Below are 68621 nucleotides of genomic sequence, written 5' to 3'. Positions count from 1 at the left end.
AAGTATATTTCCTCCCCAACCTTCCTTCTAGAAAAAACACAGTCTGTATTTTCTCAACTGAAAACTTGAAGCCCCACCTGAGGGACCACTGCTCAACTTTACTAATCGCTACATGAACTCTTCTGGCTGTATGGGTAACATTTGTCCCTCTCTACCCACAGCGCCCCATCATCCGCAAACAATGACCTCCCAATATTAGGTCTCACCTGGGAGAATAAATCATCGTCAATCATAATGGAGAACAACAAAGGATGAATGACACTTCCCTGGGGGGTACCATTATCTACCTCATAGCTTTGTGACATAGAGCTCCCCACCCTCACTTGTATTGATCACCCAAAAAGAAAATCCATTATCCAGTCAAAATCCCTTCCTCCAACCCCCATGTTATCCAGCTTGATAAGTAGGCCTTCCTTCCGCATCATATCATAAGCCTTCTCTACATCAAAGAAAATGACTACCACCACCACCTCCTTATTTGCCTTCCATATGACTGACTCAAGGCACAGCACAGGATCCATAGTTCCCCTGCCTTTCCTGAACCCACTTTGATCTGGTGACATTAGTCCTCTCCAGAAAGTAAGTCTCTCTTACTCTCCAGAAAGTAAGTCAGCCTTTTCGTTATCATCCTTTCCATAGGTTTACATACATGAGATGTCAACGCTGTCAGCCTATAGCTTGAAGGACTAGTAAGGTCTTTCCCTGGTTTCCGTATCGACACCACTACATTTTACATTTACATTTTAGTCATTTAGCAGACGCTCTTATCCAGAGCGACTTACAGTAGAGTGCATACATTTTATTACATTTTTATACACTACAACCTGCTTCCAACTTCCAGGCAGTTTCCCTTCCTGCCACACCTTATTGTAAAGGCCCAATACTTTGCCCATTGCAGTGTCACTGAGATGAGCCATCATGATGTAACACGTCTCATCCTTCCCAGGAGATGTTACCTCAGCTTTAGCTAATGCTCTCTTCATCTCAGCCAACATAAAAGGGCCATTCAATGCATCCCCCACCATCTCTCTCTGATCCAGGACCACCGGATGTTCTCCTCTGACCCTCTTCTGTCAGATTATTTGAGATGTGCAGCTTAACAAATGCCTAGGCTAACATCTCTGCCTTCTCCATATCTCTCACTGCAAAAATCTCCCCACTTTTCAGCACAGGGAGACCCCAATCTCATCTGACCCCACTGATCCTCTTAACCATCCCCCATACCTCTCCCACAGGAGTGGTACTGCCTATGTTCCCACAGAACTAGTGCCAATACTCCCTCTTAGCTGTCCTAACAATCCTCCTTACTACTGCTTGTGCTTGTTTATACTGAATCAGGTGCTGGTAATTATGGGACCTTTTCAACATTCTGAAGCCCTGTTCCTACACTTCACTGCTTCTCTACACTCAGTCCACCAGGGAACTGCGTTACTCTTTCTCCTCCCTGTACCCGTAGGAATCACCTGCCTGGCCCTTTCTCCCCCCTGTACCCATAGGAATCACCTGCCTGGCTCTTTCTCCCCCCTGTACCCATAGGAATCACCTGCCTGGCTCTTTCTCCCTCCTGTACCCATAGGAATCACCTGCCTGGCTCTTTCAGAGCTGGGATGGTTGTATCCCCCATATATACAGTTGAAGTCGGAAGTTTACATACACCTTAGCAAAATACATTTTTCACAATTCCTGACATTTAATCCTAGTAAAAATTCCCTGACATTTAATTTCCCTGACATTTAGGTCAGTTAGGATCACCACTTTATTTTAAGAATGTGAAAAGTCAGAATAATAGTAGAGAGAATGATTTATTTCAGCTTTTATTTCTTTCATCACATTCCCAGTGAACAGAAGTTTACATACAATCAAATGTATTTATAAAGCCCTTCTTACATCAGCTGATGTCACAAAGTGCTGTACAGAAACCCAGCCTAAAACCCCAAACAGCAAGCAATGCAGGTGTAGAAGCACGGTGGCTAGGAAAAACTCCCTAGGAATGACAGAACCTAGGAAGAAACCTAGAGCGGAACCAGGCTATGAGGGGTGGCCAGTCCTCTTCTGGCTGTACCGGGTGGAGATTATAACAAAACATGGCCAAGATGTTCAAATGTTCATAGATGACCAGCAGGGTCAAATAATAATAATCACAGTGGTTTTCGAGGATGCAACAGGTCAGCACCTCAGGAGTAAATGTCAGTTGGCTTTTCATAGCCGATCATTTAGAGTATCTTTACCGCTCCTGCTGTCTCTAGAGAGTTGAAAACAGCAGGTCTGGGACAGATAGCACGTCCGGTGAACAGGTCAGGGTTCCATAGCCGCAGGCAGAACATTTGAAACTGGAGCAGCAGCACGACCAGGTGGACTGGGGACAGCAAGGAGTCATCAGGCCAGGTAGTCCTGAGGCATGGTCCTAGAGCTCAGGTCCTCCTCCGAAAGAAAGAAAGAAAGACTCAATTAGTATTTGGTAGCATTGCCTTTGAATTGTTTAACTTGGGTCAAACGTTTTGAGTAGCCTTCCACAAGCTTCCCACAATAAGTTGGGTGAATTTTGGCCCATTCCTCCTGACAGAGCTGGTGTAACTGAGTCAGGATTTGTGATGGCCACTCCAATACCTTGAATTTGTTGTCCTTAAGCCATTTTACCACAACTTCGGAAGTATGCTTGGGGTCATTGTCCATTTGGAAGACCCATTTGCGACTAAGCTTTAACTTCCTGACTGATGTCTTGAGATGTTGCTTCAATATATCCACATAATTTTCCTGCCTTCATGATGCCATCAATTTTGTGAAGTGCACCAGTCCCTCCTGCAGCAAAGCACCCCCACAACATGATGCTGCCACCTCCGTGCTTCATGGTCGGGATGGTGTTCTTCGGCTTGCAAGCCTCCCCCTTTTTCCTCCAAACATAACGATGGTCATTATGGCCAAACAGTTCTATTTTTGTTTCAGCAGACCAGAGGACATTTCTCCAAAAAGTATGATCTTTGTCCCCATGTGCAGTTGCAAACCGTAGTCTGGCTTTTTTTATGGCAGTTTTGGAGCAGTGGCTTCTTCCTTGCTGAGTGGCCTTTCAGGTTATGTTGATATAGGACTCGTTTTACTGTGGATATAGATACTTTTGCACCTGTTTACTCCAGCATCTTCACAAGGTCCTTTGCTGTTGTTCTGGGATTGATTTGCACTTCTCGCATCGCACCAAAGTATGTTCATCTCTAGGAGACAGAACGCGTCTCCTTCCTGAGCGGTATGATGGCTACGTGGTCCCATGGTGTTTATACTTGCGTACTATTGTTTGTACAGATGAAAGTGGTACCTTCAGGTGTTTGGAAATTGCTCCCAAGGAGAACCAGACTTGTGGAGGTCTACAATTCCTGAGGTCTTGGCTGACTTCTTTTGATTTTCCCATGATGTCAGGCAAAGAGGCACTGAGTTTGAAGGTAGGCCTTGAAATACATCCACAGGTACACATCCAACTGACTCAAATGATGTCAATTAGTCTATCAGAAGCTTCTAAAGCCACATCATTTTCTGGAATTTTCCAAGCTGTTTAAAGGCACAGTCAACTTAGTGTGTGTAAACTTCTGACCCACTGGAATTGTGATACAGTGAATTATAAGTGAAATAATCTGTCTGTAAACAATTGTTTGGAAAATTACTTGTGTCATGCACAAAGTAGATGTCCTAACCGACTTGCCAAAACTATAGTTGGTTAACAAGAAATTTGTGGAGTGGTTGAAAAACGTGTTTTAATGACTGCAACCTAAGTGTATGTAAACTTCCGACTTCAATTGTAATAATTATACAACATTCTTGCAACCAATAGAATGTTAAATACAGTTGAACAATTCTAAGTTTTGAAATTGGCATTGTTTTACGTATCAGTTCATAAGCCATGTGCCATGGAATCAGTACATTGAAAATCTCTTACAACTATTTTGCAATCTATATGGCACAGCTGTCATTTTTTTGGTCCTTAAATGAAACTGGTCTACTTTTTAATTTATCACAATTTTCTTTAAATCAACTTTGGTCTTTAATGCTGGGCCAACAGACAAGTTCCTTACTTTTTCCCCCTTTCACTTGCCTCTTCAATTATGCGGTATTGCTGCAATTAGTTGGTTGTAATTTTGGGTAGAGCAAACATTTCCATATATTTTTGTTAGCTGCATGTGTTTGACAACTCCACCAGTCCTATTTATGATATATTTTACAAAGATTTTTGTGATAAAGAATGTTTTTTTAATCAATTTAGTATATTTGAATTTAACCACAATATTTGTTGTATTATTTGTTCTGTCTTTTCTGGTGGATTTAACTGAAATTGCAACCAACGTTCAATGGCTTGTTTTCGAAATAGCGATATTTTGGATAATAACATTAATACTAATAAAATTATTATAAAAAAATAAATTTAAAAAAAGTATAATAATTCCAACTAACCCTACACTCATTAAAAACCCACTACCCCAGTCCTCTACTTTGACCCTATCTGCTCCTGCACCATGCCAACAGCCTGGGAGGACAGGACACCACCACTCAACACATTAACTCTTCTGAAGTCAAATCTCATATATCCAAATACATCTCTGCAGCTGCCACCCCAACATACACGACAGTTAAAAAGTTTGGGGTCACTAAAAAATGTCCCTGTTTTTGAAAGAAAATCTATTTTTTTTGTCCATTAAAATAACATCAAATTGATCAGAAATGCAGTGTAGACATTGTTAATGTTGTAAATGACTATTGTAGCTGGAAACGGCAGATTCTTTATGGAATATCTACATAGGCGTACAAAGGCCCATTATCAGCAACCATCACTCCTGTGTTCCAATGGCACGTTGTGTTAGCTAGTCCAAGTTTATAATTTTAAAAGGCTAATTAATCATTAGAAAACCCTTTTGCAATTATGTTAGCACAGCTGAAAACTGTTGTGCTGATAAAGAAGCAATGAAACTGGCCATCTTTAGACTAGTTGAGTATCTGGAGCATCAGCATTTGTGGGTTCGATTACAGGCTCAAAAAGGCCAGAAACAAAGCACTTTCTTATGAAACTCGTCAGTCTATTCTTGTTCTGAGAAATGAAGGCTATTCCATGCGAGAAATTGCCAAGAAACTGGAGATCTCGTACAACGCTGTGTACTACTCCCTTCACAGAACAGCGCAAAATGGCTCTAACCAAAATAGAAAGAGGAGTGCGAGGCTCCGGTGCACAACTGAGCAAGAGGACAAGTACATTAGAGTGTCTAGTTTGAGAAACAGACGCCTCACAAGTCCTCAACTGGCAGATTCATTAAATAGTATCCGCAAAGCACCAGTCTTGGTGTTGCGAGAGGAAATCCAGACTGAGTTGGCGTGCCGAGATGACACCCTCTCCTTGGACGTACTTAATGTGATGGCCATCCATCTGGATAACCTTCTGCGGGAGCGTCTGTACCCCCATCCCCTCTCCCCCTCCTTCATTGACCATTCTGAGTCCAAGCCTGAAACCATGGAGGTAGGGGCCACCCGCCTCCCCACGGCTGAGTGACACCGTCAGAGACAGCTGGGGCTCTGTCCCTAATACGGACAGGAGGGGCACCAGCTTCTGCAGTGTCTGATATGTCCCAACCCGGGGTCCACAAGAGCAGAGGGATGGTCCCGTGATCATCCATCTCCTGGGTATTCCACATTCTCATTTTCCGCCAAACCCTTTCTAGTATCCATATCACTAGCTGGCTGTATCTACTGCTCTAGTGGACTTCGGTGCCACAGGGAATTTCATTGACCAGGCCCTTGCCTCCTCACTGAACATCCCTTACATCTGCTCTCCACTCCATTTCCGGTTCAAGTGTTGGATGGTCGACCACTGGGATCCAGGACATCACAGCACCACTCACATCACACCCACACACATCACAGCACCACTCACCCTCACTGTGGGACCTATGCACCAGGAAAGCCTTCCCTTCCTCATCATCACTGTACCCACACACATAGTCATCCTTGGCATCCCGTGGCTTCAACGTCATAACCACACCATCTCCTGGTTGAGAATGAGAATCACCGCCTGGGCACCAGGATACCTGGTTTCCCTCACATTGTGGTTCCACATCTGTTGAGAGTCCAGGTAGCGCCCATCCCTCACCACTGGACACCCAGGTATCACTCGCACTATTCACTCCATCTCTGGTGGCCCACCTTGTCGGAGGACGTGGCTCACTATATCAACTCATGTTCAGTATGTGTCCAAACAAAATCCACCCGGTACGCTCCAGCAGGGAAGCTCGTTCCCCTTCCAATGCCTCAGCGTCCCTGGTCTCATCTGTCCATTGACTTTGTGACCAATCTCCCCTCTGATGGTTTCACGGCGCCTACTTCTGGCGCCGACCGAGATGGCCGCCTCGCTTCGCGTTCCTTGGAAAATATGCAGTATTTTGTTTTTTTATGTGTTATTTCTTACATCGGTACCCCAGGTAATCTTAGGTTTCATTACATACAGTCGGGAGGAACTACTGAATATACGATTAACGTCAACTCACCATCGTTATAACCAGGAATATGACTTTCCCGAAACGGATCCAGTGTTTTGCCTTCCACCCAATACAATGGATCTGATCCCAGCCGGGGACCCTATGCGACGCCGTAAAAGGGGCAAACGTAGCGGTCTCCTGGTCAGGCTTCGGAGACGGGCACATCGCGCTCCACTCCCTAGCATACTACTCGCCAATGTCCAGTCTCTTGACAATAAGGTTGATGAAATCCGAGCACGGGTAACATTCCAGAGAGACATCAGGGATTGCAACGTGCTCTGCTTCACGGAAACATGGCTAACTCAAGAGACGCTAACGGAGTCGGTGCAGCCAGCTGGTTTCTTCACGCATCGCGCCGACAGAAACATACATCTTTCTGGTAAGAAGAGGGGCGGGGGGGTATGCCTTATGATTAACGAGACGTGGTGTGATCATCATAACAACACACAGGAACTCAAGTCATTCTGTTCACCTGATCTAGAACTCCTCACAATCAAATGTCGACCGCATTATCTACCAAGGGAATTCTCTTCGATCATAATCACAGCCGTATATATTCCCCCCCAAGCAGACACATCGATGGCCCTGAACGAACTTTATCTGACTCTTTGTAAACTGGAAACCACACACCCTGAGGCTGCATTCATCGTAGCTGGGGATTTTAACAAGGCTAATCTAAAAACAAAACTCCCTAAATTCTATCAGCATATCGATTGTGCTACCAGGGCTGGTAAAACCCTGGATCATTGTTATACTAACTTCCGCGACGCATATAAGGCCCTCCCCCGCCCTCCTTTCGGAAAAGCTGACCATGACTCCATTTTGTTGATTCCAGCCTACAAACAGAAACTAAAACAACAAGCTCCCGCGCTCAGGTCTGTTCAACGCTGGTCCGACCAATCTGATTCCACGCTTCAAGACTGCTTCGATCACGCGGATTGGAATATGTTCCGCATTGCGTCCAACAACAACATGGACGAATATGCTGATTCGGTGAGCGAGTTCATTAGGAAGTGCATTGACGATGTCGTACCCACAGCAACGATTAAAACATTCCCAAACCAGAAACCGTGGATTGACGGCAGCATTCGCGTGAAACTGAAAGCGCGAACCACTGCTTTTAACCAGGGCAAGGTGACCGGAAACATGACCGAATACAAACAGTGTAGCTATTCTCTCCGCAAGGCAATCAAACAGGCTAAGTCCCAGTACAGAGACAAAATAGAGTCGCAATTCAACAGCTCAGACACAAGAGGTATGTGGCAGGGTCTACAGTCTATCACGGATTACAAAAAGAAAACCAGCCCCGTCGCGGACCAGGATGTCTTGCTCCCAGACAGGCTAAATAACTTTTTTGCCCGCTTTGAGGACAATACAGTGCCACTGACACGGCCCGCTACCAAAACCTGCGGGCTCTCCTTCACTGCAGCCGAGGTGAGTAAAACATTTAAACGTGTTAACCCTCGCAAGGCTGCAGGCCCAGACGGCATTCCCAGCCGCGTCCTCAGAGCATGCGCAGACCAGCTGGCTGGTGTGTTTACGGACATATTCAATCAATCCTTATCCCAGTCTGCTGTTCCCACATGCTTCAAGAGGGCCACCATTGTTCCTGTTCCCAAGAAAGCTAAGGTAACTGAGCTAAACGACTACCGCCCCGTAGCACTCACTTCCGTCATCATGAAGTGCTTTGAGAGACTAGTCAAGGACCATATCACCTCCACCCTACCGGACACCCTAGACCCACTCCAATTTGCTTACCGACCCAATAGGTCCACAGACGACGCAATCGCAACCACACTGCACACTGCCCTAACCCATCTGGACAAGAGGAATACCTATGTGAGAATGCTGTTCATCGATTACAGCTCAGCATTTAACACCATAGTACCCTCCAAACTCGTCATCAAGCTCGAGACCCTGGGTCTCGACCCCGCCCTGTGCAACTGGGTCCTGGACTTCCTGACGGGCCACCCCCAGGTGGTGAGGGTAGGTAACAACATCTCCACCCCGCTGATCCTCAACACTGGGGCCCCACAAGGGTGCGTTCTGAGCCCTCTCCTGTACTCCCTGTTCACCCACGACTGCGTGGCCATGCACGCCTCCAACTCAATCATCAAGTTTGCGGATGACACTACAGTGGTAGGCTTGATTACCAACAACGACGAGACGGCCTACAGGGAGGAGGTGAGGGCCCTCGGAGTGTGGTGTCAGGAAAATAACCTCACACTCAACGTCAACAAAACAAAGGAGATGATTGTGGACTTCAGGAAACAGCAGAGGGAGCACCCCCCTATCCACATCGACGGGTCAGTAGTGGAGAAGGTGGAAAGTTTTAAGTTCCTCGGTGTACACATCACGGACAAACTGAATTGGTCCACCCACACAGACAGCGTTGTGAAGAAGGCGCAGCAGCGCCTCTTCAACCTCAGGAGGCTGAAGAAATTCGGCTTGTCACCAAAAGCACTCACAAACTTCTACAGATGCACAATCGAGAGCATCCTGTCGGGCTGTATCACCGCCTGGTACGGCAACTGCTCCGCCCACAACCGTAAGGCTCTCCAGAGGGTAGTGAGGTCTGCAGAACGCATCACCGGGGGCAAACTACCTGCCCTCCAGGACACCTACACCACCCGATGTCACAGGAAGGCCATAAAGATCATCAAGGACAACAACCACCCAAGCCACTGCCTGTTCACCCCGCTATCATCCAGAAGGCGAGGTCAGTACAGGTGCATCAAAGCAGGGACCGAGAGACTGAAAAACAGCTTCTATCTCAAGGCCATCAGACTGTTAAACAGCCACCACTAACATTTAGCGGCCGCTGCCAACATACTGACTCAACTCCAGCCACTTTAAAAATGGGAATTGATGGAAATTATGTAAAAATGTACCACTAGCCACTTTAAACAATGCCACTTAATATAATGTTTACATACCCTACATTACCCATCTCATATGTATATGTATATACTGTACTCTATATCATCTACTGCATCTTGCCATCTTTATGTAATACATGTACCACTAGCCACTTTAAACTATGCCACTTTATGTTTACATACCCTACAGTACTCATCTCATATGTATATACCGTACTCTATACCATCTACTGCATCTTGCCTATGCCGTTCTGTACCATCACTCATTCATATATCTTTATGTACATATTCTTTATCCCTTTACACTTGTGTGTATAAGGTAGTAGTTGTGGAATTGTTAGGTTAGATTACTTGTTGTTATTACTGCATTGTCGGAACTAGAAGCACAAGCATTTCGCTACACTCGCATTAACATCTGCTAACCATGTGTATGTGACTAATAAAATTTGATTTGATTTGATTTGATTTGTGGACAAATCTTCTAAATCATGCCGGTTTATTTCTCTCTCTGGTCTCCCTACCTCTCTCCAGGTCGCTGAGCCACTGTTCCAGCAGGTCGTCCGGCCCTATGGCCTTCCGAGGACATCGTCTCCAACCGTGGCCCTCAATTCACGTCACAGGTATTTGTGTCTTTCATGGAGAAACTGGGGGTCACGGTCAGCCTCACTTCCGGGTACCGGCCTCTGTCCAAACGGCAGGTTGAAGAGGATGAACTGGGAGCTGGGGAGGTTCCTGAGGAGTCACTGCCCAGACCGGCAGGGGGAGACAACTTCCCTGGGCGGAATACGCCCAGAATTCATTACGTCACTCCTCAACCGGGCTTACTCCCTTCCAGTGTGTCCTGGGTTATCAGCCAGTCCTGACTCCGTGGACTCCGAGCCAGACCGAAGCCCCTGTGGTGGATGAATGGTTCCGTTGCGCAGAAGAAGTTTGGAGTGATGCTCACGTGAGGCTCCAGGGTGCTGTCCGTCGTCATAAGGAGCAGGCGGATCGCCACCGCAGTGAGGCGCCCGTGTTCCTTCCTGGTGATCGCGTCTGACTCCACCAGGAACCTCCCACTCTGCCTGCCCTGCAAGAAGCTGAGCCCCTGGTTTGGTCGGGCCGTTCAAGGTCCTCTGGAAGGTCAACGAGGTGACTTATAGGTTACAGCTTCCCACTAACTACCAGATCGCACCTTCTTTTCATGTTTCTCTCCTCAGACCGGTGGTTCCTGGTCCCCTGGCTGAGGCAGTCCCCCACAACACACCTTTGTCTCCTCTGGACATTGAGGGAGGTCCCGCCTATGCTGTCAGATCCCTTCTGGACTCCAGACTGGGAGGGGTACTGTCCAGAGGAGCGGTGTTGGGTTCCGGTGGACAACATTCTAGATCCCAACATCATCTGAGAAATCCACCTCCGCCGTCCGGACCGGCCCGCTCCTCGCCCTCGGGGCCATCCTCCTGGCCAGCGTCGTCCTGCGGCTGGAGCTACACGTCGGGGGGGGGGGGGGGGGGGGGGGGGGTACTGTCACGTCTACTCCTACAGCCCTTCTCCGGCGCTCGACATCGCCTGTCTACTTAGAGACAATAACGCCTGACGGGAAATAACAACAGAGTGCTATATATAGGGGAAGTGATAAGGTCCAGGTGTGCCTAATGATGAGGCACAGGTGTGCATAATGAAGGGTTGCCAGGTGTGTGTGTGTGTGTAAGTAGACAGGCATTGTTCTCATGTCCAGACGCTTCTCTTGTTTTTCTATTATTACTTGTTCATTTATATTAAACTCTCCAACTGCACCTGCTTCCTAACGCCCTGCATCTCCATTATAGATATAAGGTAAGGCGGAAGTTTATGCTGGAGGGCTTAATAAACAAAAAGGTTGCAAACTTGCTTACTACTGTTTCTCACTTTAGTTTGGTGACACTTGAGCACAACTTTAGGCTGCAGAATATTACTTTCTCTTTCCCTGTTTGAGAGTTTTTTAAATGTTGAGACAAGGTTAAGTAATCTCAGAGAGAATGGAATTTGATTGCACCACAATTATATGGAAATCTCTGGATAATTACATGATTCCTAAAAATGTATCATGGGAAATAGAGGGACATTTTGGGGGAAATGAATGAACAGTTTTGTAGCTGACGAATGAGCTTTTCCCCGACAAGCTGTTTAGCGTCTGACCACCCTGTGTCCTGTTAAGTGGTATGTAGCGCGGTAATCTGTGCAGTGACAGAGGACTGCTGTAGCAAATGGCAGCCCCAACACCAGATATTCTTATGTCTCCTCGCAATGTGTCATGCCCATCACAACAGCCGAACCGCCCAGGCCCAACTCACGCAAGCTCTTATATGGCCTTTCTACATCCGCGAGAGCAAAGGAAAGGTAGAAAGGAAACCGAATGATGCTATGTTTCCGTTTCAAAAACATGATCCTCTCAGACAGTCTGGTTTTGTGCCACCACTGCCACGTGCACATATTCTACATGTCTACCACACCATCATGATGCTAAATTATAATTGACATTTGGCTTTAAAAGTTTCTGCATCATGTTTCCAATGTCCTTGGTGACCCCATCCTAGGCTTGATGCCCAAAACATGACAAAATGACAAATGTTTTTTGGGTTTAGTGTGCATTTCACCGTTCTAAATGTTAGTGTTGAATGTATGTGTGCATACATACACGCATGTGTGTGTCGGGGTGTGTGCGTCCATCTGCATTTGTATGAGTGTGTATGTGTGTGCACATGTGACAACTGCCGTGATAGACAGGTGCTAGTCTGTCTCATGGGGTCTTGAGCTGCAGAAAGGCTATCACATACTCCCAGCATTCCCTGGTGCTTTAATGTGGAGCCTCACTGGAATGCTGTTCATTGTTAACAGAGATTTCAAATGTAAAGATTGCAGGGAGGCGCACTGCCATGGATAGCCACACAGAGCCACTGTGTTCCATGTCTCTTATTCTATAGGCACGCTCCCTGAGGCCATCGGAAGAATTTAGATAAGATGACACATTTTCAATTTATTATGGGACTCTGTATTGAAAGAAATTCACAGGTTAACACATATCATGCACATCATCACAGTGCTTTTGTACACATACTACGAAGGTCTTCACAGTCACCCACAAACGTTTTTCTGCCGGTTTTGGGGTAATTTACAATTTATATTATCCCGAAAGCATCAAAAAAAATTCCATGACTTGTGCAAGAGAAGTCTATGCCAAACAAACCACTCACCTGTCTCCACACCAAACAACTTACCTGGGATAAAACAACTCACTCAGACACTTGCTACAGCTTTCCATTTATATTTGATTTGAAGTAAGGACCCAGTGGCTAGGTTAGAGAAATACAAACTAATGAAATGTAATCATTGTTCTGTCCTGTATTAATAGGTACATTTCCTTCTGTTTGTTTTAGCCGCTGTTGACCCAAGGCCTTGTTAACCTTGCCTGTCCTGCCTGGGCTTACTGTGTGGCAGCAGAAGGATTGATTGTGGAATAGCTCTGTTATTCTGTAGTCTGAGTTTAAAAAAAAAGTTTGTAATGTTTATGTGAGCGTGTGTCTATTGTTCTGGACTGGGCGTCGGGGGGGGGGGGGGGGGTAGAGGCATGCCGCTGTCACAGCATGCTCCAAAATAGAAGGACAGCTGTGGGTGCCCATATTAGAGAGGGAGAGTGGCTGGCTGGCTGGCTGGCTGGGAGGAGCAGTCATGGGAGGCAGGCAGTGGGGATCTGAGGCCAGGACTCAGCACACCCTAATCTTAGATAGGCCGGCCCCTGGCTGGAGCTTTAGGAATAATGCCATTGGAATGGTACTGTATCTCTACCAGCCGAGTCATGAAAAGACTGATTAGCTCATGTTATTGCTGCCTCTGAGAGAGTTGGGGATGTTGTGGGGGTAGTGACAGTGGGAGATTAAGACCAGGAATGGAAGGTGGCATTAGCCAGAATCTGCCTTCTCTGCATATATGGGTCTCTATCTCTGTAGCTGATGACTGATGGGAGTCTTTTGAGGCTGGAAGGGTCTTACTTGCTGTCAGTTAAAGATCAGGAAACATTTCAAACTAAAACTTATAAATTGCATCAACATCAGGGCAAAGCCAGGGGATGCTAGCCAATAGGGGTCCTCTGGCCTCAAGCTTCTGCTTGGCTCATCAATCAAAAACAGACTAGATTAACTGTAGGTTGTGTTTCCATTGGCACAAGGAAAGGATTCATTAACAGGTATTAGTATTGGTGATTTTTCATGTTGCTGCTGTGTGAAAGTGGATGTACTAGGCCCCACCATGGCCTGTTTCCTGGATCAGCACTTTAGCTTAGCAAAGAGGTATGTGCTGCGTATGGCCAACTAGAGCAACTGTAATCTATGAGCAGAAATACACAATCCATTCCTGGAATTCTTGACCAGTAGTATTCCCAGATGTTCACCCTGGCTACCTAAAAATTACTTCATAGACAAAGTAAAAGTCCAAACTGACACACACACACAAAAGTCCATACTTGAAAATCTCCCAGTCTGCTTTGCTAGTGACACAGAACACAAGACAGTCCCCTCATCTGAAGCACTCAACTCTTGTAGAATAGAGCTGATAGAAGTGGCATGTATCTAATCAATGTACTTTCGAATTGTGCATTCAAATAAGATGGTAATTTCTCTATGTTGGTGGGAACTGAGGGTTCAATTGACTTTATCGTCTATTATGATGGAATAATCAACGTGTATTTAGAGGTATATCCACTTCATTTTCTTTAGTAGTTGTGTGTCGGCCCGGCGGGGGGTTCTAGTGCCCTTCACGGCAGCATCCTACCTCTTTAACTGTGAGCCCTATGTCAGACTGCGGAATGTGGGCTATTGAGAACAGGAGTTGTATTCCGGTCTATTTCTGGATGCTGTGCTCTGGCCTGTGCACACAAGGTCACTTATCTCCTCTTTTGTTCTCAAGGTCGTGAAAGGGCTTATCCACAATGCCGACAATCAGCCTCTGACCTAAATAACGCAAACGCAATCAAACCCAACTACCCTTATATGGAAGGAAATACGATATAAAGTAAATAATACTACCTCTGAGACTTTTGCACTCATTTTGTAGCTATGGCTTAGTAGTGGAAGAGGTATCCTAGATATTTCTATAGGTTCCTTTCTGTCTGGTGCGTGACTTGTTGACATTGTATAAAGTGTACATAGGTGTACTGTACAAGGGCACTGCTTGTTTAAAAAAATATATAGATATATATTTCACCTTTATTTAACCAGGTAGGCTAGTTGAGAACAAGTTCTCATTTACAACTGCGACCTGGCCAAGAATAAAGCAAAGCAGTTCGACACATACAACAGCACAGAGTTACACATGGAATAAACAAAACATACAGTGTGTGCAAATGAGGTAAGGCAATAAATAGGCCATGGTGGCGAATTAATTACAATATACCAATTAGACACTGGAGTGATAGATGTGCAGAAGATGAATGTGCAAGTAGAGATACTGGGGTGCAAAGGAGCAAAATAAATAAATAAATAAATAAATAAATAAATAATGGGGATAAAGTAGTTGGATGGGCTACTTGCAGATGGGCTATGTACAGGTGCAGTGATCTGTGAGCTGCTCTGACAGCTGGTGCTTAAAGCTAGTGAGGGAGATATGAGTCTCCAGCTTCAGTGATTTTTGCAGTTCGTTTCAGTCATTGGCAGCAGAGAACTGGAAGGAAAGGCGGCCAAAGGAGGAATTGGCCTTGGGGGTGACTAGTGAGATATACCTGCTGGAGCGCGTGCTATGCGTGGGTACTGCTATGATGACCAGTGAACTGAGATAAGGCGGGGCTTTACCTAGCAGAGACTTGTAGATGACCTGGGGCCAGTGGGTTTGGCGACGAGTATGAAGCGAGGGCCAGCCAACGAGAGCGTACAGGTCGCAGTGGTGGGTAGTATATGGGGCTTTGTTAACCATATCCAAACCAATAGGACCATAAAGAAACAGTCACTTCAAAGAGTTGGCGTCCTGTCACACAATTCTACCCACCTGCTGTTGATTAAAGATAAACATATTTTCTCTTTTGGGGGTTGGTAGGCACACTGAGATCAAAAGTCTAGGAAAGAACCGTTCACCTGGAATTTATTAGTTGAGTTTACAGTAATTAACAAGCTCCTTAAGTGCTGATAGGCAGATATGTTTGGAAGCACTCCAACCAGTGGTGAAAAAGCACCCAATTGTCATACTTGAGTAAAAGTATTAGACACCTTAATAGAAAGTTACTTGAAGTAGAAGTAAAAGTCACCCAGTAAAATTCTACTTGAGTAAAAGTCTAAAAGTATGTGGTTCTAAATATACTTAAGTATCAAAAGTAAAAGTAGTATAAAGTATAAATAATTTTGAAATTCCTTCATTAAGCAAAGCAGACAGCACCATTTTCTTGTTTTTAAAATGTATGGATAGCCAGGGGCACGCTTCAACACTCAGACATCATTACAGATAGCCAGGGGCACACTCCAACACTCAGACATCATTACAGATGGCCAGGGGCACACTCCAACACCCAGACATCATTACAGATAGCCAGGGGCACACTCCAACACTCAGACATCATTACAGATGGCCAGGGGCACACTCCAACACTCAGACATCATTACAGATAGCCAGGGGCACACTCCAACACTCAGACATCATTACAGATAGCCAGGGGCACGCTTCAACACTCAGACATCATTACAGATAGCCAGGGGCACACTCCAACACTCAGACATCATTACAGATGGCCAGGGGCACACTCCAACACCCAGACATCATTACAGATAGCCAGGGGCACACTCCAACACTCAGACATCATTACAGATGGCCAGGGGCACACTCCAACACTCAGACATCATTACAGATAGCCAGGGGCACACTCCAACACTCAGACATCATTACAGATAGCCAGGGGCACACTCCAACACTCAGACATCATTACAGATGGCCAGGGGCACACTCCAACACCCAGACATCATTACAGATAGCCAGGGGCACACTCCAACACTCAGACATCATTACAGATGGCCAGGGGCACACTCCAACACTCAGACATCATTACAGATAGCCAGGGGCACACTCCAACACTCAGACATCATTAAAGATGGCCAGGGGCACACTCCAACACTCAGACATCATTACAGATGGCCAGGGGCACACTCCAACACTCAGACATCATTACAGATAGCCAGGGGCACACTCCAACACTCAGACATCATTACAGATGGCCAGGGGCACACTCCAACACTCAGACATCATTACAGATAGCCAGGGGCACACTCCAACACTCAGACATCATTAAAGATGGCCAGGGGCACACTCCAACACTCAGACATCATTACAGATGGCCAGGGGCACACTCCAACACCCAGACATCATTTACAAAAGATGCATTTGTGTTTAGTGAGTCCAGATCAGAGGCAGAAGGGATGACCATGTGTTGTCTTCATAAGTGAGTGAATTTGTCAATTCATCAATTTTCCTGTCCTGCTAAGCATTCAAAATGTAACGAGTACTTTTGGTTGTCAGGTAAAATGTATGGAGTAAAAAGTACATTCTTTTCTTTAGGAATGTAGTGAAGTAAAAGTAAAAGTTGTCAAATATAAATAGTCAAGCTACAGATACCCCCCAAAAGATCTTAAGTAGTACTTTAAAGTATTTTTACTTAAGTACTTTACCCCACTGACTCCAACCCACCATATCCCCACCCTGCATACTCCCACTGGCTCAGTTTTTCCCCATCTATTTTCACACGCCTACGTCCAACATTACAGTCATCCCCCCTTTCATTGATATATAGCCTTGTCTATTACTATTTGATAACCAAATGGTATCATCATGAATTGTCTTTATTGTCCAGGTCAATCATTATGAGTTAGTGGTCAACTTTAATCTGTAACATCTTGACAAGCTATATTTTCTAATTGCCACAACAGTCACAGTCAACTTCTGAAGCTCATACCAATTACATTGTGCACCAGGCAGGAACACGAAACTCCCTGACCCATCGGACACATTTCAGCGCGTCATTGGATTTAGGGAAAAGTTGGGTGTTACAAAATACGTAAATTCCCTTACTTTTATCACTTTTTTCAAATATTTTTTCCACGTTGATTTAATGTCATCACATTAATTCTTTGTATTGAAATTACGCGGAAACAACATTGATTCAACCAGTTTTTGCACAGATGGGGCCTTCTGCACATTCAAGTTTGTTCCATAGTCAGATCGTATTATGTTTCTAATAAAAATAATCAAATAGAATGAAAACATTATGTTTCATGGCATGGACAGAAAAGAACACCGCTGTTCCAATTGATTTACAGTGGAAACGTGCACATCTTCTGCACGTTGAGATGACTATGTACAGTTTATGATTGACAGAATGAAGTCAAACATTGACGTAATCCTCTGTAAAACAATGCCGTTTTAAAAATAACTGGCCTACTGTAGGTTTGAGAAGAGATAAAAATGCAGATTGCTATTCGTGACCGTCCGTGCACACGGTCCGGGCCAATAGGCTGCTGAGGAAGGGGACACATGGGGATGTCTGACATAGCTCCCGCTAACCCTGACCTTGAGGAGGACAATAAAAGAGACTTTAGCTCACTAGCTAAACGTTAACAGTGCGTTCAACGGTTAGTATACCAGATGCACCAACTAACCATCATTTTATAATAATAGGCCTATTGATAATCACATTTTACAATTCAAATCGTCTCCGGCAGTTTTGAGCATGTCTTCAATGTGTTTAAGTTGTTGCTCTTATTCATTGTAGGTGCGTTGGTGCTGTTTTTTCCTGCGGATTTGTCACCATGTCTCGCTTTAATGAAACTAAAGATTTCGGGGATGCAGCCTCGTTCCTACGTCTCACCAATTTGGAGGCTTTGGCCGCCAGGACCCTGGCTTTTGATGGTAGGATAACTGTCAGAAATGCACATCAGTTCAACAATTGTATTTGTCATGCCATACACTACTATCTATGGACAAAAAAACAAACAAAAACATATGGAAGCCGACCATGAGATTTTCTACAGTTTTGCAAGTTTTGATGGTACACATTTTTTGTTAAGTTTTTGCCCCTCTAAATGCCATAAACTTTCTATTATTTTGCTCAGGTACAAAACGAGTCTGGATCCCGGATGAGAAGGAGGCTTACATCGAGGTGGAAGTCAAAGTACTGGATGGTGACAAAGCCACTGTGGAGACCAAAGATGGAAGGGTTGGTAGGCTAGTTGTTGGGGTTGAATACAACATAATAAGGATAGTTTGAGCACTTGTCTTGTAGTTAATATGGCAGAAAGTGATATCATAATACTGACTCTTCTCTTCAACACTTGTTGAAACTGACCTCATTAAGTCCATGATATACAGTAGCTAAATCCCAAAATACTTCTCTTTGTTCTGAAGTGCACGGACTGTTATATATTTTTTCGCAGATCTAATAGAATGTATATGAAATGTTAGTACCAAAAGTTGAATATGATGTGGTACAGTAGTGCTTTAAATCCCTTGAATTAAGTGATATATTATCACCTACCTACTGTATGAATTGACTATAGACGTACACCGTTGTTTTTCCCCCTTCTCTTTCAAAGACTCTGGTTGTGAAAGAGGATGACATTCAGCAGACAAACCCTCCGAAGTTTGACATGATTGAGGACATGGCCATGCTGACCAACCTCAATGAAGCCTCTGTGCTTTTCAACCTCACCAGGCGCTACAGTATGTGGATGATCTATGTGAGTGGCGGTTCTGTACATCACACCATAGAGGGGAGGATAAACTGAGGCTATTCTGAACCAGTGAGACTCTCCCTGTGTCTCACACTCTATATGTGGCCTATTTATTTTTGAGTTTCATGATACTTTTATTTATTTAATTTCCTTTCTGTTTAACTCTCTCTCCTTGTCTATATCTCTCACACAACCAATTTGTCTGTCATCTCTTTCTTGCTCTCATCTCATCTCTCTCTGCAGACCTACTCTGGGTTGTTCTGTGTGACAATCAACCCATATAAGTATCTTCCCGTCTATTCGTCTGATGTGATCGCTGCCTACAAAGGCAAGAGGCGCAATGAGACCCCGCCCCATATCTACGCCATCGCTGACAACGCCTACAATGATATGTTGCGCAGTAAGTCTCAACCAATACAGTCTTTGGTCTCAATACACACTCTAAACATAGAAGCTGTGTCATTTTGGAATTAAGAATCCATGTTCTACATTTAGATAAAATATGTTCAGTGCTTACACAATGCCTAAAAATACTTTTTTTTCTGCTAACTCTGGGCAATATGTTCTCTTAATAGATTGTGAGAATCAATCCATGCTCATCACGTAAGTCAAAGCACTGCTCTATTCTAACGCTGCCACTAGATTGACACGCCTGTATTTGTTTTCAAATAACTGAAATGTGTTTTCTACAAATTTGTATTTATTCTAATCAATTGTTACAATTCACACAAAACATACAATTCATACTCCCTCCAAAGCATTTAGTTGGCGCTTATTATTTAGGTTTCGACTTCCCTTCCAAGGGCCTCTTGCATTACAGTATTTACTGTGCTGATGGAAACACTCGTCAGAGTGCGGTACATACATTTTTCATTATAATTATGTTGATATTTTTGAAATACATTTTTGTCTACCACTCCCAGCGGAGAATCCGGTGCTGGCAAAACAGTCAACACGAAACGTGTAATTCAGTATTTTGCCATTGTAGCAGCCCTGGGTGATGCAGCCAAGAAAGGAGTAAGGCAGAGAGCTTCCCAGATTTGAACATTCCCCCACCCTTTTTTCAACCTAAACCCTTTTTCATCTTTCATTCCTTTTTGCAATTTTTTTTTTTTGGACAGGCTTGTTATATTTGACTTTGATAACTATTGGTTGTGTGTATTTTACCTGTAACTAGCCTAAAGTTTTCCCCCTGGCTTTCCCTGGTTTGCAAACAAAAGAGTTACCTTTGCCGTTTGTCTCCCTGATCCTGCAGACTTCCTTGTCCCAAAACATGCCTGTTTTTTGTAATCCCTTTTTATTCCATCCTTTTCGCCCTACTTTATCCAGTTACTTTTTGCAACTGTCTTTTTATTTTACCATCAAAGTTGATACCCTATTTTGTTTTTTGACTTTTACCCAGATGTGTTTTTATCCTCCTTCCATCATCATGTTACACATTATTCCTATTTGGAAGTCCATTTCTCCCCCTCTAATACATTATCTCTTCACACGACAATCAGTGAGAAAAATCACCTTGTGCTTTCCTTAAAATCATGTTGCCATCCTTACAGCAATTGGCATCAAGTCACACATCTTTTACTTCCCCAGGGTACCTTAGAGGACCAGATCATTGCGGCTAACCCAGCCATGGAGGCTTTTGGTAATGCCAAAACACTGAGGAACGACAACTCCTCACGATTTGTGAGTGTAATGTCATTTATCACTACACAGATTGACTCAACATCTCTTCTGAGTAGAATGCATAAGAATGTGTGTTTGTGTTATGAATCTCTCTCATCTCTCTCGACTTAGGGCAAGTTCATCAGGATCCACTTCGGTCCTACAGGGAAACTGGCCTCTGCTGATATTGACATATGTAAGCTGTCTGACATCACACCATGTAGAATTTAGTTTTTCACATCCAACAGTTTTCCTCCAGGCCAATGCAAACCTCCTCTGCACTGTCACCATTTGTAGATCTTCTGGAGAAGTCCAGAGTTGTCTTTCAGCAGCCTGAAGAGAGGAGCTACCATATCTACTACCAGATTTTATCTCACAAGAAACCAGAGCTTCAAGGTATTGGAAGGCTACAACCAAAGATCACAGCTAAGGGCATATTTAGCAATGGATACATTAAATGAGAAAATATCTATCCCAATAGTTTTATCAGTTCAGAGTTCTCCAAGTGTCCAATGCCTTTAACATGATGTCTTCTCGTTGATCTTCCAGACATTTTGTTGATTTCCACCAATCCCTTCGACTACCACTTTTGCTCCCAGGGTGTGACAAAAGTGGAGAACATGAATGACGAAGAGGAACTGTTGGCCACAGATGTAAGCTCTGCCTCTTTCTACGAATGCTCTTTCCTTCTCTCTGCTATGTTGAGTTCCATCTCTATTGTGTGTCTCTCTATCCTGTCTGTTTTCTCCTAACTCTCTGTCTCTCTCCCTCCCTGACCCCTCCCTCAGCATGCTATGGACAGTCTGGGCTTCACTCCTGAGGAGAAGTATGGCTGCTATAAAATAGTGGGGGCCATCATGCACTTTGGCAACATGAAGTTCAAGACGGTTCAGAGAGAGGAGCAAGCAGAAGCTGACGGCACTGAAAGTGAGTCCCCAATTCCATTTACTTAATGAAACATGAATAGAATATATTTACTCTTAACAGTGTCAATATAGAACACCACCCAATACATACAGTGGGTATGTATGTGCTTTGCTCTTCAGGTGCTGACAAAGCCTCCTACCTGATGGGGATCAGTTCAGCTGACCTCATCAAAGGACTGCTGCACCCTCGGGTCAAAGTGGGGAACGAGTACATCATCAAGGGCCAGACTGTTGAGCAGGTGAGCTCTCTTTCTCTGTCTCTGTAAAACACCTGTAGAACAAGAAGGTATTATGGACTTAAAGCAAATATTATTCACATTTCCAATATTGTTTTCTGAGTCTGTGATATACTGTAACAGCTATGTTTCCTTTGTGTAGGTGAACTATTCAGTTGGTGCTCTAGCCAAATCCACCTACGACCGCATGTTCAAGTGGATGGTGGGCCGGATTAACAAGAGCCTCTACACGGCACTGCCTCGCCAGTTCTTCATCGGTGTGCTGGACATTGCAGGGTTTGAGATCTTCGCGGTAGGCCTACACATTATAAAGCCTGCTTCTGACCAAACTCTGCATGATTTGATATAGTCTTTCTCCAGACTGTTTCAGCTCATAAACCTATCCTTCTTTTCTACCCCCCCTCCCCATCTCTCCTTTCTCCGCTCAAGTTCAACAACTTTGAGCAGCTGTGTATCAACTTTACCAATGAGAAACTGCAACAGTATTTCAACCACCACATGTTCATCCTGGAGCAGGAGGAGTATAAGAGGGAGGGGATTGACTGGACCTTTATAGACTTTGGCCTGGATCTACAAGCCTGTATCAACCTCATCGAGAAGGTGTGTGTCTGTTGTCTCAGCCATTCAAATAAGGGGCTAGAGCTGAAGGAACTGCCGATGTTGGGGGGGTTGTATGTGTGTGTGATATTATACTGTTTGTGTGTTTCCTGCAGTCCATGGGCATACTGTCCATCCTGGAGGAAGAATGCATGTTTCCAAAGGCCACTGATGTCAGCTTTAAGACCAAGCTGTATGACAACCACGTGGGCAAGTCTCCCAACTTCCTCAAGCCACGGCTTGACAAGAAACGCAAATATGAGACCCACTTTGAGCTGGTGCACTATGCAGGAGTGGTAAGTGTTCCAGTCTGCTGTTGTGTGTGGAATGGGTGTGTTTCTACCCACGGTTCATTTGAGACATTTACTTTTATACAAATCTGTTGATGTCATCATTGACCCTCCCTCTCTCTCCACCCCTCTCCAGGTACCATACAACATCAGTGGATGGCTGGACAAAAACAAAGACCCCTTAAATGAGACAGTCGTCACCTGCTTCCAGAAGTCATCTAACAAACTGTTGGCAAGCCTCTTTGAGAACTTCATCAGTAGTGATGCAGGTATTTTTTCAACTTTATATCTTCACATATTTGAAAGTGAAACTACAGTAAATGGGGAAATAAAGTCCTCATGATCCACGGTTTGATCTTCCAGCTGCTGATCCAAAGACCGAGGCCAAAGGAAAGAGGAAGAAAGGGGGCTCCTTCCAGACTGTGTCACAGCTTCACAAGGTGTGTAAGAGTGAGGTAGAGACAGATGGGCATTACAAGAGAGTGTGTCTAAGTGTCGTATTGTTTAGTAAAGATCAGAAGAAGGGAAGTATTTAAATGTGCTCTGTTTTCCTGAAGTCACGGTGACGTGCCTGAGTTAAGAGGGAAGTAGTTAAGACTTGCAGTGATGTTTAGGTAACTCAACTCATGAACATCACTTTAAGTCTGTGCTACCTCCACTCTTTCATGCCTCTGACTGAGAACGAGGATGAGGTAAGACACACCTTGGAGAACTTCCTTAATGTAATGTTCGCTCAACACATTGTTGTTTCAGGTGAGGTACAGGATTGGATCAAAAGGATGTGGGATTTATCAACTAAGACACTTTACTTGCTGATTGAATTATAAATCATACCCACTTTCTGCTAATCTGCCCATTTGCAGGAAAATCTGAACAAACTGATGGCCAACCTACGCAGCACCCAGCCTCACTTTGTGCGATGCATTATCCCCAATGAGTCAAAGACTCCAGGTAATGGATTATGACATATCTAAAGCTTTAATACAACTGACTTCACCTTGTCACCATTGGCTCCATCTCTGCTGCTAGGTGTCTCAGTGCTGTAAGATTTCTGTCCTCTTTATCCCAGGGGGCTTGGACCCATTCCAGGTCCTCCACCAGTTGCGGTGTAACGGAGTACTGGAGGGAATCCGTATCTGCAGGAAGGGCTTCCCTAACCGGATCCTATATGCAGAGTTCAAACAACGGTGGGCACAGCACCTCTCTGGACAATGTTGAACTTTAACATACAGAGACACAAAGGCTGTATTTTGACAGGAAGCCTAATTCTGATCTTTTTGTAACTAATTGTTTTTTTGACCAATCAGATCAGCTCTGAAAAAGATCTGATGTGAAAAGATCTGATGTGATTGGTCAAAAGACCAATTTGCGGAGAAAAACAATATCAGAATTGGACTGCCATTGTGAACGCAGCAAAACACGTGTGGACCGTCTCGTTATCAAAATGGCAATATGTGCAGAATAAATGACTTTCTTTGTCTTCCCTGCTGTGTGTTCTGTCCTGTGCAGCTATCGTATCCTGAACCCCATGGCGATCCCAGAGAACTCCTTTGTGGACAGCAGGAAGGCTGTGGAGAAGCTGCTGGGCTCCCTGGACATAGACCACACCCAGTACAAGTTTGGAAAAACCAAGGTGGATACTGTATGACTGGCACTAGTGCACCTGGATGAGTTTGCAGCTGAGAGATACCCTTGCGTTTTGAGATCTCATCTCCAGGTGTCCCTTGTGTTGGGGCTGAAGCTTATAGTATGGCCACTCCTCATCGGTTGTTGACAGAAACAGACAGTATGTTCATGTGTATGGGGGCAGACTTCGAGAGATCCACTATAACTGACAGTATGGTCTGGGTGTCCTCAGGTGTTTTTCAAGGCAGGGCTGCTGGGCCTGCTGGAGGACATGAGGGATGAAAGGCTATCGGAGATCCTTACCATGCTGCAGGCTATGCTGCGGGGCAAACTCATGAGGATGGAGAGACGCAAGATGATGGACAAGAGGTAGGTAACACAGGTCAGGCGTTTCCACTGGGACTGCTGTGTTGAGTTTTCAGGCCCAACCCAAAACATTTTTATTGACAAGGTTATTTAGTAGTGTTTTGTATGGGAACTGTGTGGGTTAGTGTGTGTATTTGCCCTCAGGTTTGTCGGTATGTACATGGCATGCGTGGAGTGTGGCAAGCGTGTGTCAGCACTTGCTTGCTTTACATTGTGTGTGTGTGTGGTCCTGGTGGAAATAGCCCGTTCTAACCTCCGGGTGCAAATGGTGCTTACAAAAACAGGAGGGGTTGACACATGGCCCTTAAAGATCAGTAACAGCAGCTGTCATGTCCTCCAGCCCAGCCTCGTATTAATAATAACCCATTCTCCCCCGGCCCCCTTTTGTCCATGGAGCCTGGAGTTCAGAGCCCCCACATAGCTGGAATAACTGGTCAGGTGATAAGGGATTAAGTCTTCGGTTTCACAGAGGGCTGGAGTTTCAGATAAAGGACCTCTACCTGACCTTTGTCTGGCCCACAGTGAGTCTCTGCCTTGCTTTTCCTGGGATTCACTATTGATTTATTTCCCCGGCTGGAATGCTTGCTGTGTCATAGCACCCGCTATTGTAAAGCAAATGATCCAATGACCGGCGCTCGCTGGGCCATATTTGGTAAGCAGGGCACACACAGATCTAATTTAGAACAGGAGGAAGGGAGGAATCTGGACCACGCCACCAGCCCACCACGACCAGTTCATTGGACACAAGTGTACGGGTGGAAAGCCATAGGACAAAGAATTCTAGCTACCTTTATGGTCTACTGCTTCACAGCCTATTTCCAAAAAGCTCTACTAATACACACTTTAAATGTGTTATCCTCTCACTTCTCTATCCCTAATCAAATCAGGCATATGTTGAAGTATTTTCCCTTTCCTTTGTTCAGTCTTAAAAGGTCATTCGGAAAATACAACTTACTTCATCACCTTAGTGCACACAAATCATTCACCTCTGTGTAACCCTGAATGCCTTCCCCCTCTACCTCCACAGAGAGGCTATAGAGGTGATCCAGTGGAACATCCGTGCATTTGCAGAGGTGAAGAATTGGCCATGGATGATGCTGTTCTTCAAGCTCCGGCCTCTCCTGAGGAGTGCCACGGCCGAGAAGGAGCTGGCCGCCCTCAAGGAGGAGTTTGCCAAGCTGAAGGAGGCATTTGACAAGTCAGAGACCAAGCGCAAGGAGGTGGAGGAGAGACAGGTGGCCCTGATCCAGGAGAAGAACGACCTGGCCCTGCAGCTGCAGGCAGTGAGTGTTTACAGATGAGATCAGAGAACACACTGTACAACGGAATAACATTAAGAGGATTAATGAGACAGGATTAGTAAAGATGAAGACAATATGATGAGACAAGATTAATGTGGACTTTTAATAAGATTCAACCAGAGACAATTAGGCAATAAATCAAGATAAGAGATGCTAAGGGGAAGTACTAAACAGGAAGTCTCTGTGTGACCCCTGACCTCAGGAGCAGGACAACATGGCGGATGCAGAAGACCGCTGTGACCTGCTGATCAAGGCCAAGCTGCAGCTGGAGGCCAAGATCAAAGAGCTGATGGAGAGACTGGAAGACGAGGAGGAGATGAACGCCAGCCTGACTGCCAAGAAACGCAAGCTGGAGGACGAGTGTGCAGAGCTGAAGAAGGATATCGACGACCTGGAGATCACCCTGGCCAAGGTGGAGAAGGAGAGACATGGCACAGAGAACAAGGTGAGCAGGGGAATGGTGGCTCACTGCTTGCAGAGACATTATTCAGCATTCCTGTAAACCTCTTGGTTTTACCTGGGCAGTCAATTTACTGTACTGTGTATATTATATTTCAGAGATTATTTCTCACATTGCTGGTATATTTCCTTTTCTTCTGATATGTTATATTTGTTCCACATTGTTTGTTCCCCGTCTTTCCTCAGGTGAAGAACCTGATGGAGGAAATTGGTGTTGTGGATGAGTCCATCCTGAGCCTGACCAAGGAGAAGGCGGCTCTGCAGGAGGCCCACCAGCAGGCCCTGACTGACCTGCAGATCGAGGAGGACAAGGGCAACGTTCTGAGCAAGGCCAAGGTCAAGCTGGAGCAGCAAGTGGACGATGTGAGTAAAGGGGCATGAAAAATACACACTTTCACCTCAAACAGTAACCTAACTATCTCCTTAGTTAAGCACATAGCGATATGAGATATCTTATACTGATGTAACCCCCCCCCCCCTCCAAGTTGGAAGGTTCCTTGGAGCAGGAGAAGAAGGTGCGTATGGATCTGGAGCGGATCAAGCGTAAGCTGGAGGGGGATCTGAAGCTGTCCATGGAGTCTGTCATGGACCTGGAGAATGACAAGCAGCAGCTGGAGGAGAAACTCAAGAAGTGAGAATCAGCTCTTCAATCTGTTAGTTAATAAGGCCTTTATAAGTGGTCTGTGAAATCCTTGTTAACTGACCAAGTATAAATAAACTACTTACTGACTGTCAATTAGTCTGCAAATGAATCACATATCAGCATTTTACAGTGAAATGTTTATCTATGTTAAATATTTTTTGTACTGTCTATGACTCCTCACTATCTCTCCCTATATAGAAAAGACTTTGAAATGAGTCAGTTCAGTTCTAAGGTGGAAGATGAGCAAGCCCTAGTCATTCAACTCCAAAAGAAAATGAAGGAATTGCAAGTATGTCTATCTATATGCCTCTACATTCTCTTCTTTTGTAAAGTTAGTTAGAAAAATGTATTAAAGCATCACGCCACAATGATACAATAGTTGACAATACCAAAACAAATGATTTTAAAAGCCACATTGTGGACCACCAGTTTTTAAACAATAAATGCGGTCATAGTTAAACGTGGTAGAGTATTTCCTTTGGAGTCATCTATAATGCATCACATCATCTATGTACATGTATGCGTAATCAAAAACAACAAAGTACAGAAGATAAAAGGACATTTAGCACTTATAAAGACAACTCCATTGGAGGATAAGGTATGTTACTAAATTGCTCATGTAAATGTTCCCCTGCCTCTCCCTCAGACTCGTATCGAGGAAGTGGAGGAGGAGTTGGAGGCGGAGAGGCAGTGGAGGACCAAGGCAGAAAAGCAGCGTGGTGACGTGTCCCGGGAGCTGGAGGAACTGAGCGAGAGGCTGGAGGAGGCAGGCGGGGCCTCGGCCGCCCAGATCGCCATGAACGAGAAGCGCGAGCAGGACTTCCTGAAGATGCGGAGAGACTTGGAGGAGGCGGGGCTTCACCACGAGGCCACAGCGGCCGCCCTGAGGAGGAAGCACGCTGACAGCATGGCAGAGCTGGGCGGGCAGATTGATATGCTACAGCGCGTCAAACAGAAGCTGGAGAAGGAGAAGGCGGAGTACAGGATGGAAGCAGAGGACCTGGCTTCTAACCTGGAGCGCCTCTCCAAGTCCAAGGTGAGGGGGAGAGAGGGTTCGCCTGGTCACTGAGATGTTGCGGTCTCCTCAGTGTCCCAGACACAAGGCTAGTTGGGATGGCCTGCAACAGTATGAGAAGTTAGAAAATACTGAGTGTTATGTCATGTATGCTAAGGCAGAGTTTTGCTTAATAACAGGCTACCACAGAGAAGATGTGTCATCTGTATGAGGATCAGATGAACGAGGCCCGGGCCAAAGTAGAGGAGCTCCAGAGACAACTGACTGACATCAGCAACCAGAGAGCCTGCGCTGTCACTGAGAGCTGTAAGGGTCACACGGGCCACGGCACGGCATGACAGAAGGTCGACCGACCTTGGGAAACTCACCAAATTTTTCTCTCTGTGTGTAGCTGAGTACAGCCGTAGGCTGGAGGAGCGGGAGGCTATGGTCAGTCAGCTGCAGCGCACCAAGATCTCCTTCAGCCAGAACACGGAGGAACTGAAAAAACTGCTGGAGGAGGAGAACAAGGTCAGAGGTCACACTTAAGTAAAACATTAAGTGATCAACCTGATATGTAAAAATTAAAAAGATTAAAGGCTTTTTCCTGTCGGACCCCATAACAAGAATATGAATGATGTGATTTCTTCCTCGTCTGTCCCAGGCTAAGAATGCCCTGGCCCATGCCCTCCAGTCCTCCAGACATGACTGTGACCTGCTTAGGGAGCAGTATGAGCAGGAGCAGGAGGCCAAGTCTGAGCTGCAGCAGGCCCTAGTCAAGGCCAACGCTGAGGTGGCTCAGTGGAGGACCAAGTATGAGATCGATGCCATCCAGAGGACTGAGGAGCTGGAGGAAGCAAAGTAAGTCTGATGCTCTCAAATGATCTGTTTGTCTACATAAATGAGCGTGAAAAAAGCTTTTGAACAATACTGGCTTATTGCCCTTCTGATAAACTTTCATGTTAACCCCTGACTGTGACCTTAAAGGAAGAAGCTGGCGGTGCGTCTGCAGAACACTGAAGAGGCAGTGGAGGCATCTCATGCTAAATGCTCCTCTCTGGAGAAAACCAAGCACCGTCTGCAGACCGAAATCGAAGAGCTGATGGTGGACCTGGAGCGCTCCAATGCTGCTGCCCTTGCCCTGGACAAGAGACAACGCAACTTTGACAAGGTAAGCAGTGAGCCCATAAGCATTAGTAGTTAGTAAGTTGTCAAAAGAAGGATTTTCAAATTTGCATGACAACCCTTTTGCACAATAAGTCATAAACATGAGTACTGACAATGTAAAATGCTGCAGGTGCTGTCAGAGTGGAGGCAGAAGTATGAGGATTGCCAGTCGGAGCTGGAGAGCTCTCAGAAGGAGTCTCGCAGCCTGAGCACTGAACTCTTCAAGTTGAAGAACTCCTACGAGGAGGCCATAGACCACCTGGAGACACTCAAACGGGAAAACAAGAACCTGCAAGGTAAACACTGCTCTAAATAATACCAATAAACCATTGTCGTTTGAGGGACGAGCGTGGTCGTAGGAGTGACGCCACCTGTCTAAAGACAATGCTAATAAACGTCACAAGAGTGAACACAAAGGCCTGTCTACATAACCCAGTGTGTTAATTGTTTCCCCAGAGGAGATAGCTGACCTAGCTGACCAGATCAGCCAGGGTGGGAAGACCATCCACGAGCTGGAGAGGATGAAGGTGGTTCTGGATGTCGAGAAGAGTGACATCAAGGCTGCTCTGGAGGAAGCTGAGGTGAGCACACAGAACTGACTGTGGTTGTAAAGTGTCTATTCTTACCACAAGGGTACAGAGAGACCAGTGGAAACCTGAGAGGAGTGATCTGACAGGGGTGTTAGGTTGGTGTGACCCTGTAACTCCGCTAAATGTGACACTGTTCTATTGCTCCGAGTCAGGGCACCCTTGAGCATGAGGAGAGCAAGACCCTACATGTCCAACTGGAGCTGAACCAGTTCAAGACTGAGGTCGACAGGAAGATAGCCGAAAAGGACGAGGAAATTGACAGCCTCCGGTAAGGACTCATGATCCATGATAGTTTTCCAGTATGCTTTTAAAAGCAGCACAGATTTGTCATTATTCATGATGGTGTTTTAGGCTCCTCTCTCTAAGCAGTCTATTTGTCACTTTTCCTGCAGCCGGAACCACCAGCGCTCCCTGGAGTCCCTGCAGACAACCCTGGAGACCGAGGCAAGGTCCAGGAACGAGGCGGTACGGCTGAAGAAGAAGATGGAGGGAGACATGAACGAGATGGCGGTCCAGCTGAACCATGCCAACCGCCATGCTGCTGAGTCCCAGAGACTACTGCACCACCTGCAGGGCCAGATTAAGGCCAGTGGAGCACTAACACAATTCATGCTTTTAAGTTATCAACATTGTCATAGATTTGTCACACAAACAACACGTGTAAGGAAACACAATTCATACTTAGGGCAGATATTTAACATTTTAGACATTTATCAAATGCTCTTATCCAGAGCGACTTACAATTAATGCATTCATCTTAAGATAGGTGAGACAACAAGTGTTGGAGTAGTTCAGCTAGTAAGCATGTAGTTCAACTAGTAATTTAACTACATTCTGCAGTAGCTTGGTGGAAGATGAGTGGTGGAAAAGGACTCAATTGTCATACTTGAGTAACAGTAAAGATACCCGAATAGAAATTGACTCACGTGAAAGTCACCCAGTAAAATATGACTTGAGTAAAAGTCTAAAAGTATCTTCTTATAATCCTTAAGTCTATTGATGCACCCATGTCTCAATCTGAGTAACATAATAAAGAAATCCCCATCAATATCTATCGGTTTAAACTGGAGATATCAGTTTTTTTTGCATGGGCTGCGTCTCAATCGACCACATCCTCCTATGTCATCCTTCCACATTTGCGGTGCAAGGTGGCCGAGCTACAGCGGTGTTTGTCAGACCATGAGACATCCCAAAAAATGGTCTTCTCACGAAAACGTCTGTAGTGTCCGAACTCCATGGACAGGGAAGACTCTCAAACCCGATGGTGTTCTCCATTTTGCTCTACGACTCCCACAAATGTCACGGGACTCATCTGAATGTAACCCATACAAACAAATTGAAGTATGGAACAAATATCTTTTGTGCCAACAAAAATAAGGGGTTATATGTGTAAAAAAAAAAATATATATTTTTCTATACCTCTTAGATATAAGACAGCCACTTCAAAACCTTATTCCTTAGGATTTATTTTTTGACTTTTTTTTTGTTGCCATTTATGAATGTGTTATTCAATGCGACTATGGGCTAAGGCCAAATGCAATATTTTATTTAAATATATATATTTTAATATATAAAATATACCCAAAGGGTTCTTAAAATTCCAAATCAAATAGTTAAATGATCCATGGTATGACCATCTAAACCCCCCCTGCCGCCAGATCAGAGGCAGTAGGGATGACGAAACGTTATATTGATAGGTGCGTGAATTGAACAATATGGCTGTCCTGCCTGAGCATTCGAAATATAACAAGTACTTTTGGGTGTCAGGGAAAACTGTATGGGAGTAAAAAAGTACATATCCCAACATATACGTATGGGAGTAAAAATTGTAAAAAAATAGAAATAGTAGACCCCCAAACAACTACTTAAGTAGTACTTTAAAGTATTTTCAATTAAGTACTTTACACCACTGGTAGTTGAACTCAAATCAAATCTAGGTAGTGTTTTCAGTAGTTTGTTTTTTGCCGTGTAGCTAACTACTGGAACTACACAACTTTTTTAGCAAAAAACTAAAGAGAAAAATCTGTTAAGTAGGCAAGAATTACATGAATCGTTATTAATAAACCATTTGTTCAGTGACCATTAACCACTGTCGTCTGATGGGGTCTACAGGACCTGCAGTTGGAGCTGGACGACCGAATCCACCAGAATGAGGAGCTGAAGGAGCACTGGGGCCTGACGGAGCGCAGGAACAACCTGCTGGTGGCCGAGGTGCAGGAGCTATGCACCGTGGTGGAGCAGACTGACCGCGGACGCAAGATGGCCGAACATGAACTGCTGGAGGCCACTGAGAGAGTCAACCTGCTGCATGCCCAGGTAGGAGACGCCTCAGGGAACTGGCTGGTTAGGGCCTGACATGGGATGGATGAGAGGATGAAAGGTTTGAAGGATGTGTACATTGTTACAGGATTGTTGGATATATCTTAGCCACACAGAAACCCTAGTATTTTATTCTGCTTGAACAGAACACAAGCCTGATCAACCATAAGAAAAAGCTGGAGAGTAACCTGTCCATGCTGGCTGGGGAGGTGGATGAGGCAGGACAGGAGTGCCGTAATGCAGAGGAAAAAGCCAAGAAGGCCATCACAGATGTGAGTTACCTAGAGAGTGACCCCCTGATCTCACAATATTCAATGCTTTAATTGTGTGAAGGGGCAACAAATCCAGTCCATTTTGAAACTAGGGTTATGATATTCCCTCTCATCTCCTGTCCAGGCGGCCATGATGGCAGAGGAGCTGAAGAAGGAGCAGGACACCAGCTCTCATCTGGAGAGGATGAAGAAGAACATGGAGCAGACCATCAAGGACCTGCAGCTCCGGCTGGATGAGGCAGAGCAGATCGCCCTCAAAGGAGGGAAGAAACAGATCCAGAAGCTGGAGATCAGGGTGAGGTTCACGTTAAAGCGAATAAAGCCATGCAAATTCAATTAAATGTCTTCACTTCTGAAATTGTAAACATTTTACTGAAAAATTGTACAATTAGAGCAAAAATAATGTCCTCGTGCTTCCAGCAAAAAGATGCACAACTTAATCTTTGATTATGGCTGAACTATGCATCTTCTAGCCTTCCCAAGAGGCTAAAATCTCATGATTAGGTTGCAAGGTTTCTATAGTATTTTAACAAGGTCTACTTTTGGGGGGGGGTTAGATTGCCTCACTTTTCAAAAAAGCAAATCCCTTAAACATTTAATAAAATGTATATTGGCGTAATGGAATTCACACAGCACAACATCAATGAATGGCTAACTGACCGACCTCTGTGACCCACAGGTGAGGGATCTGGAGGGTGAGCTGTTGTGTGAGCAGAAGAAGAGCGAAGAGTTTCAGAAGGGAGTACGCAAATATGAGAGGAGGGTCAAGGAGCTCTCCTACCAGGTAAACAACCACAGCAGTCAGTGCCCACCTGTGGAGGCTGCTGAGGGGAGGACAGCTCATAATAATGGCTGGAATGGAGCGAATAATATCAAACACGTGCTGGATACCATTCCATTCACTCCATTACGCTCCACTCCAGCCATCATTATAAGCCGTCCTTCACTGATGCCCACCTACACAGTACCCCCATTTCATAGCAACACGTTGTAGTTGAACCAGAAGAATAAAAGCAGTAATGGACCACTTTCACTGCATCAACAGATGATTGAGGACAATTAAGGTAGTAGATGCCTTGACAGTCCATTATTGAGTGTTTGTTGCTGTTTGTTCAGGCTGAGGAGGACAGGAAGAACCTGCTGAGGATGCAGGAGCTCATTGACAAGCTGCAGGCTAAAGTCAAGAGCTACAAGAGGCTGGCTGAGGAGGCGGTGAGTATTATAGGTTCTCTTCAGTCACACACAACAGCCCATCTGAACCAACAATTTCTTACCATTACTGAACAATAAATTGACATATTTTGTAATATTAAGTAATTTCCCTCTCGCCCCACTAGGAGGAGCAGGTGAACTGTAACGTCACTAAGTACAGGAAGATGGTTCATGAGCTGGACAACGCAGAGGAGAGGGCAGACATGGCGGAGACTCAGGTCAACAAACTGCGTGTGACTGTGCGCACCCGGGACCCAGGGCCAGCCAAGGTGAGCCCCGATTTCAGTTCAACTCTGTGTTTATGTCCATGGCTAGCGCTTCAGAGGGGTTGGGTTAAATGCGGAGACACATTTCAGTTGAATGCATTAAGTTGTACAACTGACTAGGTATCCCCTTTGCTTTCAACCTTGCTTGTCTTTCCAGATTGCAGAATGAAATGGAAGCCTGGTAGTGTTCCTGTACGAAACTCTTTCAGATGACTGCAATGTGTGTTCTCAATATCAAATCCTTACTGTGATTGTTTTCAATTCAAATGGTCAGAAAGACAGCTTTTTAGCAAAGAATTTCAAGCAATAATTTTTCTAGAACTGTCTGGGAGTGGTCTGAGTGGGGAGGGGAAAACAAAACAGAAAACTAGCTGTTATTGGCAGTAGTTTGGAACTCCTTATTGGTCTATTAACTACTTACCCACCTGGTGCTGACACCAGGCAGGCCAAAACCTCATCAGACCAAAACAGGCTGTAATTTCAGGTGTCCTTTTCAAACTACACTAAAAAGGGACATTATCATAATTTTCACAATTTCAGTATTATTCTAACCTCGGTGTGGAAATATATTTAAAAACACAGAAATCTAAATTTGACTGCACTGGGCCTTTAAGTGTGTTTTGACTAGTGTGTGTTCAAATAGCAATAATTAGTGATAGACCAACACAAGCCAATGCCTTGTTAAAAGCTGAAATACAAAAATATCCTTTAACATGACTGTTCACTGTCAACAATACATTGTATAACCTACATCCATCTAATGTAGTAAGTAAAGTCACTTAAATAAAGAGACAAGACAGATTCAAAGTTGTTCTGTTTTTTCCCCCTCATTCGCTTAACAAGGTGAAGTTAGAGGGTGGCGGTGATACCTGTATTAGATGAACACAAACACCCTCTCTGAGAAGGGCTCAGACAGACCAGGGCTTTTTCTGGATCAAATTGGGGTTTAGGTGGTGAGCATGGTCAATGGCGCAGTCACTCTTGCCCGCAATGTTGCAGTTTTTAAAGCTAGTGGTGGTCCCATGTCATAATAAAAAATACTCATGAAAGCGTGTTTTTTTATTTTAGATTCTCTGTTTAATTTATATTTTGGTGATTTGTTAGTTCTCAAAGATGATCTATTTTAAAAATATATAGGTCCATTATCTTTTCTACATACTTCCTGCTTTTTAATTGTTTTAAGTTTACACTGAAAACATTTCACCATCCTGAATGTAAAAATATTTATACTGTTTGGTCAGCCTAAGACTTTTCTATGCAGAAAAAACCCCGGTGGGCCCAGTGTCACATACAGACCCACACATCCTGAGAATGGACACAACGTTTACGAGCCTCATGCTGTAAGCGAAGCACCTTTCCTAACATTACTACGGATGCCAGTCAGGACTCCTGTGGGTGTTGGACCAAACTAATTCATTCATCTGGTGAGTCCTGAGCCTTGTGTCCACCTCGTCCTAAATCCTTTGTCATTTACAGGGATCATGTTATGATGCATTTCTTTAAATAGCCTCTTTTTAGAACAAAATAAAACTATTGCTTGTCCCTGAAATACTGATATTTTGGTCTTCAATTAAGGGCTCTATTCAATTAGATCCACATAGTGGTTGTTTTCAGGCCAGTGGAACTGCGTTAAGAGCTGTCAAATCCACAAGCGGCTCCAGACATACCTAAAGCGGACATTGCCATTGGCTGCACGGAGTCGCATTAAGATAAATCCCACACAGCCTTGTTTACAAGTTTGAGCACTGGAATGTAATCTACACCTCCATTAGGCTGACAGAAATCCTCATTTTGGTGAATGATTTTCAATGTGAGCGTCATTATTTCTATATAGCCTACACATTCTTGTTCTGAACATTAAAGCGAGTGGGACGTTGTGGCTTTGTGACAAGGATCACAAGAGCACCAATTTGACAGCTTCAACACAGTTTCACCTCCCAAAAAACCATCAGCTATGCTGGTGACGGCCATCACCGGTTAACACTTTATCTGATTGAATCTAGGCCTCAATGTCCCTAAAACATGAACATACTGATAGAGTAATGTATTTCTTCCAGTCGGTGTACTTACACATCGTGTTCGTGTGACTGCACATCAAAATGTTATTACATCGGCAAACAAACTCAAATTGATTGTTATAACCTTTCCTTACTGTAGAACTATTACACTAGACAATTAATTGCGAATCTCTGAAATTGGGCCACAAAAAGGTATACCAGTTGTAAGTACTCTGTACAATATGTACCATCTGCCAATGTAATCACCATGTACATTTTGGCGACACTATGAAGTGGGTAGTTTTTTTTTTAACCAGAGGGTAGGAGAGATCCTATCCATACTATTAGTGAAAGGCTGAAGGAACCTCAGTCCTCTGGGGCTGCTGACTGGTTCTCCTCCACAGCTACAATAGAATGGACACTCCCAAGTCCGACATGTTATACACCCCAACACGGCTCCACACACATGACACAAGTATCCACTCATACACTTAACACACACAAGCCCAAAACTATGCACACAGTCATTCTGTAGACCTAAGGATCCCTGAATAACAGCTATATGGAGGAGTGAGAGCTCAGATCTTTCAGTTTGTAGGTGAATGGAGACATTGACTCTCCTCCATCCATCCAGAGGCAGCAATCAAGGTATTACACTTCCAGAAAGTCTCTGCCCAGATCCATGTAGGCCTCGTCGATGTAGCTGGCTATGGCACATAGTGAAGTCGGGTCTGAGTCCAACAGAACCGACACAGTCTCCTTCCAGTAGGTAAATGATATACAGGAACTCTGAGAATAGGAGAGAGATACAACAGTTCCCCTGAAAACCAAATAGGATGGAGAATGGTCCAATGTACAAGTGTCCCAATACAGAATTACCACCAATTACCGCAATACAGTAGACAGCATTAAAAGTAACAACGGGGTGTGTGTGCATTGACGAGGACACTCACGTTCTCCAGACAGGTGCTGTCCTTGTCCTTGTTGAGGTAGTGGCGCTGCCAGAAGCGCAGCAGGTTGTGTAAGTTGTTGAGCAGGCAGCCGGGGTATTTCTCAGCGTACTCCTTCTCCCTCAGGGCGTTGAGACAGAAGGCCAGTTTGTCCCGCCTCCTGGCCAGCATCAACACTACCAGGCTGGTGTTCAGACAGCTCACATTCTCCTAACATTAGGTTCAGCCACCATCAAACAGGCAGGATCACAGTTTTATTTTATCTTTATTTAACTCGGCAAGACAGTTAAGAACAAATTCTTATTTTCAATGACGGCCTAGGAACAGTGGGTTAACTGCCTTGTTCAGGGGCAGAACGACAGATTTGTATCTTGTCAGCTCGGGGATTTGAACTAGCAACCTTTCGGTTACTAGCCCAACGCTCTAACCACTAGGCTACCTGCCGCCCCAGTTAGCCGATTATGAAGACAAGTGTACATGTCTGAATGAGAAACAAGAAGTACAGGAATGTAAAGTCTATATTAGCTAGCAGGATGCAATAGCACGTGAGCCATCAGTATTATAGTGAAATGATTAACAGAGCAGAGGATTTCCTTACCTGGGTGAGTATCTGCACATTGATGATGTTGACGAGCCTGAAGAGGAAGGCCTGTCTGTTCTCCACGCGGGCCATGTAGGACAGCAGACTGCACTCTGACAGCACCTCCACAACTACAGGACAGAGAGGGATGGGAGAGAAACATGGAGGAGTCAGAAGAGGGTAACTAAGACTACCAAGAGTAGAAATGACTAAGAGCAGCCATATTTCACTACCATAAAGCCACCAACAAAGCAGCCACAAACGTGTGTTAACCAGAAGGCCTCAGCCTATTTCTACGGACCTACCGCTCACATCCTCAATCTGGCTCTCAAAGCGATCCAGGGACAGGATGATACAGCGCACCAGCATGTTGGAGTCCACCAGAGAGCTGTTGATCTGGGTCATAAACATCTGGAACTAACACAGGAAGCAGAAATTAAACCAAACATGTAACAGGACTTGAAGGGTGTCAATTGGTAGGGATAAGGTTTTAACTGAGGGCAGTTCCAGTGCAGATGGGTCATTTCCATTCCATCCATTTTCAAGTGTTTTAACATTTTCTGTGGAAATTGTTAAAAGTAGTCATTGTGCATCGAGTTGTTTGGTCTGTTTAACTTTGCAATCATTGTTTTTTTGTTTGACATACACTACCGTTCAAAAGTTTGCAGTCATTTAGAAATGTCCTTGTTTTTGAAAGAAAAGGCCAGCATCCCGGAGTCGTCTCTTCACTGTTGACGTTGAGACTGGTGTTTTGCGGGTACTATTTAATGAAACTGCCAGTTGAGGACTTGTGAGGCGTCTGTTTCTCAAACTACACTCTAATGTACTGGTCCTCTCGCTCAGTTGTGCACCGGGGCCTCCCACTCTTTCTATTCTGGTTAGAGCCAGTTTGCGCTGTTCTGTGAAGGGAGTAGAACACAGCGTTGTACGAGATCTTCAGTTTCTTGGCAATTTTTCACATGGAATAGCCTTCATTTCTCAGAACAAGAATAGACTGACGAGTTTCAGAAGAAAGGGTTTTGTTTCTGGCCATTTTGAGCCTGTAATTGAAACCACAAATGCTGATGCTCCAGATAATCAACTAGTCTAAAGGCCTGTTTTATTGCTTCTTTATCAGCACAAGTTTTCAGCTGTGCTAACATAATTGCAAAAGGGTTTTCTAATGATCAATTAGCCTTTTAAAATTATAAACTTGGATTAGCTAACACAACGTGTCATTGGAACACAGGAGTGATGGTTGCTGATAATGGGCCTCTGTACACCTATGTAATCGATGTGAAATGGCTAGCTAGTTAGCGGTGGTGCTCGCTAATAGTGTTTTAATCGGTGACGTCACTCGCTCTGAGACCTGAAGTAGTTGTTCCCCTTGCACTGCAAGGGTCGCGTTTTTTGTGGCGCGCTGGGTAACGATGCTTCGTGGGTGTCAGTTGTCTGTGTGTGCAGAGGGTCCCTGGTTCGAGCCCGGGTCGCGGGGACGGACGAAAGCTAAACTGTTACACCTATGTAGATATTCCATAACAAATCTGCCGTTTCCAGCTACAATAGTCATTTACAACATTAACAATGTCTACACTGTATTACTGATCAATTTGATGTTATTTTAAGGACATTTCCAAGTGACCCCAAACTTTTGAACGGCAGTGTACATTTTAAATAGAAAAATCTGTGTCACAGCATGACTCTTACCATGGAATTGCCCCGGACTGACCATCTATTTACATATACTCTCCTTGCTTCTCAGTGGTTTGAAGTCTTGACCCTAACCCCTCTGCCCTGTCCACTGACCTACCTTCTCCTCGGTGTTGACGTATTTGTTGAACCTCTTGAAGGCGTCGATGTTGAACTTCATGAGTTCCCCCAGCAGGTCAAAGTAGCTCTGCAGCACGTCCCTGGACTTACAGCCACTGTCTATGATGCTGAACAGAATGTGCTGGAGGGACAGAGTAGAGGGATTATTGGGAGGTTTTAAATGAATACTAGAAAGCTGTTATATCATAGGTGTGTCCCCTCACTGGCTTGGCAACAGCCTCTGTACCTCCAGCAGGCCTCTCTTGAGCAGGAACACCTGGTCAGCGTAGGAGGTGGCCCCTCTCAGGAAGCTCTCCACCGCCCTCGCCTGCCAGAACCTACAGACAGAGACTGGGGTTTCTTCCTCTTTCTATACCTGTGGCATGATGTTTCACTCATTAACTCCTGGAGTAAACACACGCACTAACCTAAATGAGGATTCAGCCGGTTCCTTCTTCATGACTGAAAGTAGCCGTGTCAGGAGGCCCTTTTTACCATCACAGATTAGATTCCTATATAGTAGAGCGAAAAGAGAATGCAAAATGGGGGATTTTGTCAAATTCAGAACAAAATGTCCTCCATCCCTGTGCGTCAGCCTAACTATGCACCCTACCTGTCTGTGTTGACAAAAGCCTCCACCTCAGGGATGCTGGCTTTCAGAGAGATGGCACTGAGTTCATTCAGCTCCTGAGCGTTCAGGAGGAGATACTTGTTCCTGAGAGGGAGGAGGAAAGATCAGACATGACCCAAATGGCAGATTCACTGAGATGGTACCAAACTCCATACCCAATGTCTTACGAAAAAATTTAATCGAAAGAAAGTAAATGAATCCATGAATAAGAATATAATTTTCAGGGATGGCCAACTCAAGTCCTATGGGGGCCTGATTGGTGTCACACTTTTGCCCAAGCTAACACACCTCACTCCAATAATCAACTAATCATGACCTTTTTTAGAATGAAAATAGTTAAAATCAGTTGTGTATGCTAGGGACGGGGAAAAAAGCTTGACACCACTCTGGCCCCCCGAAGACTGGAGTTGCCTATCACTTTTTTTACATACACTGAATGTACAAAAGATTCTAAACACCTTCCTAGTTGTTCCTAACAGCTTCAATTCATTGGGGCATGATCTACAAGGTGTCAAAACAGTTCCACAGGGAGGCTGGCCCATGTTGACTTCAATGCTTCCAACAGTTGTGTCAAGTCGGATAGATGTCCTTTGGGTGGTGGACCATTCTTAATAGACACGGGAAACTGTTGTACGTGAAAAATCCAGCAGCGATGCAGTTCTTGACACACTCAAACGATCACCGACTACCATACTCTGTTCAAAGACGCTTAAATATTTTGTCTTGCCCATTCACCCTTTGAATGGCACACATACACAATCCATGTCTCAAGGCTTAAAAATCCTTCTTTAACCAGTCTCCTCCCCTTCAGCTACACTGATTGAAATTGATTTAACAGGTGACATTAATAAGGGATCATAGTTTTCACCTGGTCAGTCAGTCATGGAACAAGCAGGTGTTCCTAATGTTATGTACACTCAGTGTATATCTTATCTGACAGCATTTTCATGAATTTGAAGATATAATCTTGAAGTCCTTTCAAATACAGTATGTGATATGATTCAGGAAGGAGGCAGGACTTTCATCATGTATATCAGGCGATGTGTTTACTTCCCCAGCAATATAGTTTCTTTCATACACCTAAGTTGTGTTTGAATACTTATACTAACCGTACTATTTGGGAGGTGACTAGAGTATATAGTATGCTTATTGGTCATAGTATGGATATAGTTAGTATGCCAAAAGTTACCTGGTGGCGTACTAAATGCGACAAAATACAAAGTATACATGCAGTGGACACTATTTCCATGCTTTTAGGGCCCATAATGCAATTCTTCAGAAAATGGGCGTGGCTTCCTACTTTTTCAGATTTGAAGAAAATGGCCGAAAAAGTGGTGCCGAAGTGTGACTAGATAGCGGATATAAATTCATTGCTTTAACTAATAATAAATGTTAATAAAATGTTGAGCAAATTAATAAAGTAATGACTTTTCAAATAAGTTACATTACACGTTATGTTGGCTGACAATTTGTTAGCTACGCTATCCTTACGAACCGCATAGCATTACAGCAGTAGGTACTTGTAAGTCGCTCTGGATAAGAGCGTCTGCTAAATGACTTAAATGTAAATGTAAATGTACTTTACCGGTATGTTAGCTTACGTTAGTTAGCGACTAATACATTGAACTTGCCAGGCAGTATATTAACTACTCAATGTTTATTGACTTGATTATTCACAATTTTTAGCTAAGTGGTATAGTTGTTGTGCGATTCAATGGACTTTTAATTCTGGCTATCTACGCCGATTTCAGAGCACTCGCGCAGAATAACTGATGAATTTCCGAACGCTCAACACCCGTTTAATATGGCCGGTGTCAGTAAGCCGGCAAAAAGCGCAATTGTCAGCAGCAGTTAAAGTCACCAACGCTCTGGATAACATAATTGCCTAACAAGCTCTGCTAGGGCAAGTAAAATGGTCAGAGTGAGGTGTTCTCTAATTTGTGTCTGGATGTAGCTAGCAAGCTAACCAACGTTAACCAGTTAACTTGGGTGCTTGACTGCCGTTGTGAGGCCAGAACGCTCGGATCAACCCTACTCCTCGGCCAGAGCGTCCAGTGTGCGCTCTGAACACTCCGAGAGCGAAACGCTCTGAATTTACGAACGCTCAGAGCGCACTCGGCACTCCTGTTTGAATTTACAAACACACCCGGAATCGTAAAATGTTTAGCTAGTCATTTGTTATGCTAACAAGCTAGCAAGAGGTTGCATTGCAAAAGCATCAACTTCTGGTAGACAGGCGAAGCTCTTGTACGTTAACTAATAGTATGTAGTATACAGTATGTTAGTATGGATATTCGAACACAGCTCTCGTCTAATGTACTCACTCATGATGGTCGCTGAAGCTCTGGAGTAATCGTAGAAACTGGATTTTAAAGGAGATCTCCTGTGAGAGAGGATGATCAATATCAGTGATTAGTGCTACTGTGCCATTACCACATTAGGCCCCTTCACACTGCATTGTTCTTAGCCCCGGGCTAGCTTATCTTGTGTTCACACAAGAATTTGTTAACCCTGGGCTAAGGATTCACACTTGTATTCCAAAGCCCTGGGCTAACGGACAAACAACCAAATGTTATAAGCAATAAGACATTTAGTAACATTTATTTCCTCTTGATTCTGGCCTAGCATTTGAATTCCAACAGTGATGGTTTGTATAAACCTTGCTTGTCTGCCTGTCCGACATCGGAAAAAATGTTAAACTTTAAAAATTCGATCTCATCGCTGTGCAGAGAATGCTGTGAACTAACGGGACACTATCTTTTCTGATCCAGGCAAAATCATGCAACAATATTATCATCATGGATATATGCAATTAAATGTCAATAAAAAAGCTATGACAACTAGGAAAATGGAGCGTTTGCTGCCCTTCCAGCTGTAGAGTTTGTAGCTTTAGTTGGCCAAGTGAAAAAACATTAGCCAGTCTGCATAGCAACCATTTTTATTAGGCATAGCAACCAATGTTATTGCATGGATGAAAGTATTTTCTTTTTTTATCCTCAGATGGAAGGATTCAATATTATGAATTTAATTGTCAAAATAACGTGCATAACACATTACAGGCATCACAAGCATATGTACATTTAGTGAAAGTGACGCTTTCACATTGGCTATTTTGGTACCGAGTTTCTGGGGCCCCGAAAAGTCGGCGCTAAACCTGCTCTTAACCCTGGCCTAAGGTGCAGTGTGAACGTGCCCATTGACCCAGTCCCAGAGCGGAGGGGTGTTCTTACCGGGCTGCAGTCACAGTTTTGGTTCTGGCCATGGAGGACATGGGAAGATGTTTGCTTTCTCCAGATCAGCTTGTCAAACAGGTTGTTAAGTCCTGGAATCAGTTTGAACTCTGCCAGCATTTTGTGAACCTGTTTAAAAGGCACGATACGTTTACAAATCAATCACATTTATTTGAGAAAGCCCTTTTTACATCGGCAGTTGCAAATTGCATTGTGCATTGCAGATACCCAGGCTAAACCCCCAAAGAGCAAGTACTGCAGAAGTCCATGACAATCTTCATGGACTGGGGCAGTGGCTAAGAAAAACTTTACAAACCCATTTTTCCAAACCAACTGTTGTAAACTCCAGATACCTGGCTCTCACCTGGTTCCTCTGGCGGCCTATGAGTAGCACACAGAGCACATAGAGCACCTCCACCTTGTACATGATCTCATGAACAATCTTCATGGACTGGGGCAGACGGTGTCTGAGAGGGCTGGTGGCCAGAGAACTCTCGTCTGAGGACTCTGAGAAAGAGCACAGTGTACGTTAACAAACTGAGATGACAAATTCTTATTTTCAATGACGGCCTAGGAACAGTGGGTTAACTGCCTTGTTCAGGGGCAGAACAACAGATTTCCACCTTGTCAGCCCGGGGACTCGATCTTGCAACCTTTCAGTTATTAGTCCAACGCTCTAACCACTAGGCTACCAGCCACTTGAAGAAACTTTCAAAGTTCTTTACATTTTCTGTATTGACTGACCTTCATGTCTTAAAGTAATGATGGACTGTCGTTTCTCTTTGCTTATTTGAGTTGTTCTTGCCATAACATGGACTTGGTCTTTTACCAAATAGGGCTATCTTCTGTATACCACACCTACCGTGTCACAATTACTGATGGGCTCAAACGCATTAAGGAAAGAAATTCCACAAATTTACTTTTAACAAGGCACATCTGTTAATTGAAATTCATTCCAGGTGACTACCTCATCAAGATGGTTGAGAGAATGCCAAGAGTGTGCAAAGCTGTCATCAAGGCAAAGGGTGGCTACTTTGAAGAATCTCAAATATATTTTGATTTGTTTAACACTTTTTTGGTTACTACATCAATTCCATGTGTTATTTCAGTTGAGGTCTTCACTATTATTATACAATGTAGAAAATAGCAAAAATAAAGAAAAACCCTGGAATTTTTTTATAACCCTTTTTCTCCCCAATTTCATAGTATCCAATTGGTAGTTAAAGTCTTCCATCGCTGCAACTCCCGTACGGACTCGAGAGAGAGACGAAGGTCGAGAGTCGTGCATCCTCCGAAACACAACCCAGCCAAGCCCCACTGCTTCTTGACACAATGCCCGCTTAACTGTACACCTGGCGACCGTGTCAGCGTGCATCGCGCCCGGCCCGCCACAAGAGTCGCTAGAGCGCGATGAGACAAAAACATCCCTGCCAGCCAAACCCTCCCCTAACCCAGACGCCGCTGGCCCAATTGTGCACCGCCCCATGGGTCTCCCGGTCACGGCCGGCTGCGACAGAGCCTGGACTCGAACCAGGATCTCTAGTGGCACAGCTAGCACTGCGATGCAGTGCCTTAGATCACTGTACCACTCGGGAGGACCCTAGGTCCAAACTTTTGACTGGTAATGTATATGCGTCAGCCTACTAATTATACAAATAGGCTCCATTATATTTCAAAATTAAAATCAAATTCGCTAGCCTATACTTGTAACTTTGTAGCCGCATGTGCTGCACCAGAACCACGTTCTCTCAGCTTTATCATGGTTTGAACGAGGTGCATAATTCCAGTCCGTATCATACAACACAGTACAGTAATACAGTTCACAATCGTAAAGATTAGACTACTGAAGCTTGTTTCATTTATTTACCCAAGAGAGCATATAGCTAGCTACATCTATGGACTTTTATGTTTTTCTGTCTTGCGTAATGTGGAGTAGCCTATATATCATATATGTATTGGATAAAGGCACAATCATTTGGGCTTGGGCTCATAAAATGTATTTAAATGTAGGGCTCATCAGGCTTAGGTAGCATTGGGCCCGAATTTTCGATCAAAGCTCTCGTCACATCCAGACATAATCTATTTATATGCTTTTGAATGACAGTTCCAGTTTTGGCGGGAAACACTGGGTTAAAAAAGTGATTTGTTCTCGGGATGGAACATTTGTAAAATATTCACCCCTACAGTGCGTGCATATGTGTGAAGGAGAGTGCATGTCTATCTATTGTTCTGACCTGTGCTGCTCTGCTCGGCGTCCTCTGTGGCCATCTGCATGAGTGCGTCCAGCACCAGGGCGTTGTCCAGCCAGGTGTACCAGTCCTGAAGCTCCAGCAGCAGGCTGGATGGCCCCGAGGCCTCCGACACCTTCCTGGTGGCCAGCTTACATAGCCGCTCAATGAAGCCCGGGATGTTCAGCAGGGCCACTGACACACACGGGGGAGAACAGATTATTTGATTATCAATTTACTCGTTCCCGTCAACAGAGTGATAAGGAAACAGAGGCATTGAGGAGTGCAAATCCATTAACTTCTCATTTCACGCATCGCTGAGCAATAGAGGGACAAGTCATTAACAAGCATTTTCTTCATTAAATGCTAGTCATATGAATAAGAATTATTGAATGTGAGAACTCCTTCTCCAGTCTCTCTCAGGTTCAATGGTGAGAGCAGTCTTACCCTGGTTGACTTCAGAGTGGGACGGGCAGGGGTTGGCCCTCTGCTGGGCGTTCTTGGCCAGCAGCGTGTGCTTGTCATCGTTGCCCATGTCTGGCTCAGAGATGGTGACTGACAGGATGCGGCAGAAGTTGGCTAGCTGCTGCTGATTGAAGCTCTGGACCAGACTTGGCAGGTTGGGGATGTCCTCCAGCTGGATCATCTCCTGGAGCACAAAGAGGAAGGTAGAAGGTACAGGTTATTGACATTCTGCTGCATCTTTTAGGTTCAGTGGGATTCAGCCAATTTTAATGAATCATTTGTAAGGATTGACAGTGATCTTAAGGGTTTTTAGGCTATCCTTACCTTCCTGACCCCTAGAATGTCCTCAATCAATGTGGCTGTTTGCAAAAACGTTTTCTTGTTTGACATCAGTGTAAACAAAAACATGACAAAGTCATCTCGTGATGCCAGACTTTTTGTGATTCCTTCCATCTGAAAATGTGGGAAAGCTAATGATTAGCCTTTTCTGACTAAAATAAAGATAGGAGGGTGGACATCACCCTCTGTGTCAGACAGTGTTAAGTTGCCAGATATTATCTTGCATGCATTCAAACCCTATTTATCAATGGCATTGATACTTACACATATACAACAATTGTACAGAACACTTAAACAATCCTTGACAAGGTCATCAGTCACTGCAAAGAGAACACACGTTAGATTGTATTCAGGGCATCTTAAATTGGTTCCTCACATTTGCAAAACTATGACCAAGGAATGTTTTAATGTGGCTTACTTTTAGGGACATTCATCTGTGTGGTGAGGGTGGGTCTCATCAGAATCTCCACTAGTAACTAAGGACAAAGCAGGAATTAAACCCTGACACAGCATATATGACCACTGACAAGACAGTTATATTTGCCTCTGTGTCAACATGTTGGAGACTTACATCAATGCCTCCAAAGAGGTCAAAGGTGTATGTGTTGGGACAGGTGGACTTCTGCACTGTTCTCCTGTCCTCTGTCACAAACGACATAGCCTCCGTGGAGAGAAAAGGTGACACTTCCTACCACACCACAAAGACAACACAAACATGTTGTGAACACCACACCTGTCAACTCAACAGCAAATACCATCACAGCTAACATGGGAAAAACAAGCATGAAACCTTTGCCTCTACGTGTGGTATTACAGCTCTGACCGAGGTCTGGGAAGAGTATTATTTGCACCTTGATGATGGAGTGGATCTGGGAGAGGTCACTGTTGAGGTGACTGCTGTCATACAGTCTCTGCAGCAGCACTGGAATCCCATGCCACTGGGCCTGTTGGTCTCTTTCCTGGAGTAGGGCCTCAGATATCTAAGGACAAGAAGGAAAACCATAGGAGCAAAAACATGTCAAGGATTGGGCAAATGAAATACACAAATCAGTGACTGGGCTAGCTAACAGTTACACCAGTTTATGTCAAATCGAATAGCTGTAACGATAGCCTGCTAACTGTTAGCTAGATAGCGACAACTTTCCTTTGGGTTGCCGTGACTAGCTAACGTTAGTTATCTAATGTAATGACTACATACACTTCCGACTTCTCCTATTTTAGCTAGCCGTTAGCTAGCTATTTAGTTAGCGGTCTCAGCGCTTCGTTTGTGTAGACAGTTACGTTAGCGAAAGTTAGCAAGCAAGCTAGTTAACTGTCTTTCTTCGTCCCAAACCCTTGTAATGTCTTCTTTAAGCAAGGATTTCTAAATGTGTAACGTTATTTTACCTCTGTCGCTCGACTAATTGCCCGGCCAGAGCTTTGTCCATGTCTGATCCTTGTAAGGATGTTTTTATTACTATTTCTTCGAGTCCGAGGGGGCTCGGGTCCTTCTGTGTTCGCCATGACTTCCTCTTTTGCTTCTCTCTTAACAGGAAGTTATATGGACTGTCGACAGAATAGTTCGCACCATCTTTGCAAGAAGAGATGGAGCTTGTCAGAATGTACTTTTCGTAGCAGGTTAGGAGACCTTACGCAACAGGTAAGGATAATTAACCTAGCAGCTTAGGATAATTAGGTTAAGGTTAGGAAAAGGGTTAGGGTTAACTAAAATTCACAACAAAAAAAATCAACTTTTGACCTGTAGGCCTACCCGGTTCCACAAGGGGGCTAAGTCCCCTCAGTTCAAACTTGTGCTCCCTCAATTTTAGTTCTATGTCCCTATGTAAAAAAATATATTTTTTAAAGTTCAAACGATTAGCTCGGTTGCCTTCCAATTGGCAACTGATTTTCATGCGAATATAAAAACAATCTGCATAAAAACAATATGCGCATTTTCCCACCAGAGATGTTTCAATTACATTGACTTGTTGCAGATAAAAGGCTGTAGGCAATGATGTAGTGCACATAAAAAAAACATGATTCGCTAAACTCCCACATACCAAATAAAAAATACAAGTTAAATTGGTTTCCATCGCATTTTCAACCCTATTTATGGTTCTCACAAAAATGAGCCTGCGGGGATTTATAATCTTGCATGTCTACTTTGATGCTAATTAGCATGTTCAAATCTGAGAGTAAATAGAGCCGAATATATTGATAAAAGTCACCTTGTCCGAGAGATTTACATGGTTATCAAAACATCACGCCAGGGTAAGCCGGCACAAAACACAGCCCTTATTTTAAGTGTTTCTAAAATTTCCTATGGGAAAAATGAACGGTGGAAAAACGATTGGTACCATTTCCCTGTTTGACAGCTAGGTTTTATGGGTATTAAGACACCAATGTGGAGCTCTATGGAAAGCCACTGGGGCAGTTCGGTATGACCAGTGGCGATTTTAGCATGTCAATTTTAGTGGGGCAAACTCAACCAATTTTTTTTAGATGCATGCCAGCGAAGCCACTTCACAACACATGAATTAATGTTCCGACGCAGAGCTTTCCTTTCAGCACCAACCATGGAGTGAATCCTTACCACCTCTCTACACATGGCTATCAGTGGAGCCTCATCTGGCAGAAAAACAGTTCATTCAGCCTCATTTACTGCCTTTTTAAAACCATAGCTGATATGGCTGACTTGTTTAAACAAATAAGGTTTCTACTGACACCTGAAATTGTGCAAGTTGATAAGAACCGCAATTCTCCTTCAATAGCGAACGCCACCATGACTTTGGACTTCTGAACCATACAAAAACATTAAAGCCTACCATTAAGTATTTTATTAGGGCTAAAAAGGAAGGAAAATACAATCACCTTGACCCACTTTTATAGACAATATACCAAACGCACTGCGCAAATAAAACAACCCTCGCAATGTCAACTGTAATTACATGGGTCATTACGGAACTTTTTGTTGAAAAAAAATATTTGAATGGGAAGAGACTGTCACTGGCAAACATGGTTACAGACCCAACAACATATAGTATCCGCTCCACGAGGAGAAAAGCACATGAGCTAATTATAATACACAAAGTAAGCAAAACAATGAAATAATTCCAACACTGCCTAAAATGATTAATAAGATAGACCTATATAAGCAATATAACAATTGAGATGTACAAACTATGACATGAGGGAACAATGAGCGGATAAGATGCAAGCCGTACGTTTCAATTAAAACATACAGTGCATTCATTAAGTATTCAGATCCTTTGACTTTTTCCACATTGTTACATTACAGCCTTATTCTAAAATGGATTACATTTACACACAATACCCCATAATGACAAAGCAAAAACAGGTTTAAAAACTGAAATATCACATTTACATAAGTATCCAGACCCTTTAATCGCTGCACCATTGGCAGCGATTACAGCCTTGAGTCTTCTTGGGTATGACGCTACAAGGTTGGCACACCTGTATTTGGGGAGTTTCTCCCATTTTCCTGTCAGGTTAGATGGGGAGTGTCGCTGCACAGCTATTTTCAGGTCTCTCCAGAGATGTTCGATCAGGTTCAAGTCCAGGCTCTGGCTGGGCCACTCAAGGACAGTCAGAGACTTGTCCCGAAGCCACTCCTGCATTGTCTTGGCTGTGTGCAGGTCGTTGTCCTGTTGGAAGGTAAACCTCCGCCCCAGTCTGAGGTTCTGAGCGCTCTGGAGCAGGTTTTCATCAAGGATCTCTCTGTACTTTGCTCCGTTCATCTTTCCCTCGATCCTGACTAGTCTCCCAGTCCCTGCCGCTGAAGAACATCCCCACAGGATGATGCCGCCACCACGCTTCACCGTAGGGATGGTGCCACCACGCTTCACCGTAGGGATAGTGCCACCACGCTTCACCGTAGGGATGGTGCCGCCAGGTTTCCTCCAGACGTGATGTGACATTCAGGCCGAAGAGTTCAACCTTGGTTTCATCAGACCAGAGAATCTTGTTTCTCATGGTCTGCGAGTCTTTAGGTGCCTTTTGGCAAACTCCAAGAGGACTGTCATGTGCCTTTTACTGAGGAGTGGTGTCTGTCTGGCCACTCTACCATAAAGGCCTGATTGGTGGAGTGCTGCGTAGATGGTTGTCCTTCTGGAAGGTTGTCCCATCTCCACAGAGTAACTCTGGAGCTCTGTCAGAGTGACCATCGTATTCTTGGTCACCTCCCTGACCAAGGCCCTTCTCCCCCGATTGCTCAGTTTGGATGAGCAGCCAGCTCTAGGAAGAGTATTGGTGGTTCCAAACTTCTTCCATTTAAGAACTATGGAGGCCACTGTGTTCTTGGGGACCTTCAAGGCTGCAGAATTTTTTTGGTACCCTTCCCCAGATCTGTGCCACGACACAATCCTGTCTCAAAGCTCTAAGGACAATTCCTTCGACCCCGTGGCTTGGTTTTTGCTCTGACATGCACTGTCAACTGTGGGACCTTACATAGACAGGTGTGTGCCTTTCCAAATCATGTCCAATCAATTGAATTTACCACAGGTGGACTTCAATCAAGTTGTTGAAACATCTCAAGGATGATCAATGGAAACAGGATGCACCTGAGCTCAATTTCGAGTCTGAATACTTATGAATACTCAATAGCACTCCACACTGCCCTTTCTCACCTGGACAAAAGGAACACCTATGTGAGAATGCTGTTCATTGACTACAGCTCAGTGTTCAACACCATGGTGCCCACGAAGCTCATCACTAAGATAAGGACTAAACACCTCCCTCTGCACCTGGATCCTGGACTTCCTGACGGGCCGCCCCCAGGTGGCAAGAGTAGGCAAAAACATGTCTGCCACACTGATCCTTAACACTGGGGCCCCTCAGGGGTGTGTCCCCTCCTGTATTCCCTGTTCACCCACGACTGTGTGGCCAAGCACGACTCCAACACCATCATTAAGTTTGCTGACGACACAACAGTGGTAGGCCTGATCACCGACAACGATGGGACGGCCTATAGGGAGGTGGTCAGAGAACTGGCAGTGTGGTGTCAGGACAACTCTCTTCCTCAATGTGAGCAAGACAAAGGAGCTGATCGTGGACTACAGGAAAAGGCGGGCCGAACAGGCCCCCATTAACATCAACGGGGCTGTAGTGGAGCGGGTCGAGAGTTTCAAGTTCCTTGGTGTCCACATCACCAACTATCATGGTCCAAACATACCAAGACAGTCGTGAAGAGGGCACGACAAAACCTATTCCCCCTCAGGATACTGAAAAGATTTGGCATGGGTCCTCAGATCCTCAAAAGGTTCTTCAGCTGCACCATTGAGAGCATCCTTATCGATTGCATCACTGCCTGGTATGGCAACTGCTCGGCATCACTGGGGCCAAGCTTCCTGCCATCCAGGACCTATACAATAGGCGGTGTCAGAGGAAAGTCCATAAAATTGTCAGAGACGCCAGTCATCCAAGTTATAGACTGTTTTCTCTGCTACCGCACGGGAAGCGGTACCGGAGCGCCAAGTCTAGGACCAAAAGGCTCCTCAACAGCTTCTACCCCCAAGCCATAAGACTGCTGAACAATTAATAAAATCGCCACCGGACAATTTACATGGACCCCCCCTTTTTGTACACTGCTGCTACTCACTGTTTATTATCTATGCATAGTCACTTCACCCCCACCTACATGTACGAATTACCTCAACACACTGACTCGGTACCGGTGCCCCCTGTATATAGTCTTGTTATTGTTATTGTGTTACTTTTTATTTTAGCCTACTTGGTAAATATTTTCTTAACCTACAGTGCAGTTCAAGGAGAGTTAAGGGCTTGTAAGTAAGCATTTCACGGTAAAGTCTACACTTGTTGTATTCGGCTCATGCCAAATAAAGTTTGATTTATATAAATACGTTTTTATTTTTTATACAATTGCAAAAATGTCTAAAAACCTGTTTTCGCTTTGTCATTATGGGTATTGTGTGTGGATTATTTAATCAATTTTAGAATAAGGGCTGTACTGTACCAGAATGTGGAAAAAGTACTTTCCGAATACACTCAGTAATGAAGTGTTTATATACATCCTTGGTTCCATCACTTGAGTATGAAAATGTTTAATGCAAACTATTATTTATTCATACCTTTCCTAACCACATGCCTATATTACAATGTATTTCACAAACCAAGGGCAATGCCATGAATCAGAAAGCATTTTGTATAATGAAAACCACAGTAAATCTTTAATTTTCAGTGTTCAGTTAAAAGCTGGATACTTCAGGATTTTGGCAATGATGCCCTTTATCTACTTCCCCAGATTTCGATGAACTCGTCGATACCATTTTTATGTTTCTGTGTCCAGTATGAAGGAAGTTAGAGGTAGTTTCGCGAGCCCATGCTAACTAGCATTAGTATAATGACTGGTCTATGGGTAAAATGAAAATAGCAGCTCAAACTTAGTGAAAACATTTGTAAGTCCATGTCATGTGCTGTCTGTGAAGACTTGACCCATGACAGCTAGCCGTGCGCTGAAGGGCTGCATAGGGCAGGAGAGGAGAGGGGCTTTCCTCCTGCTCCCAGGCTTCAGTGCTATACTTTCTGAGGGATCCATGACAGGTGGCTCGGTCTCACTGTCTGTCTCCTGTGATTGGGTATCCTGTGGACTGGCGAGGGGCTCTGATAGGTTAAGGAGGATGTCCTGCAGCTCTCTGCGTTCCTCCTGCTTGCGGCTGCAGCAGTGAAGGGCAGCAGGGTCCAGGGGGTGGGCCTCTGTGTTAAAGATATAACCCCCTGCCCCCAAAACACAGTCCTCACTGGGGCCAGTGCCCAGCTCAAAGTCCAGGCCACTGTTGTGAAGGAAGTTATCTGGATCAAACAGAAGGTAGAGGTACTTGATGGTTTCTGCCAGGAAGAAGGACTCCATGCGGTTGTCCAGCTTGTGATCTCTGATGTCTTTCACCTGAGGGAGGTAGTAAAACAACAAAACAATTCTCAATCACAAACAACTTCTGTACGGAACATTCTGATTAGTCCTAAGTAAGTAAGTATTTGCTATCCAGCGGAGTCTTGAGGAGCGTAAACCACTCACACTGGCATAGCCACAGGGGACCCGTGTAATCTTCTCAATGGACTCCACAGCATCTCGACCGAGCTGCAGAAAGGTGTGGTCACCAGTGGCTTTGTACAGGTACATGGCACTCTCTATCAGCTCTGAAACAAGAAAAGGAGCAAAATACAAATACCAAGAAATCTTCAGTATGACCCTTATGCATTATTGTAAGTGAGCAGGTTGTGTCTGGTACCTGGCCGTAAAGGGTATCCTTCTCTCTTGTCTACAGTGTATCCCTGTGGAATACTGTAGAATTCCGGCAGTCCTCCAAATTGCCTCCACACTGTGTAGTAGTTGTGGAAAGTCCTCAATGCACTGTCCAGCTCACCGATCAAACTCTGAAACATTCACACAAACAAATTAGATTTTCTCGGTTAATAGGGAATACAATAGATAAGCAAAATGAGAAATGTAGTTTACCTGTAGCCCTGGCCAGAAGGCCTCCAGTGATTGGAAAACAGGCATAGAGACTGTTCCCTTGTGCATCTGGACCCACAGGTACCAGTCATCAAACTTGGTGTAGTTTTTAATTGCCTTGTCATACTCTGTGGATGCCCAAAAATATAAACATCTATTACTAATGTGCTTGTAATGTCAAATTTGTATCCATCTACCACATGATCAAGTGGTCTGATGATAAACTAGTAATAATACCTAAGAACATTGATAGCAGTTCCTCATCTTGTAGCATGATAGAGCCCTTCACCAGGTACTCAAAGTACGAGTCCACACCGGCCCCTATACCTGCGTCCTGGGCCACCCATTTCTTGGAGAGGACATCAATGTGGTTCCCCACCTGGAAAAAAGAAACAGCTCCTCGGTCACCGGGTCTGACAAAGTGTACCAAGCAATCTAAAGGTTTCAATAAATCTACTGTATGAATATTACACAAATCACAAGAGGACAGCATAAAACAGATTGTCACAGGACTAAATCGGCAGCTCTTTTTGCCGACTCACCAGTCCTATCTCAGAGCGAGTCTTCCACAGTGACCGGAGTGCCTTGCGCGCCACGTCCTCAAATACGGGGTCCCCAGTGAGCCGGCTAAGGGCTGAGAACTCCAGGATGAAGGTGCCCACCCCAGCAGTACAGGTGACAGGGGTCTCTGTAGGGTTCACCCCTCTAAGCAGGTTCACCGTGCCATAGGGCATCCCTGTGGGCGTCTGGAACGCTGCAGACGAAAATAAAATGTTAAGGGGAAAAGGTGAGCCTAGGTCTGGTCATATACAGAGCCAGGCAAATGCAATGTCAGAGCCATATGGCCATATGTTAGTGTGCGTGTGTGTGTCCTGGGCATCTGGAAGATGCAATAATAAAATAAATCATGTGGACAGCTCACCAGGGAGGAGTTTTCGTGCTGCGTCCTCAGCCATCCTGAGGAGGGGTCCAGAACAAGGCCAGCCAGGCTCCACCTCCATCCCAGCACGCTTAGACAGCAGGTGGGCAGACAGAAGACCACCCACCACTGCAGACAGAAACCCAGCTCAGTTACAACCAACTAAAACACAGCTAAAAACCTACATACATCTCCTATTGTTTGACACTTTTTCATAGCTTAAATTTGAACCTATTCCCTGTAATCTCACCTCGAATGTTAGTCTCAAAAACAGAGGCATTGACATCGATGTCAAAGTCCACAGTGTCCTGAAGCAGAGTTGCCACACGCTGAAACTCAGTGTGGTTTCCCAGAATCTGAAAAAAGCAAATTAAGGCAACAAGATTGGGAGCCCATTTAGTAGCTCATTGTCGCAGGTGTTGAATGACAAACTTAATATAAGATAATGATGATGAGAAGGTGCATACCAGCAATGTATCCAGGGCATCTATCAAAGTCAGTGAAACACTGAAAAAGAAATGAGAGGTGCAACATCATAGTCAAGTCAAGACACTGCAAAATGATTGAATTTACCTCTCAGATTGGAAAAGTGTGTTGTGGTATTGCGTTCACAATTTAAATGACTGAATGTATGTGTATTGTTAGTTTTTTGGGGATATCGCCCAGCACGATATGGCCAAGACTATTTTCTAAGTAAGACAACTTGAAACCTTTAACCTGTCTTATCGAGACTGAAGTGTTTTACTGCAAGATATGAATTGCCACAATTGAATGTTATTCAAATTATGTATTAAAACAGAAAAATAAAGTAGATCGCCCAAAGGAGCTTGAAAAAATGTAAAGTAAAAAAAAGACAAATCTACCAAATTGTGTGATGGGCACTTTTTCAAATGGAAAAAGAAATGGTCTCAAAAATAAACAAAACAGTTCTGGGTCCATACATGTTAAGAGAATATGACAGTTTAATTAGTTAAAGAATTTCAACAAGTGTTTGCAATTGTAGTATGTCATTTATTTAAAAAAAATAGTTGTTTAACAACTGACCCACAGATTTCTGCTGACTCCACAGGCTTCAAGCTTCCTTTTTAAAAGGCATTTTCTCAGCTATTTGCAATACAGGTATGATTGAAGAATGAAGCAGGTGTTAACCATGGGCTTTGCTACACAGAAAGCAGCAGTTTACTATTGTCAACACTGATTAAATCAGTAGACTTATATCCATATCTTTGAAAATACCATATACAGTGTATTCGGAAAGTATTCAGCCCCCTTCCCCTTTTCCACATTCTGTTACGTTAGCCCTATTTCTAAAATGGATTAAATGAAATATCATCAATCTACACATAATACCCCATAAAGACAAAGCGAAAACAGGTTTAGAAATGTTTGCCAATTATTTACACAAGTATTCAGACCCTTTGCTATGAGACTCAAACTTGAGCTCAGGTGCATCCTGTTTCCATTGATCATCCTTGATGTTTCTACAACTTCATTGGAGTCCATCTGTGTTTTTTTAGTTGATTGGACAAGATTCTGAAAGGCACACGCCTGTCTATATAAAGGGTCCCACAGTTGACAGTGCATGTCAGAGCAAAAACCAAGCCATGAGGTTGAAGGAATTGTTCATTGAGCTCCGAGACAGGATTGTGTCGAGCTACAGATCTGTGGAAGGGTATCAAAAACATTTCTGCTGCACTTAAGGTCCCCAAGAACACAGTGGACTCCATCATTCTTAAATGGAAGAAGCTTGGAACAACCAAGACTTCCTAGAGCTGGCCGCCTGGCCAAACTGAGCAATCGGGGGAGTAGGGCCTTGGTCATGGAGGTGATCAAGACCTCGATGGTCACTGACAGAGTTCCTCTGTGGAGTTTCCTCAAAAGGCACCTAAAGGACTCTCAGACCATTGAGAAACAGGATTCTCTGGGTCTGATGAAACCAAGATTGAACTCTTTAGCCTGAATGCTAAGCGTCACGTCTGGAGGAAACCTGGCACCATCCCTACGGTGAACCATGGTGGTGGCAGCATCATGGTGTGGGGATGTTTTTCAACAGCAGGCACTGGGAGACTATTCAGGATCAAAGGAAAGATGAATGGAGCAAAAGTACAGAGAGATCCTTCATGAAAACCTGCTCCAGAGCGCGCTCAAGACCTCAGGGGCGAAGGTTCACCTTCCAACAGGACAACAACCCTAAGCACATAGTTAAGATAATGCAGGAGTGGCTTCAGGACAAGTCACTGAATGTCCTTGAGTGACCCAGCCAAAGCCCGGACTTGAACCTGATCGAACATCTCTGGAGACGTGAAAATAGCTGTGCAGCGACGCTCCCCGTCCAACCTGACAGAGCTTGAGAGGGTCTGCAGAGAAAAATGGGAGAAACTCCCCAAATACAGGTGTGCCAAGCTTGTAGCGTCATACCCAGGAATACTCGAGGCTGTAATCGCTGCCCAAGGTGCTTCAACAAAGTACTGAGTAAAGGGTCTGAATACTTAATTTATGTAAATGTGATATTTCCTTTATTTCCTTTTTAAATTTTCAAACATTTCGAAAAACCTGTTTTTGCTTTGTCATTATGGGGTATTGTGTGTAGACTGAGTGGAAAAAACAATTGAATACATTTTAGAATAAGGCTGTAACTTTCAATTTTTTAAATAACTTTTTTGCAAATGCATTGAAAATGAAATACAGAAATATTTAAAGTATCATACCGGAGTCAATACTTTGTAGAAGCAAGCACATTTGGCAGGATTACAGCTGTGAGTCATTGTGGGTAAGTCTAAGAGCTTTCCACATCTGGATTGCACAACATTTGCCCATTATTCTTTTCAAAATTCTTCAAGCTCTGTCAGATTGGTTGTTGATCATTGCTAGACAACCATTTTCAGGTCTTGCCATAGATTTTCAAGTAGATTTAAGTCAAAGCTGTAACTCGGACACTCTAGGTAAATTGTCCTCTTGCTAAGCAACTCCAGTGTAGATTTGGCCTTGTGTTTTAAGTTATTGTCCTGCTGAAAGGTGAATTAATGTCCCAGTGTCGGGTGGAAAGCAGACAGACAGGTTTTCCTCTAGCATTTTGCCTGTATTTAGCTCCATTACGTTTATGTTTTCTCCTGAAAAACTCCCCCGTCCTTAACGATTACAAGCATACCCACAACATGATGCAGCCACCACTATGCTTTTTTTTAATTTTTATTTATCCGTTATTTTACCAGGTAAGTTGACTGAGAACACGTTCTCATTTGCAGCAACGACCTGGGGAATATTTACAGGGGAGAGGAGGGGGATGAATGAGCCAATTGTAAACTGGGGATTATTAGGTGACCGTGATGGTTGAGGGCCAGATTGGGAATTTAGCCAGGACACCGGGGTTAACACCCCTACTCTTACGACAAGTGCCATGGGATCTTTAATGACCTCAGAGTCAGGACACCCGTTTAACGTCCCATCCGAAAGACGGCACCCTACACAGAGCAGTGTCCCCAATCACTGCCCTGGGGCATTGGGATCTTTGTTTAGACCAGAGGAAAGAGTGCCTCCTACTGGCCCTCCAACACCACTACATTTAAATCGATTTTAAATTAAGGATGTAACACAATTTGGAAAAAGTCAAGGGGTGTGAATATACTGTATCTGCAGATAGTTGCCCCAAAAAACTACACGTATGTAAACTAGGGAGCCAAATCAACAGCTACTGATGAGTTACTTACTTTAACGTCACTGTCTGGCAAGGCCTGATGGACTTCATATCAAATACAAACGATATGTTTATTTTATTTGTCCCAATGCGAAAATCTGGACTCGGCAGAAAATCTGTCTCACTCCATCAGGTGGCGTTTTTCTGTTGTGTCACACACAAAGCAAGGAGTTTTTGTATGGAGGTCAACGAGAGTGTTGAATTTGGTCAACCAAAAAATGTATGGCTTATTTGCTACTTGAGGTTGATTTGATCAAATAGAAGTTTCATAATGCTTAAGTTGTTACGAGTGTACTGATATAAGTAGGACACGTGCCACCCCGGCAACTTTGAGAAAAAACACTATCGTAGTTGTCTCGAGATGGTTATGCATATTCATGCTTTGAGGCTAGTAGCACAGCATCTCTATCCATTGAATACAGGCGGTTGACATCAACAACCCTCAAGAATATTCAAAAAAGGATTACAATAATGAGATGTATCCAACAATCCAAAGAAAGGATAGGAGAGAGGTAGCTGTGCCACTTTGTGGACAACTCCCATTGGTAGGGCAGAGAGACATGTATCGTGTCAGTATATCCAAAATATTTTATGTAGTTCATTCTAGCGGGAGTGGGCTTGGCTGACTTTTTCCCCCGGACTTCCGAATTGAGTAGCCTAGTTAATTTAAGTGGAAAAAGTACCCGACTGAAAATGAGTGTGTAAACCGGCTGTATAGGACAGCCGGTGCTAGTGGATAACACTGAGGTTTCAGGTGGTTTGGGCTATTGATTGTCCAGGTATTAGTCTTGGCTGTGTCATTCACAGGAAATTACAACATTGGTTTATTGTCTAACAACTGCAGAGGCAATAGTCATACCTGCCCCATGTATCCTGGCCATCACAGGTCAGGGGTCGCAGTTCGTCATATGGATAAGCATGATCCAAGTAGCTGTTGTATGCATGGTAAAACATGGACTTGATTTTCTCCCTGTCAGGAAAGAACAAACCTGAGTAGATAAGGTGTTAAAAGAGCAGGTCAAGCGGAACCCCATGACTAATCCTAGCCCTTGATCACGATTCGATTCCATTACACAATTTATTGGACTAAAGCACCAATCAATTTTGTTTTTACATGTGTGAACGAGCGCGTACACGCTGGAATTACACTGAACAAAAAATAGAAATTCAACATGCAACATTTTAAAAGATTTTACTTACAGTTCATAAGGAAATCAGTCAATTGAAATAAATTAATTAGGCCCTAATCTATAAATTTCACATGACTGGGAATACAGATAACCATCGGTTGGTCATAGACTACCTTAAAAAAAGGTTAGGAGCGTGGATCAGAAAACCAGGCATAACATACAGACAGTAAACATAACATTTCATTGATGGCAATTTGAATGCACAAAGATACCTTGATGAGATCCTGAGGCCCATTGTCGTGCCATTCATCCGCCACCTTCACCTCATGTTTCAGTATGATAATGCATTGCTCCATTTCACAATGATCTGTACACAATTCCTGGAAGCTGAAAATGTCCCAGTTCTTCCATGGCTTGCATACTCACCAGATATGTCACCCATTGAGCATGTTTGGGACGCTCTGGACGAAGTGTACAACAGTGTGTTCCAGTTCCCGTCATTTTTCAGCAACTTCACACAGCAATTGAAGAGGAATGGTGGGACAACATACCACAATCAACAGCCTGATCAACTCTATGCAAAGGAGATGTGTTGCGCTGAGGCAGCTAGTGACTGGTTTTCTGATCCAAGCACCTGCTCTTTCTTTAAGTTATCTGCGATCAACCGATTCGTATCTGTATTCCCAGTCATGTGAAATCCACAGATTAGGGCATGATGAATTTATTTCATTGTGACTTATTTCCTTATATGAACTTTAACTCAGTAAAATATGTTTAATTGTTGCATGTTGCTTTTATATTTTTGTTCAGATTAAATTCAAGCGCATGATGCCATTGACACTAGCAGCCTGTCTGTTTTCTCTCCTTCACTGCCTTGCATTCTAATTTGTGTTTTAAAAGGCATCTTCTATACAGGGTGTTTGTGTCAATCTGGACATGAACACGCGTCACTTGCGGTACGGTTTTAGGACCTTATCAGCGAGAAATCCTTAAAAAAAAGAGTGACATTGATACACACCCTTGATGTGGTTAGTGTTCTCACGCGGCCATATCTCGACGTTACAGCACTTGTTTATGAAAACAGACGTAAAACAAGAAGCGACCACCTGTGCTGATTAGCTATATCGAGTGCTCCGAACATCTGTGTGTAAACGTAACCCGGGAAGTGTAGTTCCGTCGGATGGAAGCACTCAAATATTTTTAATTTGAAGGATGTTTCGAAATCCGACGAAACCTTAAACACAGCATCGAGATTGTAGTTCACATGAGCTAGTCTTGGGCTTAACTAATGGCTGAAAACTGTAGGGAGAAGACAGAATATCGCCTAGAATTTGAGAGTTACAACATAACGTTAGCTAACTACAGACGTGTGATAAAAGCCTAACGTCACTAGATTGTCATTACTGTACCTGTAGTGTGCCATCTCCAGCTCTGTAAACTCTTGTCCTTTCGCATTGCTGATCAATGTAAAGACGTGAATTACGCACAAAATAGTAGTGCATAGCAACCTAAGCATGAATAAACGAGGTATAGCTAGGATAACAGCTAAAAACACTGATTAAATTATCAAACGCAACACCACCACACACTAGGGATCGCTAACAGGAAGTAAATTGAATAGACATGACGCGTGCGTGGTGGGTGCTGAACTATTCCGCAACCTGACGACCTACACATTTCCTCCAGCAGGTAGCGATGTTACACAAGCTACAGTAGTATGATACTGCAATTTCCACTCAATCTTCTTCATATTGCATTTGGTTATTTGTGTTTAAACTTCTCTGATTTGAAGAAAAAAAATATAGAGAAACATTCTTTTAATTAATTATGTAGGATAGTAAAGAAAACATTTCCACAATTGGTATTGATCACGAAGCTCAATATTGAGCACAAAATGTATACAGTGTATTGTTTCAGTTGATGAAACCACATAAGAACATTTAAGTGTTTTATACCATATTATAAACTGGGTGGATCGAGCCCTGATTGCTGATTGGCTGAAAGCTGTGGTATATGAGACATACACCATGGGAATGAAACATTTATTTGTACTTTTCTAAATACGTTTACGCGTTGCGTCTTGCATAATAATAGCCCTTAGCCGTGGTATATTGGCCATATACCACAACCACTCTTGCCTTATTGCTTAAATATTTCACATAACTTTGAGCTGCTCTTTAGCACGAATCATAACTTTCTGCTGTCTCTGCCGCACTATGTTTTTTTCCACTGCACCTTGACCATATCCTGTGTCAAAGTTATACTGCGGTGCGGTGGAGAACAAGCAACAGCTAAAAGGTGTTTCTGTTCAGGACAGGAAACCCATACAACAAACATTTCCTTTTTTTCAAGGTAGTTCAACAAAACCAACCAAATAGTCTGTTTACTGATGATAGAGGGGATCTATTTAAAACGTGCAAGTGGTTATGACTTTCATATGGCTGTATACCTCACCATCAAACTACTTTCTGTAAGGAACATTGCAATCAGCTGTGGTTACTTATAATCACGAGTAAGGCTGAATGGAACATTTCATTATGAAGTTAGCAGCTTTTCAAAACCCATAATAAATTGCAACATATCGTGTCACTGTCTTTAGACCTACTGTTCTAGTTTAACATTAGAGATCATGCACACAATTTGACACAGTGAGGATCATCATCTCATTCCAGACACTTTTTCCATCTTGCAACCTGTAATCAGTTTGAATGCATGATCTCTTTAGAACACTTTGTGTTCCTATGGGCACAGATACTCCCTTATTTCTGTAAAGTCTTTTTTAGTCTGCCTCCAGGATCTAAAAATGTCTTCTGATCGTGAATCCAAGCAAATATGGGCCTTGTCTGCTTGACAATGTGAGCACTTGACAACCATAGCTTTGAGAACAATGGTTCTCTGCAGTGGTTGACTTGTGAATCCAAGTTCCCTCAACAATGTTCGAGATCCATTAGGTTCATGGCCACGTGATATGGTCCTCAGGTACCCTCTGCCACAATAGGTAAGCTCATTGCTCCGTTTTATCTCCGTTTTAGTCTGTGAATCTCACTATTTGTCTCTCTGAGGACAGCTCCAGTCTCAGCTGTCCCATTTCTGGCTGCAGTCTTTGCAGTCCCCTGTCATGAAGAGGTAGGAACTGATGGCCTCTCTCAGGCCCTCGCTCACCAGGGAATCCTCATTGACCTTGCCAAAAATCATGGAGCTGCAGACAGATAGAGAGAAAACCCATTAGTGAGGAAATGCTGATAAATAATAGATTTATTGGCAGACATGTATACACAGAGACTGGCATCTTATTACGACAACAGTACATGACCTCACCTGTCTGCATCTTTCCAGTTGAGGGTGGGCTTCCTGACGGCCATGGGTATTGGGCCAGTAGCCACAGGAATGCTGTTGGACCCCTGGATGAAGCAGGGCTCCCCCAACAGACAGCACAGCCCATCAGTGACCTCTGGAAGGAAACATAAATCAGTCTGTTGCAACTCAGGTTTCACATGAATACTACAGTACAATGACTGAAGATGCCCCCAGCTTTCAACCCACTGCTACCTGTGCACAGTGGTGTGAAGTACTTAAGTCAAAATACTTAAGTCGTGCCTCCTAGAGATTCTGGGTTCAAGTCCAGGCTCTGTAGTCGGCCGCGACCGGGAGACCCATGGGGCGGCGCACAATTGGCCCAGCAGCGTCCGGGTTAGGACAGCAGGGATGTCCTTGTCCCATTGCACACTAGCGACTCCTGTGGCGGGCTGGGCGCAGTGCACGCTGACACGGTCGCCAGGTGCACGTTGTTTCCGCCGATACATTGGTGCGGCTGGCTTCCTGGTTAGGCATTGTGTGGGCATTATGTCAAGAAGCACTGCGGCTTGGTTGGGTTGTGTTTCGGGGGACGCACGGCTCTCGACCTTCGCCCGACTCCGTATGGGAGTTGCAGCGATGAGACAAGACTGTAACTACCAATTGGATACCACGAAATTGGGGAGAAAAAGTAACCCTCCAAATTCTTTTTACTTAAGTCGTTTTTTGGGGTATCTGTACTTTACATATTTAAAAAAAATATTTTTTATTTTATTTTTTATCCCCTTTTCTCCCCAATTTCCGTGGTATCCAATCGCTAGTAATTACTATCTTGTCTCATCGCTACAACTCCCGTACGGGCTCGGGAGAGACGAAGGTCGAAAGCCACGCGTCCTCCGAAGCACAACCCAACCAAGCCGCACTGCTTCTTAACACAGTGCGCCTCCAACCCGGAAGCCAGCCGCACCAATGTGTCGGAGGAAACACCGTGCACCTGGCCCCCTTGGTTAGCGCGCACTGTGCCCGGCCCGCCACAGGAGTCGCTGGAGCGCGATGAGACAAGGATATCCCTACCGGCCAAACCCTCCCTAACCCGGACGACGCTAGCCCAATTGTGCGTCGCCCCACGGACCTCCCGGTCGCGGCCGGCTGCGACAGAGCCTGGGCGCGAACCCAGAGACTCTGGTGGAGCAGCTAGCACTGCGATGCAGTGCCCTAGACCACTGCGCCACCCGGGAGGCCTGTACTTTACATTTCTGACTACTTTTACTTCCCTACATTCCCAAAGAAAATAATGTACTTTTTACCCTATACATTTTCCCTGACACCCAAAAGTACTTGTTACATTTTGAATGCTTAGCAGGACAGGAAAATGGTCCAATTCACACACTTATCAAGAGAACATCCCTGGTAATCCCTACTGCCTCTGATTTGGTGGACTCACTAAACACACATGCTTCGTTTATAAATGATGTCTGAGTGTTGGAGTGTGCCCCTGGCTATCTGTAAATAAAATATTGGTTTGTTTAATATAAGGAATTTGAAATGATTTATACTTTTACTTTTAATACTTAAGTATATTTTATCAATTGCATTTTGTTTAACCTTTATTTAACTAGCCAAGTCAGTTAAGAACAAATCCTTATTTACAATGACTGCCTACCCCAGCCAGGACCACACTGGCCGGGGTAGTTGTGCGCCGCCCTATGGGACTCCCAATCACGGCCGGATGTGTTACAGCCTGGATTCGAACCAGGGACTGTAGTGACACCTCTTGCACTGAGATGCAGTGCCTTAGACCGCTGCTCCACTTGGGAGCCCATTTACTTTTGATACTTAAGTACTTATTTAAAACCAAATACTTTCAGACTTTTACTCAAATAGTGTTTTACTGGGTGACTTTTACTTTTACTTGAGTCATTTTCTATTAATCTATTTTTACTTTTACTCAAGTATGACAAATTGGGTGCCTTTTCGTGGGTTGCGTGGGTTGGACACAAAAGGGTTTGAAAAGTTGTATCTACAGCTTTCAACATGTTCTAAACTGCTGTATACGCTTGAACCATCTCTACTGACCTGAGTAGTGGTCCACTAGGGCTGCGAGGGTGGGGAAGGTGAGGCAGGGGGAGATGTAGTGCCAGCCGTTCTCCAGTTGTTGGATCCGGTAGTGTTTGACTGAGCAACGGTCCTGGTCACTGGTCTTACGCACTGACAGGGAGTGGGCACCTAGAGTGAATCGTGTACACCATACTTCAGTCACAAAGTTGTATCCCTTCGGGTTTATCAATTACAATTTTAAGCTGGTTTCCCTGTTCTTGTTAGCATTTGATTGTGAACTAAACTCACCAGGGCGGGTCTGACTTTCCCGGACCAGAAAAGAGCCAGTCTGGTTGTTGGGCAGCAACAGGAGCTCCTCAGCCTTCTTTCTGCTGAGACCCTCATACTGACACCTAGGGAAAGAGAATAGAGAAAGAGCTAGAAATAGAAAGACAGATCCGTGTAAATAGAGCTCCAAAGGAGAATAGTCAGATGGATCAGCAGACTCACCTGTGGTACACTCTGGCTGTGTAGCTGCTGGGGATGTAGCTCTCATTGCCTGTGGCAGAGGATCTCACTTTCCACCATTCCCCCTCGCTACATAGACATGCACATTCACAGAAACACATAAAGAGATACATAGGTTATATAGAAAAAGCACAGTACAGTTGTAATAACTGTAGTAGTAGTAATTGTGGTAGTTGTAGGTAGAGGGTATGGTTTCTTACTCTGAAAGCACATTGATTCTCTCTCCCGCGCGGATACTGCTGTTTGCTGGATGTCCAGTGGGATAGTTGTACAGGGCCACTACCACATACCTGCTGCTCTCTATGGACAATACAGCGACACAAAAAATGACTGTCACTCTGACTCTACTATAAGAATCTCAAACCATGTACATTTCTGCTTTCAATTCACACTTGAGTATTCATGGTTAGACCTTTCCAAGTTATAAAAAATAAATGATTACAAATTATTACTGTGATCTTCATAAACTAACATCTTGAGTGACAGCTCAAAAAGTAGGACTTCTTTGTCACTCAGCCTGGTCTCATAGACAATTCATAACGTATTGTACGAATTGCAATACGTAACATATTATATGAATTGTAATTCGTAACATGTCATATGAAATGGATGATGGACATCCACAAATTAATTCATACCATATGAAATGTAATATATCATACTAATTGGAGTGTCATAGATTTACATTTACTATGTTACGTCTACCCCAGAGTCCAGGGTGTCACCTGGTCCCTGGTCACACCACTTCTAAATATAGGTCTTTCGCTTCTTGCTTTTTTTCTTTTCACACCTCTTGTGGTATAACAGAAGACCAGGCCAGTAGGCTTGTTTTTTTCTCTTTTCTGCACACCGACTACGGTGACATTTAATGTAGGGGCTAATCACCACACTATGTATGTACAGAAACACTAACTACATTTTTTCATCATTATATTGGTCACATTGTTTTGATCTATAAATTTACATCAGATGCAGGCCATCCGGTGATTGTCCTTTAAAATGGACCTAGCTGTCGTGCACATTTTCAATTCCCTGGCCTATAGGTTTCAGTCCAGACAAACCCAGAGCCATTGACCCCTGGGGACACTGCCCATCTGAGATATGCTAGTACTGGCTTGTTGCCCAGAGCCTTATCCTTTCCTGTGCTCAATCTGACATAGAGCCCAGGCCTTACCCAGTATGACCGGCTCAGCGGGCTCTTCCTGGCCCAGCAAGGCTGCATGAGTGCTGGATCCCTGATGCTCTTTACTGGGCCCACTGCCCATGGCGATGTGGAGCTTTTATGGAAGGGATACCAGAGAACTCTGTGGGCTGGAGGGAATCACAGGTATGGATTAGTAGCCCGTTTGGTTACTGAGGTACATCTGGGTGGGCCCCATGTCTTCTTGATGTACTGTTGCATCAATCACAATTCATTGTAACTTATGTCAGATAACATATATCAAAACAAACACTATTAAGGCATTTCAAATAGCCCTGTCTGTCATTTCTTTCTCCATTTATTGTCAGAAAGCTGGATCAGCGACAACTTGAACAAAAGGAGGGAGGAAGTTGAAAACCACACTTCTTCTGAACACCCTTTAGTTTCCAACCAAATTCTTGTTTTTACACATGGGCTGCTGGAGTGTCGAGAGTGCTGGTTGGCAAGGAAAATAAGGGGCTTTCATCTGAATACATAATGATAGAACATGCAGTCTTTTGTGTGTCACTCTCTAACTGATGTAAACACGAATGCACTAACGTGCAAACTAGTTCAAGTGTTATGCATTGGTGATATGCAAAAACACGTGTGACAAATATGGCAAATTATGGCAGCCTTATGCTCCACAGGAACCATGGAGAATAGGTAAATAAGTTTGTGAAAGCACACTGAAGCATGTACATTTTCAAAGAAACAGTTTTGTGTTGTCTTACATATTACTGTAACCAGTGCTGCATGGGCACTCAAGCATCCTAACAGACTTCCAGCGAGTTTGTCTGAACACTGGAGTGTAATATATAAAGTGTTATCCTTGAGTAGAAAATAAATGCTCTCTTTTTGTGAACACCTTTCTATCCCAGGGTGGTTTTATCTCATATTGACAAATTCAAAAACATTTTAAATAGATGGTAATATCAGAAATAGTAATAGGAAATATATTGCCATTAAATATCTCTAGATGAATAGTTTCCCCCAATGCTCTGTAATATGGAACCTAACTAGTGCTTGAAGTGGACTGAAAAAGGTAACAGTACTCATTTTGGGTAGTACCAGTGTGTTATTGCCCAAGTTGAACATTTGATGTAGTACAATCATTAAGTGCATACATTTTACGTATGGGTGGTCCGGGAATCAAACCCACTATCCTTGTGTTGCAAGCACCATACTCTACCAACTGAGCTACAAGGAATCATCTAATGTTCCATTATAACATACAGAACAAATGACCATTATCAACCACAGCAGTCTGCCAACCAGGAGTCAGGAAACACAGCAGGGGTATAGATCTGGCTCGACAATGAAAAAAAAAAAAAAAGTATTTATAAAGTCTTCATAAAAGATCAGTTTGTCCTATATATTTATGTTACCTTTGTCCTCTTTCTGTTAAAGCAAAACAATGTGCTTTTAATAAGTTAAATCAGGGTCGAATAAAACTACAACCTTTTACATGTACATTAAATACAGTGAGATCAATTAGACTTGACAGCTTGAAAATGAGTTAATACTCACAGCATTGCCCTGTTGTGGCTCTGGTGACAATCAGCAGCACTCTGATGCTGTGGAATGAGTTGATGTCAGAGCTGTAGAGTACCACAGGGATAGAGGTATAACCCAGTGAGGCCCAGAGGTCGAGTCCAGTGGGTCTGGGCGTTTCACACTGCTGGTAGCATTCACATGTGTAATGTGAGTATGACGTGTGCGTGTATGAGAAGCTGTGTGAGAGTTCTTTAGTCACCAATGGAGAATGAGTGTTCTCCTCCTCTGTGATGTTCCAATGGGGAAAGGAGCCAGTGGTGGTAGATGGAGGCTCTGTAGGTGTAGCACAGCAGAGTGCTCTGTAGTACATCTGAGTGGAGAGATGTGAGAGGAGGGGGGTTTATATTCACCTCTTACTCAGACACTCAGTTTCCTGTTTCAACAAGACCTGAACTTTCAAAAACAGAGCGAAGAGAGGGAGATGAAGAGGGAGGGAAGACAAAGAAAAAGTGAGGCACTAAGAGAATGGAAGAAAGGTTGTATTCAAAAACAAAAGGTGTAGACGTTACTGTGAACTGCTTACTTACAAGCCCTTAACCAACAGTGCAGTTCAAGAAATAGAGTTAAGATTATGTTTACTAA

General features: G+C 44.0%; 4 protein-coding genes across 7 annotated transcripts; 1 reads left to right on the top strand and 3 right to left on the bottom strand.

Moving 5' to 3' along the window:
- The first annotated feature begins 17876 nt into the window (after positions 1-17876).
- LOC139557310 (myosin-7-like) lies at positions 17877-35073 on the top strand. Of its 2 annotated transcripts, XM_071371943.1 has the most exons (43): positions 17877-18000; positions 18141-18277; positions 18481-18584; positions 18961-19104; positions 19342-19498; positions 19674-19701; positions 20022-20115; positions 20689-20781; positions 20893-20956; positions 21058-21156; positions 21310-21413; positions 21549-21687; positions 21807-21925; positions 22065-22214; positions 22352-22522; positions 22636-22815; positions 22946-23078; positions 23173-23249; positions 23673-23760; positions 23879-23996; positions 24319-24442; positions 24668-24804; positions 25829-26084; positions 26305-26547; positions 26748-26924; positions 27047-27192; positions 27403-27493; positions 27851-28240; positions 28399-28525; positions 28611-28729; positions 28863-29059; positions 29186-29369; positions 29496-29661; positions 29822-29946; positions 30108-30223; positions 30348-30540; positions 32068-32271; positions 32421-32546; positions 32671-32841; positions 33226-33330; positions 33663-33758; positions 33884-34027; positions 34182-35073. In XM_071371943.1, exons 2-43 carry the CDS (start codon positions 18178-18180, stop codon positions 34191-34193), a joined length of 5811 nt encoding a protein of 1936 aa, XP_071228044.1. In that variant the 5' UTR covers positions 17877-18000; positions 18141-18177; the 3' UTR covers positions 34194-35073. The 2 variants fall into 2 exon arrangements, with proteins under 2 accessions (XP_071228044.1, XP_071228043.1); XM_071371942.1 differs by lacking the exons at positions 17877-18000; positions 18141-18277; positions 18481-18584; positions 18961-19104; positions 20022-20115 and having other exon boundaries at positions 19401-19498; positions 32671-32846; positions 33231-33330.
- A 5-nt stretch (positions 35074-35078) lies between these two features.
- Positions 35079-47891, bottom strand: LOC139557312 (short transient receptor potential channel 4-associated protein-like). The gene is made up of 19 exons (XM_071371944.1): positions 47619-47891; positions 47084-47212; positions 46804-46920; positions 46651-46708; positions 46497-46552; positions 46218-46346; positions 45876-46077; positions 45435-45623; positions 43565-43707; positions 43201-43329; positions 42295-42353; positions 39953-40054; positions 39768-39851; positions 39587-39677; positions 39341-39481; positions 37857-37968; positions 37570-37682; positions 36975-37181; positions 35079-36810 (listed from the first exon to the last, which is right to left on the bottom strand). The coding sequence occupies exons 1-19, from the start codon at positions 47733-47735 to the stop codon at positions 36673-36675; spliced, it is 2316 nt and encodes a 771-aa protein (XP_071228045.1). The 5' UTR covers positions 47736-47891; the 3' UTR covers positions 35079-36672.
- Positions 47892-49033: 1142 nt separating this feature from the next.
- edem2 (ER degradation enhancer, mannosidase alpha-like 2) lies at positions 49034-61072 on the bottom strand. Of its 3 annotated transcripts, none has more exons than XM_071371946.1 (11): positions 60853-61072; positions 59173-59283; positions 55087-55126; positions 54870-54975; positions 54623-54748; positions 54243-54454; positions 53938-54079; positions 53704-53828; positions 53477-53621; positions 53263-53384; positions 49034-53133 (listed from the first exon to the last, which is right to left on the bottom strand). In XM_071371946.1, exons 1-11 carry the CDS (start codon positions 60957-60959, stop codon positions 52657-52659), a joined length of 1713 nt encoding a protein of 570 aa, XP_071228047.1. In that variant the 5' UTR covers positions 60960-61072; the 3' UTR covers positions 49034-52656. The 3 variants fall into 3 exon arrangements, with proteins under 3 accessions (XP_071228047.1, XP_071228046.1, XP_071228048.1); XM_071371945.1 differs by having other exon boundaries at positions 59173-59302; positions 60853-61054; XM_071371947.1 differs by lacking the exon at positions 60853-61072 and adding an exon at positions 60462-60814 and having other exon boundaries at positions 59173-59302.
- Positions 61073-61243: 171 nt separating this feature from the next.
- On the bottom strand, positions 61244-68361 carry LOC139557314 (src-like-adapter 2). Its single transcript, XM_071371949.1, has 8 exons — positions 68013-68361; positions 66477-66613; positions 65503-65602; positions 65285-65371; positions 65084-65187; positions 64814-64963; positions 62762-62894; positions 61244-62642 (listed from the first exon to the last, which is right to left on the bottom strand). Exons 2-8 carry the CDS (start codon positions 66565-66567, stop codon positions 62519-62521), a joined length of 789 nt encoding a protein of 262 aa, XP_071228050.1. The 5' UTR covers positions 66568-66613; positions 68013-68361; the 3' UTR covers positions 61244-62518.
- Between the last annotated feature and the right edge of the window lie 260 nt (positions 68362-68621).

Source organism: Salvelinus alpinus, chromosome 28 (assembly GCF_045679555.1).
Source record: "Salvelinus alpinus chromosome 28, SLU_Salpinus.1, whole genome shotgun sequence".
In the NCBI taxonomy this organism is placed as follows: domain Eukaryota; kingdom Metazoa; phylum Chordata; class Actinopteri; order Salmoniformes; family Salmonidae; genus Salvelinus; species Salvelinus alpinus.
Note: the sequence above shows the minus strand (reverse complement) of the source record. Positions and strands in the feature narration are given on the sequence as shown.

Excerpts from the sequence above, each read along its gene's own strand:
- LOC139557310 (XM_071371943.1), top strand. The coding sequence starts at position 18,178 with ATGTCTCGCTTTAATGAAACTAAAGATTTCGGGGATGCAGCCTCGTTC. Across the intron at positions 19,105-19,341 it reads ACAGTATGTGGATGATCTAT|ACCTACTCTGGGTTGTTCTG; the intron begins GTGAGTGGCGGT and ends CTCTCTCTGCAG. Across the intron at positions 23,079-23,172 it reads CTTCATCAGTAGTGATGCAG|CTGCTGATCCAAAGACCGAG; the intron begins GTATTTTTTCAA and ends TTGATCTTCCAG.
- LOC139557312 (XM_071371944.1), bottom strand. The coding sequence starts at position 47,735 with ATGGCGAACACAGAAGGACCCGAGCCCCCTCGGACTCGAAGAAATAGT. Across the intron at positions 46,709-46,803 it reads ACCTCTTTGGAGGCATTGAT|TTACTAGTGGAGATTCTGAT; the intron begins GTAAGTCTCCAA and ends CTTTGTCCTTAG. Across the intron at positions 46,347-46,496 it reads TGTACAATTGTTGTATATGT|ATGGAAGGAATCACAAAAAG; the intron begins GTAAGTATCAAT and ends CCACATTTTCAG.
- edem2 (XM_071371946.1), bottom strand. The coding sequence starts at position 60,959 with ATGCTTAGGTTGCTATGCACTACTATTTTGTGCGTAATTCACGTCTTT. Across the intron at positions 53,829-53,937 it reads ACTGCTATCAATGTTCTTAG|AGTATGACAAGGCAATTAAA; the intron begins GTATTATTACTA and ends GGGCATCCACAG. Across the intron at positions 53,622-53,703 it reads CCTTCTGGCCAGGGCTACAG|AGTTTGATCGGTGAGCTGGA; the intron begins GTAAACTACATT and ends TGAATGTTTCAG.
- LOC139557314 (XM_071371949.1), bottom strand. The coding sequence starts at position 66,567 with ATGGGCAGTGGGCCCAGTAAAGAGCATCAGGGATCCAGCACTCATGCA. Across the intron at positions 64,964-65,083 it reads GGAAAGTCAGACCCGCCCTG|GTGCCCACTCCCTGTCAGTG; the intron begins GTGAGTTTAGTT and ends GATTCACTCTAG. Across the intron at positions 62,643-62,761 it reads AACTGGAAAGATGCAGACAG|CTCCATGATTTTTGGCAAGG; the intron begins GTGAGGTCATGT and ends ATCTGTCTGCAG.